General features: G+C 44.8%; 4 protein-coding genes and 4 pseudogenes across 8 annotated transcripts; 7 read left to right on the plus strand and 1 right to left on the minus strand.

Annotated features, from left to right (window-relative positions):
* The first annotated feature begins 5,016 nt into the window (after window positions 1–5,016).
* LOC125535603 (putative 12-oxophytodienoate reductase 5) lies at window positions 5,017–6,724 on the plus strand. Its single transcript, XM_048698688.2, has 3 exons — window positions 5,017–5,173; window positions 5,274–5,719; window positions 6,022–6,724. Exons 1-3 carry the CDS (start codon window positions 5,115–5,117, stop codon window positions 6,603–6,605), a joined length of 1,089 nt encoding a protein of 362 aa, XP_048554645.2. The 5' UTR covers window positions 5,017–5,114; the 3' UTR covers window positions 6,606–6,724.
* Window positions 6,725–14,453: 7,729 nt separating this feature from the next.
* Window positions 14,454–16,454, plus strand: LOC125535689 (putative 12-oxophytodienoate reductase 5). Its single transcript, XM_048698783.2, has 3 exons — window positions 14,454–14,623; window positions 14,749–15,194; window positions 15,610–16,454. The coding sequence occupies exons 1-3, from the start codon at window positions 14,469–14,471 to the stop codon at window positions 16,191–16,193; spliced, it is 1,185 nt and encodes a 394-aa protein (XP_048554740.2). The 5' UTR covers window positions 14,454–14,468; the 3' UTR covers window positions 16,194–16,454.
* Window positions 16,455–24,359: 7,905 nt separating this feature from the next.
* LOC125542559 (G-type lectin S-receptor-like serine/threonine-protein kinase At2g19130 pseudogene) lies at window positions 24,360–28,487 on the plus strand (annotated as a pseudogene). The gene is made up of 2 exons (XR_015616695.1): window positions 24,360–24,540; window positions 24,616–28,487. The product of XR_015616695.1 is annotated as a G-type lectin S-receptor-like serine/threonine-protein kinase At2g19130 pseudogene (transcript).
* A 116-nt stretch (window positions 28,488–28,603) lies between these two features.
* Window positions 28,604–36,292, plus strand: LOC125542534 (G-type lectin S-receptor-like serine/threonine-protein kinase At2g19130 pseudogene; annotated as a pseudogene). Of its 2 annotated transcripts, none has more exons than XR_015616686.1 (3): window positions 28,604–28,741; window positions 28,991–34,173; window positions 34,765–36,292. The product of XR_015616686.1 is annotated as a G-type lectin S-receptor-like serine/threonine-protein kinase At2g19130 pseudogene, transcript variant X2 (transcript). The 2 variants fall into 2 exon arrangements; XR_015616685.1 differs by having other exon boundaries at window positions 28,611–28,741; window positions 28,982–34,173.
* Window positions 36,293–40,500: 4,208 nt separating this feature from the next.
* LOC125542918 (G-type lectin S-receptor-like serine/threonine-protein kinase At2g19130 pseudogene) lies at window positions 40,501–43,186 on the plus strand (annotated as a pseudogene).
* Window positions 43,187–43,328: 142 nt separating this feature from the next.
* Window positions 43,329–47,184, plus strand: LOC147988378 (uncharacterized; annotated as a pseudogene). The gene is made up of 2 exons (XR_015616701.1): window positions 43,329–45,140; window positions 46,911–47,184. The product of XR_015616701.1 is annotated as an uncharacterized LOC147988378 (transcript).
* A 6,359-nt stretch (window positions 47,185–53,543) lies between these two features.
* LOC125532524 (uncharacterized) lies at window positions 53,544–55,972 on the minus strand. Its single transcript, XM_048696564.2, has 4 exons — window positions 55,729–55,972; window positions 55,114–55,646; window positions 54,947–55,032; window positions 53,544–53,844 (listed from the first exon to the last, which is right to left on the minus strand). Exons 1-4 carry the CDS (start codon window positions 55,955–55,957, stop codon window positions 53,544–53,546), a joined length of 1,149 nt encoding a protein of 382 aa, XP_048552521.2. The 5' UTR covers window positions 55,958–55,972.
* Window positions 55,973–59,345: 3,373 nt separating this feature from the next.
* On the plus strand, window positions 59,346–61,157 carry LOC125532559 (G-type lectin S-receptor-like serine/threonine-protein kinase At2g19130). The gene has a single exon (XM_087534697.1). It carries the CDS (start codon window positions 59,346–59,348, stop codon window positions 61,155–61,157), a length of 1,812 nt encoding a protein of 603 aa, XP_087390823.1.
* Window positions 61,158–71,071: the final 9,914 nt, after the last annotated feature.

Here is a 71,071-nt window from a genome sequence, read left to right on the forward strand (position 1 = left end):
CGTACCGTAATGCATGATCCCGTGACCAGACACTTGGTCACTTTGAGCTCATTATGATGATGCATTACCGAGTGGGCCCAGTGATACCTCTCCGTCATACGGAGTGACAAATTCCAGTCTCGAACCGTGTCAACCCAACAGACACTTTCGGAGATACCTGTAGTGCACCTTTATAGTCACCCAGTTACGTTGTGACGTTTGGTACACCCAAAGCACTCCTACGGTATCCGAGAGTTACACGATCTCATGGTCAAAGGAAAAGATACTTGACATTGGAAAAGCTCTAGCAAACGAACTACACGATCTTGCGCTATGCTTAGGATTGGGTCTTGTCCATCACATCATTCTCCTAATGATGTGATCCCGTTATCAATTACATCCAATGTCCATAACCAGGAAACCATGACTATCTGTTGATCAACGAGCTAGTCAACTAGAGGCTTACTAGGGACATATTATGGTCTATGTATTCACACGTGTATTGCGATTTCCGGATAATACAGTTATAGCATAAATAAAGACAATTATCATGAACAAGGAAATATAATAACAATGCTTTTATTATTGCCTCTAGGGCATATTTCCAACACTCGCAACTAACTCATTAGTTGCAATGCTTGCAAGGCTTATGTTATGTGCATTACCGAGAGGGCCCAGAGATACCTCTCCGACAATCGGAGTGACAAATCCTAATCTCGAAATACGCCAACCCAACATTTACCTTTGGAGACACCTGTAGAGCTCCTTTATAATCACCCAGTTACGTTGTGACGTTTGGTAGCACACAAAGTGTTCCTCCGGCAAACGGGAGTTGCATAATCTCATAGTCATAGGAACATGTATAAGTCATGAAGAAAGCAATAGCAACATACTAAACGATCGGGTGCTAAGCTAATGGAATGGGTCATGTCAATCAGATCATTCACCTAATGATGTGATCCCGTTAATCAAATAACAACTCTTTGTCCATGGTTAGGAAACATAACCATCTTTGATTAACGAGCTAGTCAAGTAGAGGCATACTAGTGACACTCTGTTTGTCTATGTATTCACACATGTATTATGTTTCCGGTTAATACAATTCTAGCATGAATAATAAACATTTATCATGATATAAGGAAATAAATAATAACTTTATTATTCCCTCTAGGGCATATTTCCTTCAATCCTTTGGTGTTTCAACAAATCTTAATCGTCCTTTTTCAATGGCCGATTTAACTATTTGACGAAACATGTGGCAGTCCTCAAAATTATAATTGGACGAATCATGCAACTTACAATACATTCGTCCTTGGATAGATGGCTTGACATTGTCATCAAGAATTCTAATGTAATTATTTTTCAACAACAATGCAAAGATTTGATCACACATGTTTGAATTGAAGGTATACCTTTTGTTTTCTAGCCGATCTTGTTGTGAGAACGGCTTTAGGATTAAGCAAACGAATGGTTCAAATTTGGCATCTTCCCATTCGGCTATGAATTCTCTTTCGCATACTTTTTCCGATGTCCTTAAATAAGAAACTATACTAGCATCGGTTTTCCCAAAAGATTTTAACCTTGGCTTTAAATTTCTGAAATCAAAGTAGTTAGAACATACATGTCTCAATTGAAACCATGCGTAAGCCAAGTATGAAGCAAGCAAAGCTACCCAATTATATATGAACTTTAAATAAAGTAATGGGAAAAGGTTTGACTGCAGTAATAAGTCACTATCGGTCTCTTTGAATAGTACAATATATTGACCGATATGCTTAGTAACAATTTTATTGCTAACAAGTAAATTGCCCTTCTTCATTGGTTTTTTGAAAATTACTTATGAGAATATTTCTTATAGATGCATCAACAATAAAGTTGTGACCAAATCTGAAAGTAGGTAAATTACTTGCTAGACATACCTCTTCAAATATGTTGGAAGAGCATGATGATTGCATGTCATGAATAATATCGTGCTTTGCTTTTGGATGGCTTCCCAACAACTATTTTCATAAGTAAAGAGACTTGCCGGTAACGAGATTGAACTAGGTATTGGATACCGACGATCGAATCTCGGGCAAGTAACATACCGATGACAAAGGGAACAACGTATGTTGTTATGCGGTCTAACCGATAAAGATCTTCGTAGAATATGTAGGAGCCAATATGGGCATCCAGGTCCCGCTATTGGTTATTGACTGGAGACGTGTCTCGGTCATGTCTACATTGTTCTCGAACCCGTAGGGTCCGCACGCTTAAGGTTTCGATGACAGTTATATTATGAGTTTATGAGTTTTGATGTACCGAAGGTTGTTCGGAGTCCCGGATGAGATCGGGTACATGACGAGAAGTCTCGAAATGGTCGAGACGTAAAGATCGATATATTGTACGACTATATTCGGACATCGGAAAGGTTCCGAGTGATTCGGGTATTTTCGGGAGTACCGAGGAGTTACGGGAATTCGTATTGGGCCTTAATGGGCCATACGGGAAAGGAGAGAAAGGCCTCAAAGGGTGGCCGCACCCCTCCCCATGGGCTGGTCCGAATTGGACTAGGGAGAGGGGGCGCCCCCTTCCTTCCTTCTCCTTTTCCCTTCCCTTTCCTTCCCTCCTACTCCTACTACTTGGAAGGGCTCCTAGTTCTACTAGGAAAGGGGGAATCCTACTCCCGGTGGGAGTAGGACTCCCCTAGGGCGCGCCATAGAGAGGGCCGGCCCTCCCCCTCCTCGACTCCTTTATATACGGGAGTAGGTGGCACCCCAAAGACACAAGTTGATCAGTTGATCTCTCCCAGCCGTGTGCGGTGCCCCATCCACCATATTCCACCTCGGTCATATCGTAGCGGTGCTTAGGCGAAGCCCTGCATCGGTAGCAACATCATCACCGTCACCAGGCCGTCGTGCTGACGGAACTCTCCCGTGAAGCTATGCTGGATCGGAGTTCACGGGACGTCATCGAGTTGAACGTGTGCTGAACTCGGAGGTGCCGTGCATTCGGTACTTGGATCGGTCGGATCGTGAAGACATACGACTACATCAACCGCGTTGTGCTAACGCTTCCGCTTTCGGTCTACGGGGGTACATGGACAACACTCTCTCCTCTCGTTGCTATGTATCACCATGATTTCGCGTGTGCGTAGGAATTTTTTTGAAATTACTACGTTCCCCAACAGGCGGCAGGGCCCATCTGGTGTGTCGCAGCACACTCGCAGCAGTAGCTGCCGCCTGCGCTCGTGGCGGCAGGGGCTGCCGCCGGCGGCTGTGGCGGCAGGTGCCACGTGTCGCCTGCTGCGCCTGCCGCCACGGTGCAACTGGTCCTTTTTGTCAATTCATTTTGGAGGTGGTCTTTTCTAGCAATTTGACTCGGCAGATGATCTTTTTAGACAAAAAATCGTGGACTGGGAGCCTTTAGGGGCCAAGGTGTCTAAACGAGTCGACACGTGGGAAGGGAAAACCAATAATGCCTTCTGGGTGCTAGACTAATTATGATTAATGGGTGCCTCTGAGGGATTCCTTTGTACACGATGGGTTTATTCCTCTTAGAGGACATGATCAATCAACAATTCAACAAAGTGAGGTCCCGCTTCTGTTGGGAAGGAGAAGACCTTAAATGTAGTACCATATGGTTCATTGCGCAGACATTTGCTTACTGAAATCTAGAGCAGGGTTGGGGATCATTAAATCTAAAAACATGAACATAGTTCTTCTTACTAAATGGATTTGGAAACTTTCCTAGAACCCTTCGGTCTTGTGGGTTCACATTAACAAAGCCAAATATTTTTCCTTATTCTTCCTTCTTTCACGCGATCAATAGGGGCTCCCAATTCTGGAACGGGATACCGAAATTTAAGTTGGTTTTACCTTGGATCTAGGTTAGAAATGGGGAATGATGGAAAGATGAAATACTGGCTATAAAAATGGATCATTCATGAACCCTTTCTATGCAAAATTCCCACATCTTTTCACCCTCGCAACGGACCCTGATTTTTCGTCGGTTCGGTGCTTGGTGGGAGCCAAGTTCAAATCATTTTCAAACATAATCTCAATGGTCGCTAGAATACCTCTTGGAACAGGTAGTAAGGAAGATATGCGCCCAATATCCCTCACCGACAATGCTGACACTAGCTCTTGGGATCTTGAAACGCCGAGTTGTTTCATGATCAAATCATTGTACCAAAGTTACTAGAGGCCCCTCGGTTCATTTGGCTAAGTTCTTTTGATGCATCACAATACCTCTTAAGGTTAAAACCTTCTTGTGGAAAAGGACTAGGGACCGTTTATTCTCCACGTTAAATCTTCAAAATCATCATGGACCAGATGATGAAAGTCGTTCCCTTCGTGGGGATCCGGAGGATGCCATCCACATCTTCTTTAACTTCCGTCTGGCTAGGTTCTTGTCGAGCTACGGAAAGGTTTTCAACATACGCTTCCATTCTTCTCTCGTCGTAGTTTTCACCACCAACTCCTAAATAAAGGACTTCCAATACAATGGTGAGCACCATTGACGGGGACTACGAGAGACTTATTCCTTTGACATGCCATCTACAATGCAAAAAGGAAATCTAAAATCTTGCAAAAAACCAAGGAGGTGCGGTCCAACGCACCGTCTGACTGACGCTGGGAAAGTAGATAGTGAGGAGAGCGAGAGGGCGAGGATATATTCTTGTGGACGGTTCCTTCCATTTTCCTTTCTCGCCTACACGAAAATGAGCCGGGGATTTTCCTTGTTAGGAATATAGTGATCATACAAGGTTAAGCTTGATTTAATTGTAACAATGGAAAAGATGGGGAGTGATGATGGCCATGGAGGAAGCACATATAATTGGTCGCTGTCTCAACCCTCTCCGGCAGAGCCAAAAGACACAGAACTGGATGCGTGCTTGTGAGCTGTGATAGCACGACTAAAACTAAAATAAGATGCCTTTTTTCTTCCATGCTTAGCTCACCCATGATGTTTGTGGACGATCGGGTCGGCTCAATTAGCAGCCGGGAGCACCTTAGTTTAATACGTATGTGATTGCACATCAATCATGTATAAATGTATGTCCTGTTAACTCACCAGTCACTACCCCACACCACTCATCAGTCTTCTTCTTCCTTCCGCCATTAATTGACCAAGAAAAGCTTCAGCTATCAGCAATGGAGCCCATCCCTCTTCTGACGCCGTACAAGATGGGCCAGTTCGACCTCGCCCACAGGTACGTACCATCAATGAAACCCCCAGCTGCCTGTGTACGACTACTCTTGCATGCATCATGCTGACACGACGGCCGGCCGGCGACCATGCTGATCCTGCAGGGTGGTGTTGGCGCCGTTGACGAGGCAGCGCTCCTATGGCAACGTGCCGCAGCCGCATGCAGCTGTGTACTACTCCCAGCGCGCCACCGCTGGCGGCCTGCTCATCGCCGAGGCGACAGGGGTCTCCGACACGGCGCAGGGCTACAACGACACGCCAGGGATCTGGACGGCGGAGCACGTCGAGGCGTGGAAGCCCATCGTCGCCGCCGTCCACCAGAAAGGTGCGCTGTTCTTCTGCCAGATCTGGCACTGCGGCCGCGTGTCCACGTTCGAGCTGCAGCCCGGCGGCACCGCACCACTGTCGAGCACTGAGAAGGGGGTCGGCCCGCAGATGAGCTTCGACGGCCGGCTAGAGGAGTTCGCGCCTCCGAGGAGGCTGACGGTGGAGGAGATACCTGCCATCCTCGACGACTTCAGGAAGGCCGCCAGGAACGCCATCGACGCCGGTACGTACCTACAGTTGGACGTTGACACGCCAGCCTTCTGTTCAGAAATGCTCGGTCAAACATTGCTTCCCTGGACAGCCAAAAAACATAAATTTACCTTTTTAGCAGAAAATTATAGTGTTAGTTATCCAATGAAAATAGTTTCACAGCGAATAATCCTTTACAAATCATCCCTTAACATGTAAAAATATAGAGTAGAGTGTCCAAAGTTTGTATCTTGGATACTGCGTCCATGTCTAAAATGGTCGTATATCTTGGAATGGTGCTCTCATCTCTCGTACATGGATGGTTTGGCCTGGCAGGTTTCGACGGCGTGGAGATCCATGGCGCAAACGGGTACATCATCGAGCAGTTCCTCAAAGATAGTGCCAACGACCGCATAGACAAGTATGGCGGTAGCCTAGAAAACCGGTGTCGTTTCGCTCTCGAGGTGGTTGATGCTGTCGTCAAGGAGGTCGGCGGCCACCGTGTGGGCATCCGCCTCTCCCCATTCACCGACTATATGGAGTGCCATGACTCTGATCCCCACTCCCTTGCACTTTACATGTCCACCAAACTCAACGATCACGGCATCCTGTACATCCACATGATCGAGCCGAGGATGGCCATTGTGGACGGGCGAAGAGTGGTGCCGAAGCGGCTGCTGCCATACAGAGAGGCGTTCAAAGGGACCTTCATCGCCAATGGTGGATACGACCGTGAAGAAGGGGGCAAGGTGGTCACCGAGGGGTACACTGACTTGGTGGCCTTCGGGCGGCTATTCCTGGCGAATCCCGACCTGCCAAAGCGGTTCGAGGTCGGCGCGGAGCTGAACAAGTATGACAGGATGACCTTCTACACGTCCGACCCCGTCGTTGGCTACACCGACTACCCATTCCTCGAGTAATCATCGGTGGAGCTTCTTTCTTGGATGATGCAATTAATTGTACCACAGGGTCTGTAATTAAATGTATGTGTGAATGATGTGCTTCATCCAGCAATAAACTTTTTATGATGATTGCTGCAGCTGCTCAACTCTTTGTAGAAACATTGCTTTCTCTATCCCAAAGTATAAAACACAATTTTTACAGTCTCCCTACACTATTTCAGCTATTATTTCCATTTATAAAAACAGTAAAAGGGCATATGACATAAGGTTCTTTTGCAAGGCAATCATTTCTCAAAAGTCAGAGGGAGATCCTAAGTTATACGAGCTCATATCAAACCTGACATGGAACTGTATCGTGGTTGCTTAACAGAATGTTAGTTTTATCATTGGGATATCTTATGCTCCTTTCATTTTCAAATAGGTGACTTTTAGTCTCTTCATTTCTGAAAAAGTGTCATTGTATTTTCAATGCAATTTTTAGTCACATATGTTTGTATTTTAATAGCCCAAGAAAAAAGTAGAGTCCTCGCCCTTCTCGCAAAAGGACGTGGCAAGAAAATGGTAAGCATTAGTGAAGTTATGCAAGTCCTTCCCTTTTGCTTGGAGGAGCTCACCGTAATCGGTTCTAATGAATAGTGGCTTTTCAATGCCATGCCCATACCTGCATCAGAACCAAACGCCCCATAGAAAGGTTGAGAGGAAAAATCGGCCATAAGTACAAATACTATGTGTAATTCGTTGTTCTAAAAAAAATGTGTAATTCGTTAGTCTGGTCCGCCCAAGCTTTTTCTTTAGCTTGGCCTCTGATAGGCTAGGAAAACAACGAGAAAAAACCCACCACGAGAGATGGGGTAAAAAACTCGTTGATTGTGTATGTGTCGTGTGTATGATTCTTGTTGCTTGCTTCACATAAATTAGTGCAATTATGGTGAGGAGTGGCTCAAATAATTCGATCACTAAATTACTATGTGGGAATGCATGTTCATTGTACGAAAAATAGTTATTAATTTTGGATACACTCGGCTAAACTAATTCGGTCAGTGGTTAGCGTGGGATGCAGACTAATTAGTTTATTCATCACAACCACATGGCCATCAGTCGCACCTCTGCTCTCCTTCCTACCTCCCCGACTCATCTTCGACTACTCTACAAGCCGCACGCGTCCTCCCCATGGAGCCCCATGACCTAAAACCCTTTCCCGCCAGTCATGGCTCCGGTAGCCGCTGTCGTCCCTCCACGGGAACTCGTCCCCGTCGTCAAGGTCCAACAAAGGGTAGCAACAAGTGTAGGGCGAAGATCCTGGCCTTCTAGTGCCCCACTGCCCTCTGCTTGGTGGTCGCCATAGACGCCGGGCCTCCGTTCTCCTGGGGCTGCCCGTGGTGGTCCTCCAGCAGAGCTCGATCGACACCGAGCAGGGGGGGCGGTCAGCTACATGAGAGAGACTAGGGATTTGAGAAAAATAAAGGGCTCGGTTGCTTTTTGTAAAAAGTGAGAGAGGGATTCGATAATTGACTTCTAAGCCCAGGCTTAGCTGCACCCACGCCGACGAAAAAAATAAAAAATAAAATACTAGAAAAATTCCAAAAACAATTTGTGCCGTAGATAATTTTATGCGTGAGGTCCACTTCAATTTTCAAATCATTTGGACACCGGAGCTGCGCTCGGCAAAAAAGACAAATTCGGGATCTGTAAAAAAAGTTATTGTTCATGCACTATTCTGGCCCGATTTGTTTTTCTTTTTTGCTAAGAGCTGCTCAGATGTCCAAACGATCTGAAAATTGGACCGGACCTCACCCAATAAATTTTCTACAATGCAATTTTCTTGAATTTTTTTGTATTTTTTTTCTGACCGGATGCAGATGAGCCTGGGCTTCTATAAAAAGACAGGGACTAGAATGATAGCCCAAAAACATGACAAAAGCAAAAAAAAAACATCTACATCGCATGTCTACTTACTACAAAATACCCGTAAAATCCAATTTGATGAACTTGGGAGTCAAAATGTGGAAATAATCTTTAATTTTGGTATTAAAATGTGACTGGATCTCGATTTGAGGTCAATTTCTGTCACTAGCGTTAATTTTGGGGGTAAAAAATGAAATTAACTCTTAAACCAAAGGATCTCTAGCTTAATTTTTTTCTAAGATAAAGTTGAAGGAGCAGTTGCTAGGTGTGCATAATCTATTTTTTCCCTCCAAATACGACTCTAACATGCATCAACTTAGTTTCTTTCCAATAAAATAATTCTATTAGCACTAAGAACTAGACACAGTACCACTTGTATGGTGCCTTTTCTTCTGTTTGCGTATGCGTGTGGAGTCACGTCGTAAGTAGTAGATCATGGATTTCAGGGAAACAAAGCTTTTATTCGTCTTTGTTGGTAGCTCTAGTGTTGCTCCTTGCGCAAATATGAAAAGATAAGAGATGCTCTGGTGCAGCAAAATTTCTGGTCTACCTAATCAGGGCCGGCCCTGGGTAGGGGCAAGAAGTGCGATGCCCTAGGGCCCAATGGGGGGCCCGACCCTGTGCACAATCCGTAGCCCAACAACTAGCTTACTATTATTACTAGGTTACTTGTTTCTGAAAAAAAAACTATTAGGTTACTTCATTGTGAAGGGCACTAATCCAGTTTCAAATCGATGGATCCATCTCGTAACACTAGCCGCCGTCGTTTCTTCTTCCTCTGCCTAGCAAATTAATGGCTATTGCCGTTGTAGATGATTTTATTTTGAACCACTTTCAGTTTCTCCATCTCACCCCCTTATGGATTAGCCTATAAGTTTTCCAATCCAACAGACGGCAGCACGCAGAGGCAACACTTCACCAGCTGAGTTCCTTTGCAAGTTGAAACATGACTGTTTCTTGTGTCAAAGGCTTACAAAGTTCTTGTAATTTATGAGTCTTTTTTCGCTTGATCTTTGTACTGATTGTTTTGGTTTCCTAGTGATTCCTTAACCGGTCTTCTATTTTCTGTAGAGGTTTATAACAAGGGGCCTCAAATTTTACTTTCGCCCCAGGCCTCCGAAATCTCAGGACCGGCCCTGTATCTAATCAGTCCATCTGTACATGCGTTGTACGTATGTCCAAGCATGACGTAGCTAGGCGAGAAGGTGGAGGTCCAGTTTCTGACCGGGCTGAGGTACCTGGCCTTCATGGCCGATCTTGACCATGCTGTTGGCCGGACCGCTAGCGGCATAATCAACGACCACCCGTTTCTTCGCGCTCATAGCAGCTCAGCCTGCCGTGTGCAAACTTTGCAATGATAATTTCTACCTCTCCGCCTTCAAGAACATGCGCCACGATTGGTTCTCTTTCCAGGGCTAATAATCCAACCTACTGGACCTCAGGGGCTATTGTTCACGGGCAACTATGTAGATATTTTCAGACTGAAGGGCCACCCAGGTTTGGACCATGTTGGCGTCAATATAATTCAGTCCCTAGCCCGACACTGTGTGCATCCGAGAAGCCCAGTTCAACACAAGGGGTAGGGGACTAGGGGGGCGGTGCCCCCCTCCCCTATTATGACGAGTAAGTATTGCATTGACCAAACCAATTAAAAATGGATTGATATATTCTGTTGGTACTTCTGTATTGTGAAATATATACAACGAGCGCTACACTTAGACTAATAAATATATAACGAGCTCGACACGGGCGCTACACTTAGATACAAATTGTCGGTTCTGTAGTAGAGCTTCACCATGCGCTGGCCCGTCTGGCTGAGGTCGACATAGTCACGTGGGTCCAGATCGCCGGCGGCCGCGTCAGGTCTTGCCTAGGAGGAGCAACTTTGTACGTGAGTTGAGATTGGAAGGTTTTGTTGATCGCTCGATTTTAAAGGGAGTGAGACCGGAAGTGCTTAGGGCATCTCCAGCCGCGCCTCCAGGAAGGCCTCCTAGACGATTTTTTCATACCGGCGCCGAAAAAATGGCCCAGTCGCGCCCTCAGGAGCCCGTTTTTTGCCGGCTTGGGCCGAAAACAGCGCCGGCGGACCCAGGCCGAACCCGGCGCGCTGGGAGCGCCCGGGGGCGCCGGGGCGAACTGTTTTGACGCGAAAAAGATGCGGGCCAGCCGCGTCAGCGACTCGGCGCCTCGTCTTCCCCCAACGGTCTCGGTTCCCGCGGAGAATCAAGGGAGTGAGACCGGAAGTGCTTAAATAGGCAGGAAATGTTAATATACGTACACACGTCCATGCATGCCTATCGATTGACAGTTTTGATGTACTAGCCAAACTGTGTCATAGACATGCATGTGAGTAGGAGGGCCTGACTCGCATCTTCCTTCACAACCCCACTGTCCGCAACTTCCCCACTGTTCAAGTCTCCTATCGAATTCCACGCCGCCACCCACCCCATCTCTGGCCGCCGGAGCCCATCCCATCCCCGGCCGGTGGAACGAACCCACCCACCCACCCCCCTGCCAAGGAACACAGACACAAACTCGGCCGATCGAGCCCATCCCTGATGCCATGGCCGCTTGCCCGCTGCCCCGAGCTGCACATGACGGCACTGCGATTATATATGGGTGATTTTCATCCTAAATTTATATGGATTATCTCGATGGATAATAATGTAAGAAAAGCTGTAGTTTTTTTTAGAGAAAAACCTGCAGTTAAGTTTACCTCAAGCATGTCGTTCTACTAGAGAATTTAAGCATGATTATTGTTTGTTAACTTTAATATGATTGATGTGATTACTTTGTTAGTATACCGTGATACCATGTCGTGCGCACATGAATGTTTAAAGATTACACACACACACCTAAGATGATCATGTAATACCTATGTGCATTGGATTGCGGCAAGCTGCTAAATATTGTCTGTTACACTTACTCTTTAGAAAGGAAAGGGTTAGCTTAATCTACTGGCAGTGATCGAGCCAACCTGTTGATAGAGCCGGGCCAAACTTTATCAAATATTGAGAGGTTGACGAGTTGACGCAAGGGTTCATTTTTACTGTACATTGTAGTGGAAATGCTTCTTTAGTTTGTACTCTTTTTTCCCCCTTAAATTACATATCAAGTCATCCACATAACTGAGCTGTTGAGAAAAGTTCCGAGTTTAATGCTTTTTCTTTATTAATTATTTTCATGATCAAATGTTTTACATATCACGTAATCAATATATAACTGAGCTAGGGAGAAAGGCGGAGAGGTACGAGGGGGCCATCAGGCCATGGCGGAGAAGCATGGATGGCAACTGCCAGCACACACATTCCAGGTGAAAATTCCATCGCTTGTCGATTCTTTCTTGCTCTGCTTGAAGATGCGGCGTCAACAGTAGAATTTATTGGGCCAGTTAAACCCCTTGCAGAGTCCCTTCACTTGCAGTGTTGTATCTTGAGTGCCTTGGATTCAGATCAGTTGGGATAGTTTGTCTTCTCCCCCGGTTCTTTTGTGTGCCTAGTGTTTTGATGGAGTTCAATCTCTAGGACGCGATGCTCGCGGGAATTATTCTTGCTCCTAGTCATTAGCAAAAAGGGATTATGTGAACTGTTTCAGAATTGGGCGAATTTTGTGTTATTGAAAAAAAGGCAAGATTTGGGTGAGGTATCTAGGGCAGGCTGGTTTAGTCCTTGATTCCTCCATCGTCGGCAACCATACTGATGCTGCGCTGGCAGGGTCTCCGGCGGTAAGGTAAAACATCCTACAGCCAGGGGGTCCTCGGCGGTAGGATCGACGGCAGGGACCAACGGACGTTTACTAGCGCTGATGTGAATGAGTGGCCTACCGCCAGGAGCCTCGGCGGTAGGGACCCCGGCGGTAGGAAAAGGGGTCAGATTCCGATTTTTTTTTGAAACAAGCATCAGATCCGGCTAAACTCCGGGCAAAGGATTAAAACATCAAATGTGGCCTCCGCTGGTACTTCCGTATTGCGAAACTTATGACTAAAAGTAGCTAGCTTGCTTGCGGCATGCATGCATGGATCAATCATGAGCGCAACTCCTCCTCGTCTTGATCTTGCCAACTCCAACAAGCCAACGGCCACAGGAACAGGGCTCCAGGTTTCTAGAACAGCACAACACGTGTTAATCTCTACAAACCCTAAAAAAATTCTGTTATTTTTTGTTAATGTTCACAACACATGTGTCTATAATCCTTAAAAATTACAAATCCAGACTCAAAATACACAAGGAGATTTGGGATTATAGATACATGCTTGTTAGCATTTAAAAGAATCAAATATTGTTGAAACGTTTAAATTTGTGTATTTAAATATGAGAGCATGTTTTTTTAGAGAAAAACATGTTTGTTTTAGGATAATAGAATCCGCTAAGCTTTATCCTGTGCGGTGGGCCGGTGACCTTCATAGCCTGAGGCGGGCCCAAAGAATTCCCAGCACAGCATGCCCTGTCGTTCGTTGAAGGCCCGTTCGTGTCTCTCTTCTCCCATTCTTCTCCTCTCCAAAATTAAGGTGCTGAGACTTCAGTTGAGGCTTGTATTTGCTGGTCAAATTTCGTCTCGTCACACTTGGACTACATCACTATACTTTGCCATGTTCTACACCAGACTGTTGATTTTTCTTCTCTGTGTTTCTTACTTGCTTGTTTATGTGCTGCCATCCATGCAGCCAATATATTGAAGAGGAGGCAGCCTATTATTTTAGATATGATATTGATGCATGATTTGTTTCATTAGTCCTCAACTTGGAAATGCTACAGAGGAAAAGCTTCCCAGCTGAACTTTCAGTTGCTTGCTTTCTGATCTTGTGCAGGTTAATTTGAGCCCAAATACATGCATGCCTGCTTGCCGGCTCAAACAATGATCCTAGCTAATTTTCTAGAGAAATAGAAAGCTTTACATGTACACATGGGTCTAGAGTGTACTAGCATTATTCAAGCATGAGGAAGAAGTGGCGAATAATAGTTTCGCCTGAATAGTATTTTCTTGACATAGGTAACACACAATTTGCAAAATTTCGTCAAACAGTATTCCTGTCTGTGGTCACACTTCGGTAGGCAGCTTTTCTTGATCTTTTGTGTTGCTATCAGTTGAATTTTTACTTGTGTTATTCAATGAACCAAATATTTTTTGCGCGTTTTGTATGGTATCACAAATGCCAGGTGTCACTAAAATAAGGAAATATCCGTCCTTTTTTTTGACAGGGTTGGAAGATCTGCCCGGCAAGCTTGGTGGAAGCCTCGTGGTTCACTTGACCATAGTTGCAGATGGATGATTCCATCGAGCCACCTGATGGAAGCTTTATTGAAGGCTCTCCTTGTAGATAAGCTAACCCAGCACATACTCCCTCCGTAAAGATATATAAGAGCGTTTATATCACTAAAGTAGTGATCTAAACGATCTTATATTCTTTACCTCCAGCACCAGCACCCTCGTCATGTCGAGTGGCAGGACGACCCTGTGCATCATTCTAGTACCATTGGTAAACAGTGTGACTTGCCCCTTGGCAATCCTTGTCATCACGCCGTCCATGAGGGCATCAGCCCGCACGAAGTAAAATTGTGATGATCGTGGCTGCTGGCTGCAACCAGACATATGTTTCCGGGGAGGACTCGGCGTGACGTGCGAAAACAGTTTTGTGTTTGGGTCCTTGGCACCTATGAAACAAATGGCAATCTTTTTGGCCTAAACTGAGCAGTATTTCTAGAATGTGTTGCTAATTTTCACTGTTTAGGCTGCTACCTGCAGGAATTGAGAAGACCGCCGCTTGAAAAGAAAGAAAATGATGGAGAAAAGTCGGGCGCTTAAAATTCAAAAAAAAAGTCGGGCGCTTTTGTTGGTATGTGCCTTGCCTTTGCCAAGAGGAAATGAAAAGAGAAAAAAGAGAGATTAGATGCGGGAGAGACGTCGAAGCAGGACGATCGGGACGGCTCAATTAGCAGCCGGGAGAATATTATGTGACTGCACATCAATCATCTATAAATGGATGTCCTGTCAACTCACCACTCACTACCCCACACCACTCATGAGTCTTCTTCCTCCTCCGCCATTGATCAAGAAAAGCTTCAGCTATCAGCAATGGAGCCCATCCCTCTCCTCACGCCGTACAAGATGGGCCAGTTCGACCTCGCCCACAGGTACCTAAACCATCCGCTGAAAACGTCAGCCACATGTTGTACATGTTCGATCACTCATGGTCATGGATCATGCATGGCTGAAACGACGGCCGGCCGGCTACCATACTGATGCAACGATGCTGCAGGGTGGTTCTGGCGCCGCTGACGAGGCAGCGCTCCTATACGAACATGCCGCAGCCGCATGCCGCCGTGTACTACTCCCAGCGCGCCACCGCCGGCGGCCTGCTCATCGCCGAGGCCACAGTGGTCTCCGACACGGGGCGGGGCTACACCCACACCCCAGGGATCTGGACCGCGGAGCATGTCGAGGCGTGGAAGCCCATTGTCACCGCCGTGCATGCCAAGGGCGCGCTCTTCTTCTGCCAGATCTGGCACGTCGGCCGTGTGTCCACCTTCGAGCTGAAGCCCGGCGGGGCCGCGCCGCTGTCGAGCACGGAGAAGGGGGTCGGCCCGCAGATGACCTTCGACGGCCGGCTAGAGGAGTTCTCGCCGCCGAGGAGGCTGACGGTGGAAGAGATACCTGCCATCGTCGACGACTTCAGGAAGGCCGCCAGGAACGCCATCGACGCCGGTACGTACCACGTATATATGCTGTTGATATCGCCAACACGACAAGCATGTATGTTTTAGAAAAAAAAAAGTTTAAGTTCAGCTAAATTTTTCCTTTCTTTGGAAACTACTTCCCTGCATAAAAAGAATGATCTAAATGCTCTTGTATTTCTTTACAGATGGAGTAACTAACAAATTATTTAGTGAAGTAGAAATTGTATCATTAGATATTTTTCATAATCTATTTTGAAGATCTCAATTTGTACATTTATTTACTTTTGTTAGGTACAAATTACACATTTATATTTTTTAGAAAGTAGCCTTAGTATTTGCTAACATGTCTATATAAAATACTGCGGTGAAAGTTGGGTGCCGAAGATATCTAAAATGGCATGTATTCTAGATTGATAAAGCAATTCACTTCTTGGTTGTCGCAGGTTTTGACAGCGTGGAGATCCACGGTGCAAACGGGTACATCATTGAGCAGTTTCTGAAGGATAGTGTCAATGACCGCACCGACGAGTATGGTGGTAGTCTTGAGAACCGGTGTCGCTTCGCTCTTGAGGTGGTCGACGCTGTTGTGAAGGAGGTCGGTGGCCACCGTGTGGGAATCCGCCTCTCCCCTTTCGCCGACTACATGGACTGCCACGACTCTGACCCCCACTCTCTTGCGCTCTACATGTCTACAAAGCTCAACGACCACGACATCCTCTACATCCACATGATCGAGCCGAGGATGGCCATCGTGGATGGCCGGCAAGTGGTGCCGAAGCGGTTGCTGCCGTACAGAGAGGCGTTCAAAGGTACCTTCATCGCCAATGGTGGGTACGACCGTGAGGAAGGGGGCAAGGTGGTCGTTGAGGGGTACACTGACCTAGTGGCCTTTGGGAGACTATTCCTAGCGAACCCAGACCTGCCAAAGAGGTTTGAGGTTGGTGCGGATCTGAACAAGTATGATAGGATGACCTTCTACACCCGTGACCCCGTCATTGGCTATACCGACTACCCCTTCCTCGAATGATTTAGATGTAACTTCTCTTTCTTCGACGACGCAATTAATTGTGGTCATAATTAAATTTATGTGTAAGTGTTGTATTTTTTTTTAAGATCTCAGAGCTAGCGAGTAGCAGAATTGAGCAATCCCGGGACGGTGTGGCTGAGCCTGGGGCCAGCGCACGTAGAGGATAAAGATCTCAGAGGTAGTGTAAGTGTTGTATTTCGTCGAGCAATGAACTTTTGTATAGTGTAAGTGTTCAAGTTTTTTTTTATAGAAGCACCACTCTATCCTTCCCAAAATATAAGACTTGTTCAGGTCTGTAATCTTCGATAGTACACTATTTCAACTATGTTTTTCATTTAATAAAAATCAGTAAAAGGACATATTCCAGAAAAAGTCGTTTGCTAGACAATCATTTTTCGTAAGTCAGAGGGGGTCCTAGGTTGCACGAGCTCGAATCAAGCATGCATGCCATTATTAGTCTTTTATTTGAAAAACTAGCCTTATATTTTCAGTGCAAATTTGTAGTTACATGTATTTCCGTTTAAGTAACCAAAGAAAACAGTGTAGACCATACTGTTTATTGGAAAAAGGGTGGCACACTATTAGAAAAAAGCTTTATAGGTTAACTAAAAAAAGTGGCGGGCAGGATGAGGCACCCGCCACTACAAGTTTTTTTAACACAATACAGACGCAAACGCTTATATATACACGGATACACTCACCCCTATAAACACGCACACACACCCTACCCCTATGAGCACCTCCGAAAGACTGAGCCGGCATATCATCTTGAAATTTACAAAGTAATCGTAGGCACCTCTTAGTCGATGAGAACATCTCCTCACACTGAATGCGCATCGCCGAAAATTCTGAAATAAATCCAGAAATAAATGAGAGCACCAGGATTGGAACCCTGATGAGCTAAGGATATCACAGTCCCTCTAATTAACCATCCAACCACAGATTGGTTCGCCGCCACTGCAAGTTAGGAGAAGCAGCAGTGGCGGGTGACACAAACATGACCGCCCGAGCTATCGGTATACCAGCGGCGGGCGAAATACATTACCCCCCACGAAAAAGCACCGTTGAGCTTGGCTACTTTATGAACACTTGCTGTGGCGAGTGACTAGGCGTACCAGCCACTGATGTTATAGGCATCAGTGGCGGGCGGGCCATAGATGAATGTTTGGAACCGATTACTTTTTTATGCTGATATTAGCTATGGCAGGCATCCAATCGTGCCTGCCACACATAGGTTAGCTCTCGATTGTCCAAATTCAACTTGAAGATTGCCGCCCGCCATCCCAAATTAGCGGTGGCAGGTCATCTGGTGCGTCGGTCGCACGTATTGAGCACTATTTGCACGCGCGCGCCCCTCCCCTCCCTACCCCACTCTTACTCTCACTTTCACTCTCTCCCGCATCTCGCCCTCGTCGCGGCCCTCGCCCTCCACCGCGGTGCTGCGCACGAAGTCATCGCCGTCCGCTACCGCCATCGTCCTCGCCGTACTCGTCGCCGCCCTTGCCCTCGATCCGCCGTCCCCGCCGCCCTTGCCTTCGATCCGCCACCCATTCGCCCTCCGCTCCAGCAGGTATTACGTCGCCGTCCCCGCCTCTCTTTCCGGCAATCCTCGTCGCCACTTGCGGCCACGGCCACCACGCACACGGGTAACCATGGCAGCACGCCACGTTCGACTAGGGTTAGGGATATGGGTTTGATAGTTGAAGTTTTAGTTTTAGTTTCTAGCTAGTTTGATAGTTGTAGTTTCTAGTTGTATAGTTTAAGTTGTATAATTTACCATGATCGGTAGGAGTTTTTGGAAGGCGGTCGTTCCCTCCTTCATCTCCATGTTCCTTCTCAGGCTTATCTCCTAGACAGACTTCTTGGAAAGTGCTCCCCTGGATTTTCTCCCATTGCTCGATTATCTCCTCGGATTTGTTTATGAGGTTATGTTCCTACAACATAAAGGCTTGGGAAGCGGCAGTACACTTCTCATAATCTTTAATCAAAGGGGCATTATGGAGGTTGTTAGTAATACACCATTTATAACTACTCTCCATCAACACCATATATTTCAAGACCTCTTTATGTTGTAGAGAGAGCTCCTTCACCCTGTTCATCAGTTCTAATGTTCTGTAATAGAGCATTAGTCCTCAATAGCTGCAACAAGATCAAATATGTAGCATTCATGGTTATATGCAGCTACAACAGGGTTAGGGTGAAGTTTACAGCTAAAGCTCATATGGCAATTAGTCTTACAATGTTCACACGATGATGGATACGAAAATATACATTTAGCGTAATAATCCAATGCCTCCAATGTATCACCCATTTCAATAACTTTAAATGAATATCGTTATTGAGCATATATTGGTCCTCTTTCTTCGTTTTGTTTCCTTGTAGCCTTTCTAATTTCTGCATAAGATATCTCAAAACCAGACATTTTTTGGTTGTTAAATAGCAATGGACATAAATAAACTATATGCGAGCGGGTAGGTAATAACCAAGCGCTATACTCCCCATCAATAGTGCTATAAAATGCTTGATGGCTTGCAAGTGCAAAGGGATGTTGTAGAACTTTCATGATAAGTGAAATGTCGAACCCATAGGGAGCAAATATGAAAGAATTACAAACCCCACAACTATGCTATCACTTATGTTACGTACGCACCCAAACCGTAGTTTGGAAATAGCCTACTTTAGTAAGTTGCTAGGAACACAGATAAAAAGTATAGTGTTTACTAAACTATCAGAAAAAAGACAGAAAATTAAAAGGACTAAACTACGTGAAACGGTGTTTGAGTAGTAAACGTTCTCAAGGGAATTAGAGTCATCACCACAAGTATGATGCTCATAACACATGATAGCCATGGCTCTCTAATTATATCACTAAGCCACTTGTATATGATCTCGCTTGGGCGGAGCCATTAAAGTACGCATCCACACTCGGGTTACCGTGTACACTTGTGCCACCACCGTGCTTCCCCACTCTGGTTATCAGAACGATGATTAAGGGGAGTGAACTCCCCGTGGTCAGGACATTAAGTTCTAGGGTTCTCCAATAATCCCTATTGCAATGATCAGGGACGAAACGAGAATAGGACTGTCGTTACCTACCCTCCACAACTACTACCCTTCTCACCAACATAAATCACCTTAAGTCCATAAGTGGCTAATGTTGTGTGGGCGCCCTTCACAACACCACGAGACAAACAATGCAATACGTATAAAGAGAATATATGATCGCTTATTCAATAAAGTACCAATCATGCAAGGGTTCATCCAATTACTCAAGAACTAACAAAACTACTCAAACATCATAGTGGGAGAGAGCAATTTACAAGCCGACGTGAAGCCGATGGAGGAGGGGGCATGGCGGCACCGGTGTTGATGATGATGGTGTGCCCGCGGTTAAGACCGCTCCGACCCAAAGGTCGGTGCGCATGGTCGAGGCACCCCTTCTTCTTCATCTTCTCTTCTCTATGGAGGTGGTCTTGGAGCAACAATGGAGCGGGATGACGGCTGCGTGGATGAATGAATGTGGAGATAGCGGCGACTAGGGTTGATCGTGCTTATATGAAGGCCTCCCGGTATCTCATCCATTGATGTCGTCATCCAAGGGCTCAAGATGGGACTTATCTTCTCCCAATCCCTTCATTATGAGCCAAGGATCTCATGGGAACAATTCGGGACAAAATTGGCGCAGAACCCTTTCTGGAAGGGCTACTTTCGGAGCTTTGTACACTTCAAATGACTGCCCACTATAATCTCCTCCGGTAAAACGGTCGCCATTTCTTTATACAAACTCAAAATTTGACGTTCTTGGGCTCGTTGGATTCGTATGAACGATGCCAATACATTTCTGGTCTTAGATCTTGATTTAGAGCACTTTCGAAAAATGACTTTTTCTGACCTTCAAAATGGCTAACTCTGACCCTGGTTGACTGCGTATTGAACCCATCCTTGATCCTTTCATCGTGCTTAGTCCTAGGTTACTCCAATACACCTATGGACACAAGAAAAGAAAGGAAACTAATAAAAACATAATATATACACAAATGTGCAATGCTCACAGTGATAAGTGAAAAACGGGTAATCATGCATAATGGACATATATTTGGTTCAACGGGACATGATATATGAAGAGAACATGCAATAAATGAGCTCTTAAAATGCATAAAACATAGAGTCATCACCTTCCACCAAAGGAAATTTGATTCCCCCATAGTTTCCTGTGTGGATTTCATTTGGGTGTTTGGCCACCCTAAACGGAAGAGCTCACCTCGGAGCCAAGTGTTTGGCCACCCTAAATGGAAGAGCTCACCTCAAAGCCACATTACATTGTGGTGAAGTTCTGTGGTGGTGTTGGGAGTCTCCAATTAAGTTGTGGAGAGAGCCCCAACCTTGTTTGTAAAGGTTCGGTTGCCGCCTTCAAGGGCATCACTAGTGGAATCACGACATTTTGCATTGTGCGAGGGCGTGAGGAGAATAAAGTGGCCCTAGTGGCATCTTGGGGAGCATTGTGCCTCCACACCGCTTCAATGGAGATGTACTTTCCCCTAAAGAAAAGGAACTTCGATAACACATCCTCCTCTTCACCGACTCCACTTGTGATTATTTCTTACCTTAATTTGTGCAAGCTATTGTGTTGTATCCTTTGCTTGCTTGTGTTGCGATTGTTTGTTAGCATCATATAGATTCTTCACCTAGTTGCATATCTAGACAACCTATTTGTTGATAAACCTAATTTGCTTAGAAGAGCTAAAAATTGCTAGTTGCCTACCCCCCCCCCCCTCCAATCAACCATATCGATCCTTTAAGAAAGGATTGGTGGTGCCCGTCAAGGAGAGAAGCAGCTCAGGGCTGAGGTGAGCTCAGTTGGATTGATCCAACATATTAACCTAGTCAAATTGATTAGTTTCTATTGCGAACAGGTTACTTGTGTGCGAGGACATGTCAAATGGGTCCCTTGATGGCATCTGTTTAAGAAGAGCAATAATGTTGATGTTGATGTACTAGACTGGAACATAATATATCAGATAACCCCAGGAGTTGCCAGAGGGCTATCCTACTTGCATCAGAGTTGTTGCGAGTGCATCATACACTGCGATATTAAGCCACAGAACATACTTGTCGATGCGTCATTTATTCGTAAAGTTGCCGACTTTGGTCTATACCACGTTTGTGGGGAGGGATTTTAGCCGAATTCGGACTTCATTCATAGGAACTATATGTTATCTTGCCCCAGAGTGGCTTAGCGGAGTGGCGATCACACCGAAAGCCGATGTCTATAGCTCTAGCATGGTCCTGCTGGAAATTATATCATGAAGGAGGAATTCCTCACTTGAAACATCACATAACACTAACGACAACAGCACCGGTTACCAACATGATGAATATTTCCCCGTGCAAGCCATCAACAAGCTTCATGGTGAAGATGTGAAGATTTGGTGGATCCACAATTACACAACGACTTCTTCTTTCTTTTGCAGGAAAATATCCGATCTATTCATTTTCAATCATGGCAGTACAACGAACATCAAAAATAAAATTACCGAAAGGGTTTGCAAAGTTGCATGTTGGTGCATCCAAGATAGTCAATTTGACCACCCAATGATGGGTGAAGTGGTCCGGGTCCTCAAGGGTATACAGGAGATTGATATGCACCACTATGCCAAGACTCCTTGCGGCTCTAACAAAAAAAAAATCTGATGCTGCAACTCCTATGTATACGTAATAATGATTCGTACAGAGTAGTTCGCTTTGTTTCAGCATTTTTTTTAGAAGTTCTATTGTGGAGCAGAATGAATAAAGGAAGGAGGCGTGATTGTCAAATCATCCATTATTTACGTTTTTTAATTGTAAACAAGCATTGTAGCAAACTATGCCCGTGCTAGAAATGCTCTGTTGATGGGATAGTTGATATATGTATACTTGGTGCATTCATGGAGATGTGTCACTTGTAAGCTGCTTATTCATTACCACATCCAGAACTCAGGCAACTGGTAAAGCAAATGCTGCGTTAGGTCCTCAATAACAGAAGCCACTCGCCAATATTACATCAAGTAAATTCCATTTCCCTGGGAACGTATCTGGTGCACTAGGACAATTGGTGCTACCGGTGCACCGGACCCGTGCACACTAAAAAATGTTTGAAAAAAAATCAAAAAAAAAATTAGTGGATTGACACAATATCAATGTATATTGTCACAAAAATTCAAATCAAAATTTGAAACATTGCTCGAGATATAAAAATGAAAATTTTGACACAATATGCTAATGGGCCAAAACTGAAGCCCAACTTGTGTTATGTACTATTCAGTGTCAAATTTATTATTTTTATATCTCGAGCAATGTTTTGAATATTAATTTGAATTTTTGCGACAACATACATTGATGTCTAGTCAGTGCACTGTTTTTTGAAAAATTTCAAACATTTTTTAATATGCAACGGGGACTGGTGCACCGGTAGCACCAATTGTCCCAGTGCACCAGATACACCCCCATTTCCCTTTTTGTATCAATAAGGCAAATAGAAGCTAACAGGCTACTCCCTCCGATCCATATTAATTGTCGGTGATTTTTGTGAACTATTTATAAACCCAAGATATACTGTATTGTCTGAGATGGCCTATTGATAAACCTAGACATGCTTCATCAGAAAGTTTTTTGTGAACTCTATTGTCTATGAAAGAAACATGGTTGAAAGCTCAAAATTAGCAAATGTATACATTGTAGATAACAAAGGCAGATTGCGTACTTCAAGAAGTACTACTCCATACTTTCTAACAAAGACCTTTTTAATTAAATGTCTTTCTTGACATGTTTCATATGAGGGATATGCTAATGAGGCATAGGACAAATAAGATCGACTTAACTTTTATTTTGAAAAACCAGAAATGAAGCAAATGTGAGGGGACGCTGGATGTGAGTATTTCTTACTTTTTACTCCTTTACTAGCTTTCTTTGGTAAGGACTCCTTTGGTTCTATAGGATAGGAATACCATAGGAATAGTGAAGTAATAGAAAATAAGATGACATGTATCTTAATTCGTATAGGAAACGAAAATCTTATCTAACTGACGTTCCCCAGGGAGCAAATCCTGGCGAACACCCCCAAAGCCCTATGTTCTGAATCTAAGGGTGAAAGTTTTCTTTGAAAAATACACTAAAAAGAACAAAAAAAGAAACTGCGACGGCAGTTTTCAAAACTGCCACCCGAATACACATAAAATGCCTCCCTAGCCGGCGACCGTTTGCTAGCTAGCGGGGTCCATAGAAAAGGAGATAACAATTTTTTCTAGGATATAAATTTTTCCGTAGAACCCAGTTAAAAAAATTTCCATTGAAATGTGAAGGATATGAATCAAACCTACACGGGAATAGGAATCCATTCCTATTCAAATCAAAGGGCACAGAAGAAAATTTTCTTATAGGAATCTTATCCAACAGAATTCCTACAAAATTCCAGTAAACCAACAGAGGCTTAATTCTTGAGAAATTACTTTACACTAAAAAATCACATGTTTTTAAAACCTTTAAATTTAAATTTGTTTTTTGAAAGGTGGGAGCATAGGAAACAAAAATCTTATCTAGCCGACGTTCCCCATGGAGCAATTCCTGGCGAACACCCCCAGAGCCGTACGATCTGAATCTAATCCAAGGCTGGCAGTTTTCTATGAAAAACACTAAAAAGAACAAAAAAAAGGAACTGCCATGACAGTTTTCAAAACTGCCACCCCAATACACATAAAATGCCACCCTAGCGGGCGACCGTTCTCCAGCAAGCAGGGTCCATAGAAAAAGAGATAACAATTTGTTCATAGGATAGAATTTTTTCATAGATCCATTGAAATGTGAAGGATATGAATCAAACCTACATAGGAATAAGAATCCATTTCTATACAAATCAGAAAGCATAGAAGAAAATTTTCTTATAGGAACCTTATCCTACAGAATTCATACAAAATCCTGGTAAACCAACGGATGCTTATAATTATTTAGGGAGTTACTTCACAATTAAAAATCAAATGTTTTTAAAACATCTAAAATTGTTTTTTGAAAGGTGGGAGCATAGGATTTGTGGTCATGAGCGGTGGGCCGGTGTCCACATGCAGTCGCTGAGGTGGTGGGCCCACGGCAGGCCCGGCCCAGCAGGCGACGCCCCGTTCCCCTCTCTCTCGTCTTCTCCCACCCCTCCGCCGTCGGTCGCTCGCCTCCCAGCCTCGCCGCGGCGGCCGGAGAGAGCGCACCAGCGACCGATGTTGGATATGCAGGCGGGCGTCGTGCACCTCACCTCACCTCACCTCTACGACGACCCCGACCGGCCGCCTCCGCCCGACCCTCCTCGACCCCCACTTGGACGCCGGTAAAAGCTCGAGCGCCTCGTCGACCACTTTCTCCCTCGCAGCTTCGCCGACTCATCTGTGTGCGTGAGGTGCAGGCAGGAAGCGGCGCAGTCGCCGGAGGTGAAGAAGCTCGTCCACCTCTAGCTCCTCCACTACGCCGACAAGTGAAGTAAGCCGCCTCATCTTGAATCTTGGTCAACTAGTTTTCTTTCTTTCTCTAGTTGACATGTGCTACAACAAGGATGCAATTTCTTCTGTAAGTAACAGTAGTAATTAGTTGGTCATGCTGTAGAAATTTCCTCGCTATTGCAGCGGTCACTGCCTAATCTGCTGCTTCAGGCTCGATCCGTACGGTCATGCTACTGCATAACTCTGAATCTTGGTCAACTAGTTGGATTTCGAATAGCATAATTACTTTCTGCAGTTGACATATAGAAATTTGGTCGCTACTGCCACGGGCGATGAAATGATCCCCTTAACATCTTTAGTTGCGTTCCTAGACCATTGAAGCAAATATTGTGGGCTGGTTAGTAAAATGATTTTTAAAAGTTGTATCTGAAGACAACCCTTGAATATGTCAATACCATGATCATTCAGGCTATTGCCTTGCTGGTTGACCTTTTTTACAGTTAGTATTGCTTGTACTCTGTTTCTTCATATCAATGAAAGATAGACAAAACTTTTTCGTATTCGCGAAATAAAAAGAGCTCACTGTCATAGTGAAAGATACCTAAAATGTCATTTTCCTGTTAAGCTTGGTGGAAAACTCATGATTGACTTGAGCATGGCCCACAGCAGCCTTTGTGGAAGCCTCATGGTTGACCTGACCAAATTCCATGGCCACGTAGTGGAAGCCTCAGGACTGACTTGGACGCTTGGTGGAAAGCATCACTCAAAGTCCTCCTTGGTGTGCGCTGCCGACTAGCACGCAGTTTTCATGGTATACTGCCTGCCTTGTATTATGCAGAGAGGTAGTGGCCCCAATCTGAATTGGGCCACTGCTGTCCTAGTCTAAATTTGGTTGCTCCCAAATGGATCGTAGTGACATTCCGCATATTCCAAATTTGGTTGGTCCCAGTCTACATATACATCCTCTTCTTCCTTTGAATAGCAGAGCAGAGCAGAGCACATTCACATTCACACTCTTCGAATTGGGCCACTGCTGTCCTAATCTGAATTTGGTTGGTCCCAAATGGATCGTTGTGACATTACGCGTGAGACACTCAGTTGCTCCCTGTTCCAGTCTATATATACATTCTTTTCTTCCTTCTTCGAATAGCGGAGCAGAGCAGAGCAGAGCACGTTCACACTCTTACCCATGCCTCTCCTCTACATATTAGCTCTTGGGCTTCTCCTCTTACACACCCCTTGCTGCTCCTTGTCTGCACCTGCTGGTGATACCCTCACTGAAGGCCAAGTGCTTGCCGTCGGCGACAAGCTCGTCTCAACGAACGGCAAGTTCGCGCTCGGCTTCTTCCAGCCTGCAACGACCACCATCAGTAAGTCTCAGAATGCCACCAGCTCCAGCTCCAGCTGGTACCTTGGCATATGGTTCAATAAGATCCCGGTTTTTACTGTTGTGTGGGTTGCTAATCGGGAGGAGCCCATCGCCCATTCCAACATCAACTCAACAAAGCTCAAGTTCTCAAGTGATGGCAATCTGGTCATTGTCACAAACCGTGCTGATGCCATCACTGAATCCCTTGTTTGGTCCACTCATATTGTCAATAGGACACAAGCCAGTAGCATAAACACCACCACCTCCAATGCCGTTGTTCTCTTGAACAGTGGAAACCTTGCCCTACTCACAAATAGCAAAGTGATGTTGTGGCAGAGCTTCGACTACCCAACAGATATCGCACTTGCTGGCGCCAAGCTTGGCTGGAACAAGGTCACTGGTTTCAGTCGCAAGTTCATATCAAAGAAGAGCCTCATTGATATGGGTCTCGGCTCATACAGCCTAGAACTAGACACCAGCGGCGTCGCCGTCCTCAAGCGCCGCAACAATCCCTCTGTAGTCTATTGGCATTGGGCATCCTCCAAAACATCATCACTGAGTGTTTTACCAACACTAAAGACAATTATAGATTTGGATCCACGCACCAAAGGCTTGATGAACCCAATATATGTCGACAACGAGCAAGAGGAGTACTACATGTACACATCACCGGAGGAATCATCGTCTTCCCTGTTTGTCTCACTAGACATCTCTGGTCAGGTCAAGCTGAATGTTTGGTCGCAAGCCGACCAGTCTTGGCAAACCATATGTGCTGAGCCTGCCGATGCCTGCACTCCAGCTGCTACCTGCGGACCTTTCACAGTCTGCAATGGCAATGCACAGCCATCCTGTGACTGTATGGAGAGCTTCTCTCAGAAGTTACCACAGGATTGGGAGTTTGAGGATCGAACAGGAGGCTGCATCAGAAACACACCTTTGCATTGCAGCACTAGTGGTAACAACAAAAACATGACAAGTTCAACAGACATATTCCACCCCATTTCTCAAGTTGTGTTACCCTACAACCCACAAAGCATAGATGTTGCTACCACTCAGAGCAAATGCGAAGAAGCTTGTCTCAGTTCCTGCTCCTGCACTGCTTATTCCTATAACAATAGCAGATGCTCTGTCTGGCATGGTGAATTGCTCAGTGTAAATCTGAATGATGGCATTGACAATAATTCTAAAGATGCCCTTTACCTCCGTCTTGCCGCGGCTGCAAAGTTTGAAAAGAAGAAGAATCAAACAAACATAAGAGTTGTAACTGCTGCAAGCATTATTGGTTTTGGATTATTGTTAATGCTCGTGCTGCTGTTACTGATTTGGAAGAACAAATTCAAACCATTATACAACAATCAAGGTACTGGTGGTGGGATAATAGCCTTTAGATACACTGATTTAGTTCGTGCTACTAAAAACTTCTCAGAGAAACTGGGAGGAGGTGGTTTTGGTTCTGTATACAAAGGAGTCTTAAGCGACTCGACTAGTATAGCAGTGAAAAGGCTTGATGGTGCCCGTCAAGGAGAGAAGCAATTCAGGGCTGAGGTGAGCTCAATTGGACTGATCCAGCATATTAACATAGTAAAATTGATCGGTTTCTGCTGCGAAGGTGATCACAGGTTACTTGTGTATGAACACATGTTAAATGGTTCTCTTGATGGTCATCTATTTGGGAAGAGCAACGCTGCTGTTGCTGTCCTAAATTGGAACACCAGATATCAAATAACCCTAGGAGTTGCCAAAGGATTGTCCTACTTGCATCAGGGTTGTCACAAATGCATCATACATTGCGACATTAAGCCAGGAAACATACTTGTGGATCCATCTTTTGTTCCTAAAATTGCAGACTTTGGGTTGGCAGCGTTTGTGGGAAGGGATTTTAGCCGAGTTCTGACTACGTTCAGAGGAACTGCTGGTTATCTTGCCCCAGAGTGGCTTAGCGGAGTTGCAATCACACCGAAAATTGACGTTTACGGCTTTGGCATGGTACTTCTGGAAATCATTTCAGGAAGGAGGAATTCCTCACTTGAAACATCATACAACACTAGTGGCAGTAGTAGTTACCAGAATGTTGAATATTTCCCTGTGCAAGCCATCAGCAAGCTTCACAGCGGAGATGTGAAGAGGTTGGTGGATCCACAATTGCATGGGGATTTCAATTTGGAAGAGGCTGAAAGAGTTTGCAAAGTTGCATGCTGGTGCATCCAAGATAATGAGTTTGATCGGCCGCCTATGGTTGAAGTGGTCCGGGTTCTTGAGGGTCTGCAAAAGATTGATATGCCCCCGATGCCAAGACTACTTGCAGCTCTAATGGTCTAACGGAACTGTCTGAATCTGCAACTTCAATGTAATATAATAATTCATAAAGTGTTTCGCATGCAATCAATGTTATTCATCTTTGTTTCAGCACATTCTTGGAAACTGTAATGTTGAGTGGAAGGAATAAAGCAAGCTTGCAGTTGCTAAATCTTCTATTATTTGCGTTTTTGTGATAAGCAAGCATTGCAGCAAAATATGGCAGAACTAGAAATATGCATATGTTTTGTTGTTGGGATAGTTCGATAGCCTGGTCATGCCTCATGCTCCCTCGATGGCGGGGCCTCTTCATGCACGACGTCAGCAGCCTGGACCCACAGTACCGGTGTGGCTGTCTGGCAAGGAAACATGCTCAGACGAATGATAAAATGAATCCAGCCTTGAAGATGGCCAAAGATGACATGAAGGTATGTAATGTGTTGACTATTACTACATATAAATGCACTTGTTCTGTGTTGATTTTTCTCCTATCACCATCTTCTCTTGAGGATATTATTGCCTTTCTTGGAGATTATAATGATGATAGAATTCTTATTTCATAATATTCACCATATTATATAGTAATGCAATGCATTCTTTCTTTCCTTGAATTATTTTTCTCAGAAGTAACTTGGCTAACAATGTCATTTTTATATGCTGCAACCTAGAAGAAACAGCCACCAGTGGACGGGAATTCGTCACATAAAGTGCTCTGTCTCCTTGAGTCCATGCTGACAAAGCAATGCAGAAGCATCCCTCCTACTGTAATAACTACATCTGGGCTTTTAAACATCCTAAATTTTACAAATTTGGTAAAGGATTCTCTACCAGCAGCAAAGAACTGTTTCTCTTTCGATTGCCCCTTTTTTTTTTCTGCCTTTCTACTGTTTGCAAATGTCCTGATGTATTTATGTGCTGTGTTTTGGCATCTGGAACGAAGCATGAAGCATAAGCTTCTCAAGGTACTGCATTGCACTGTGCTTACACACTCATACTAAATTGCTGAGAAAAAGCTGCAGAAATTCATCCTCAATAAAAACCTTTACGTGATAATTCAGGTGTTCTTTTTAGACCTGGGATTGGAACTTCGAAACTTCTGTTTACAGTGCAGGTCAAACTGTATCTAATCAGGAAAATGCATAAGCTGTATAATCACCTGGTATTTTCAAATGTCTGTCTGATTCCTATATAGTCCTGGATAAGCCAATTCATACTGTAAAGATGGTCGAATCTCGGGCTCTCCGTCTAACGAGTTGCTTCTGGCACTGAGTGTTCATGCCAGACATGCCAGCGGCTGTACGACGGCCTCCCTGCCTCTGGTTTCTGGTTCTACAAGTTGAGCAATGGCTGGTGGTGGTGGTGAGCTCTCTCTTCCCCTGCCCCCACCCCGCTCTTCCGAAATTGCATTTTCCACCATTGCAGGTCCAACTTGCGTAGACTTGTTATGAGCACTATAGCTTAAAGTAAAAGCTTCCACAAGGCTTGCGGGTCAGAATTAATCTCTTCTTCACTCACACTTGGGGACATTACATTGCATTTTGCCATGCTTCCATATTTCCTGTTCTGACAGTAGAGGTGGCAGCCTGTTCTATGGGTGCTCTGCTTTCAGATATATTGATATATTGATGTTGCGGATTTTGCCGAGTGAGGAGTTGAGTTTATCCAAGTAATCCTTGATCGATGGCTCTCGGGTAGCGGCTTGTAAATTGCGAGTCTTCGTGACGCAGGCTCCGTTCTCTTCCCCTCTGCAGGTTAACTTGAGCCCAAATACATGCATGCGTGCTTGCCGACTCACACCATGATCCTAGCTAATTTTCTAGAGAAATAGAAAGCTTTACATGTACACATGGGTGTAGAGTGTACTAGTATTATTCAAGCATGAGGAAGAAGTGGCGAATAGTAGTTTCGCATGAATTGTATTTTCTTGACATAGGTTACACGTTTACAAAATTTCGTCAAACAATATTCCTGTCTTTCTGTGGTCACACTTCTGTACGCAACTTTTCTTGGTATTTTGTGTTGCTATCAGTTGAATTTTCACCTGTGGTTCCATCCAGCCACTTGATGGAAGCTTCATTGAAGGTTCTCCTTGTAGACAAGCTAACCCAGTACATACTTTTTATCGTAATACTTCCTTGTATTATGTACATATAGAGATAGCACTAAGTGGGTGTACATCAACCTAGTTCAAGTTGCAGCCAAAGTCTGAATTGAATGGGTCCAAAATGGACTGTGGTGACTTTTCTGGACAGTCAGCAGAACATACTTGTTCAGCTCAACCTCTTCCATTCTATCTTATATATACAGCATCTTCTTCCTTCTCCAAATATCATAGCAGAGCAGCAATGTTCTCCATGCCTCCGCTCTACATATTATCACTCGGGCTTCTCCTCTTCCACACTACTCCTTGGTGTTCCTCCTTTGCAGCCGCATACAATGATACTCTCATGGAAGGCCAAGTGCTCGCTGTCGGGGGCAAGCTCTTCTCGAGAAACAGCAAGTTCGCGCTCGGCTTCTTCCAGTTCCAGCCAGCAAGCACCATCAGTAAGTCGTCTCAGAACACCGCATCTCCCAGCCCTAGCTTGTGGTACCTTGGCATATGGTTCAATAAGATCCCAGTTTGCACTTCTGTATGGGTTGCTAATAGGGATCAGCCCATCACTGACCCCATCATCAACCAAACACGGTTCAAGATATCAAGTGATGGCAATCTTGTCATTGTAAACCATGCCGCCAACAATGAATCCATTGTTTGGTCAACCCGCGTTGTAAATAATAGGACACACCTCAGCAGAAACTACACTAGTACTGCCGTTCTCTTGAACAGTGGAAACCTTGCCCTCAAAGAGAGCCCATCATCCGGCCTACCGGTGTGGCAGAGCTTCGACTACCCAACAGATGTTATACTTCCTGGTGCAAAGTTTGGCCGGAACAAGGTCACTGGTTTCAGTCACCAGGCCATCTCAAAGAAGAGCCTCATTGATCCGGGTCCTGGCTCATACAGCTATGAACTAGAACAGACCAAGGGGCTCGTCCTCAAGCGTCTCAATCCCTTGGTAGAATATTGGCTTTATGCATCCTCCACAAAATCATCGTTCAATCTTGTACCAATGCTCAAGGCAGTGCTAGATATGGATCCACGCACCAAAGGTTTGATGAACCCAACATATGTTAATAACGACCAAGAGGAGTACTACATGTACACTTCACTTGATGAGTCGTCTTCCTTTTTTATCTCACTAGACATCTCTGGTCAGGAAAAGCTGAATCTTTGGTCGCAAGCTAATCAATCTTGGCAAACCATATATGCCTCACCTAACAATCCCTGCATTCCTCCCGCTACTTGTGGACCTTACACGGTCTGCAATGGCAATGCACAGCTATCCTGTGACTGTATGAAGAGCTTCTCTCAGCAATCACCGCAAGATTGGGAGTTTGAGGACCGAACAGGAGGATGCATCAGAGATACACCATTACATTGCACTAGTGACAGAAACATCACAAGTTCAACAGACATGTTCCACCCAATTGCTCAAGTTACATTGCCCTACAACCCGCAGAGCATAGTCGTTGCTTCTACTCAGATCAAATGTGAAGAAGCTTGTCTCAGTTCCTGCTCCTGCACTGCTTACTCCTATAAGAATAACAGATGCTATGTCTGGAATGGGGAATTGCTTAGCGTAAATCTGAACAACGGCATTGATATCACTTCTGAAGATGTTCTTTACCTCCGTCTTTCTGCCAAAGATTTCTTGCCAAGTTTGAGAAAAAACAAAATAAAACCAAATGTTGGAGTTGTTACTGTCACAAGCATTGTTGGGTTTGGGCTACTCATGCTCCTGTTGTTGCTGTTACTGGATTGGAGGAACAAATTCATGTGGTGTGGTTTGCTGCCATTATACTATGACACTCAAGGTAGTGCTGGCGGGATTATAGCCTTCAAATATACTGATTTAGTTAGTGCTACTAAAAACTTCTCTGAAAAGATAGGTGTCGGAAGTTTTGGTTCAGTATACAAGGGGGTGTTAAGTGACTCGAAGACTATTGTAGCAGTGAAAAGGCTTGATGGGGCCCGTCAAGGAGAGAAGCAATTCAGGGCAGAGGTGAGCTCAGTTGGACTTATCCAACACATAAACCTAGTCAAATTGATTGGTTTCTGCTGTGAAGGTGATCACAGATTACTTGTGTATGAACACATGTTAAATGGGTCTCTTGATGGTCATCTATTTAAGAAGAGCAATGCAAATGCTGTCGTCCTGAATTGGAACATCAGATATCAGATATCCCTAGGAGTTGCTAGAGGACTGTCCTACTTGCATCATCGTTGTCATGAGAGCATCATACACTGCGATATTAAGCCAGAGAACATACTTGTGGATGCATCATTTATTCCTAAAGTTGCAGACTTTGGGCTGGCAGCATTTGTGGGAAGGGATTTTAGCCGAATTCTGACTTCATTCAGAGGAACTGCAGGTTATCTTGCCCCAGAGTGGCTTAGCGGAGTGGCAATCACACCGAAAGTCGACGTCTACGGCTTCGGCATGGTACTGCTGGAAATAATATCAGGAAGGAGGAATTCCTCACCTCAAACATCACACAATACTAGGAGTAGCAGCAGTTACCAACATGATGAATATTTCCCTGTGCAAGCCATCAGCAAGCTTCATGGTGGAGATGTGAAGAGTATAGTGGATCCACGTTTACATGGTGGCTTCAATTTGGAAGAGGCTGAAAGGGTTTGCAAAGTTGCATGTTGGTGCATCCAAGATAATGAGGTTGATCGGCCAACGATGGGTGAAGTGGTCCGGGTCCTCGAGGGTCTACAGGAGATCGATATGCCCCCTATGCCAAGACTCCTTGCAGCTCTAACAGAACAATCCGATGCTGCAACTTCAGTGTACTCCCTCTGATCCAATTTGGTTGTCGTTCAAACGGATGTATATAGCACTGAAATACGTCGAGATACATCTGTTTCAGCAACAACTAATATTTATCAGAGGGAGTAATAAACTTAATTCATAGAGAGTAGGCCGCTTTGTCTCAGCAAAAAAAATAAAAATTGAGGTTCTATTGTTGAGGAGAAGGAATAAAGGAAGCAAGCACTGAGCAAAATATGGCCATACTATAGTTGTGTCACTTGTAAGCTGGGATAGTTGATATATGTATTTATACTTGCGGCATTCATAGAGATGTGTCACTTGTAAGCTGCTTCTTCATTACTTTGATGGTAAACTTGGACAACAAGGAGTTAACACAACCAACAGGAACAAAGAGATGCATGTTCTCAGACAACTTGTAAAGGAAATACTGCACTATGTTCTCAAGAGCAGAAGCCACTCGCCAATATTACATCAGGTAAATTCTATTTCCTTTTTATATCAACAAGGCCGACAATGACAAAAAGCTACTCCCTCATCCAAAAAAAGTGTCGTGGATTTAGTTTAGCTTTAGTTCAAATTTGAACTAAAGTCATGAAGCTTTTTTTGGATAAGAGTGAGTATTACATTTCTTTAGGCCTTTCTCTACATGGCGAGTACTCAATTAACCATAGTTACTAGTACCAGTCATCTGAGCATTGCCTGCCTTAACCAAGCCCCTGAGACGAGCAGTGAGATACCATCATGACAGCCGGCCACAGCTCTAGTGTGTGTTCGTTGCAGGAAAAGAAATAAAAATGGAGCGACGCGCACCACACCTCACATCTACGACGACCCCGACCCTCCTCGACCCCCGCTTCAACGCCCGGCAAGCTCGAGCGCCTCATCAATCACTTCCTCCCCCGCAGGCGCAGGTGGGCAGCAGTGCAGTCGCCGGAGATGTAGAAGCCCGTCCACCTCTAGCTCCCCCACTACGCCGACAAGTGAGCCGCCTCGTCTGCATTTCTTCCTACTGCACTTGATTAGTCGAACCACATCAGACTAGTTACTGCTGCTTCAGGCTTGATTCATACTGTCATGCTACTGCACAACCCTGAATCTGGGTCAACTAGTTTTATTTTGAGGAATGCTATATTTTTCTGTAGTTGACATGTGCTACAAGGATGCAATTTCTGCAAGTAACAGCAAGGGCTCTTTTGATTCAAAGGATTTTCATAGAAATTTTTAAGGATTAGAAATTTCCTCGCTGTTGGAAGTGATAGTAGAAATTTCCTCGCTATTGCAGCGGTCGCCAAAACGAAGCTCTCTTTTCCGCTAACATTTTCCACAAGGATCATATCAGACGTAATCCCGTTAGTGACGGCTTGGGCCTTATGCGCAATGGTCGGTATCGGATTGCGCATTGTCGCCCCACTTGTATTAGTGGCTGTAAAGGAATGTGACAGGGAGGGATCCATCAGCCACAATGTGGTCATATGCTCTGCTACTTGCTTCCAGAAGAAAACACAGCGCTTCTTATTTTGCAGTTATCATTAACACCATATGCATCTGAAGCCTTCTAAATGTTATTGCAGATGTGGACTGACCCCCTCCAGAGTAATGGGAGCTGCCGCTGTTGCATTTTAGTCAATTTGTACCTCGTGATGGGGTGCCGGCTTCATGCGCCGGAGTTCCAACCGATGCTGTCACGGCTCTGCCTCCAGATCAGCTCGGCAATAAAACCAGGCACCATTGTCCCCGTTCATTTCAGTTGCCACTGTCCTCAACCAGTACACCTCCTGCACCAGCCGTAGGTAAAACAGTTCTGTTCTTTTATGTTGTTGCTCTAAGTCTCTAACAACGTGCAGGCTGTGCTGGTATGAAGACCGATGGTAGGTTAAGGACAGCCTTGTGTGCTGCCATTTGCACTATTCTGCCAGCCTGCGACGGCCCCAAAGCTTGTCTAGGTATAAGTTGAATTTCAGTACTGAAGATGTGCGTCTGATATTGGCACTAGGACCACTCCCTTTTTGTTAATTTGTCTCTTCTTTTCAAGTTTGCCTACTTTAGCTTACGACATCTCTCGTATTTCTGTCTCTGTTGCACCTTTTCAGTGTTGGTCTTTTGTATTTATATGCCTTGAATTTGCATTTGTAGTACTCGATCATCAAAGCAAACATTTCTGGGTTGGAACTAAAATGAGTTTTTTTTAATTGTATTCGAAGAAAACCCTTGAATATGTTAGGTGTATATATTTTAGTTTATGTCAATAGCATGATCATTCAGTCCATTTGCTTGTTGTCTGACCTTTTGACAATAGTATGCCATGAGGGGTATGGTTAGCACTTCCCAGGGCTCGCTAACATATTGGAAGACTCCAAAAAATACAGCTTTCCAGGAAAGCTTGGTGGAAGCCCCATGGTCGACTTAAGATGACCCACAACAGCTTTTGTGGAAGCCTCATGGTTGACTTGAAAATACTCCATGGCCGCTTAGTGCATGCATTATTTACTGACTTGACCTAGGTCCATGGTCACTTAGTGGAAGCATCATGACTGACTTAACCTAGGTAACACTTCAGCTTACAACATTTGTCGTATTCCTGTCTGCGGTAACACTTTTTAAGTGTTGGTCTTTTGTATGGATATCCCCTGATTTGCATTTGTAGTATTTGACCATCAAAGCAAATATTTCTGGGTTGGTCAGTAAAATGATTTAAAAAATATATATTAGAAGATAACCCTTGAATATGTGAGATGCGTTTTCTGGTTTAGGTCAATGGCATGATCATTCAGGCCATTGCCTTGTTGGCTGGCCTTTTGACAATTAGCATGCTGTGAGGGGTATGGTTAGCACTTCCGAGAGCTCACTAACATAGTGGAGGATTACAAGAATACAGCTTTCCTGGTGGAAGCCCCATGATTGACTTGACGATAGCCCACGGCAGCTTTTGTGGGACCGTCATGCTTGACTTGAACAGAGTCCATAGTAGCATCATGACTGAGTTGACCTAGGTGCATGGCCACTCGGTGGAAAGCATCATTCAAAGTCCTCCTTGGTGTGCTAGGGAGCTCGTAAATCCTGCCGATTAGCAAGTACTCCCTCTATAAACTAATATAAGAGCGTTTAGATCACTATTTTAGTATTCTAAACGCTCTTATATTAGTTTACGGAGGGAGTAGTTTTCATGATAACAGTGCCTGCCTTGTATTGTATAGAGAGGTAGTGGTCGCTACTGCTGTCCTAATCTGAATTTTCTTAGTCCCAAATGGATCACAGTGACATTCCGCGTGAGACACTCAGCTGAATAGCAGAGAAGAGCAGAGCACATTCCAGTCCATATATACATCATTTTCTTCCTTGTTTGAAAACATTGACGATCTTCTCCATGCCTCCCCTCTACATATTATTACTTGGGCTTCTCCTCTTGCCCACTCCTTGCTGCTCCTCATCTGCACCTACAAATGATAATCTCATGGTGGGGCGAGCACTCACTGTCCTGTCAGAGATAAACTTGTCTAAAGAAATGGCAAGTTCACGCTCGGTTTCTTCGAGCCAACAGTAAGCACCATCAGTAAGTCGTCCCAGAACAGCTGGTACCTTGGCATATGATTCAATAGGATCCCAGTTTTCACTACTGTGTGGGTTGCTAATAGGGAGAAGCCCATTGCCCACCCTAACATCAACTCAACACAGCTCAAGATCTCATGTGACGGCAATCTTGTAATTGTCGTAAACCATGCTGATGCTGGCTCTGAATCCCTTGTTTGGTCCACTCACATCGCCAATAGGGCACAAACCAGCAGCACAAACACCACCACTAGTGCTGCTGTTCTCTTGAACAGTGGAAACCTTGGCCTCAAAGTCATAGATAGCCCATCATCTGACCTACTGTTGTGGCAGAGCTTCGACTACCCAGCAGATGTTGTGCTTCCTAGCGCCAAGCTTGGCTGGAACAAGGTTACCAATTTAATCACCATGCCATCTCAAAGAAGAGCCACATCGATCTGGGTCTCGGCTCATACAGCCTTGTGTTGAAATATATTGCCCACCTCCCTCCATCAGTTCGGACTTTTGGATGAGTTGATTGGAGCATGAATTCAATATGGTATATCCGAGCCAAGAGGTCTTGAGTGAATGTTTGGTCACAAGACGACCAGTCTTGGCAAACCATATATGCTGAGCCTTCCGATCCCTGCACTCCGGCTGCTACCTGTGGACCTTGCATGGTCTGTGACGACTGACGGCAATAAGCAGCCATCCTGTGACTTTATGGAGAGCTTCTCTCAGAAGTCACCGCAGGATTGGGAAATTAATGTTCGAACAGGAGGATGCATCAGAAATACACCTTTATATTGCAGCACTAGTGGTAGCAACACAAACATGACAAGTTCAACAGATATGTTCTACCCCATTGCTCAAGTTACATTGCCATACAACCCGCAAAGCTTAGATAAAATATAAAAGAGGTGTACATGATTTACATGTCCTTAGGAAAAAGATAAAATATATAAAAAAGAAGGTTTAAACAAGGGACTCAAACAAAAAGATGAAGCAACCAGAGAAGGCAACTTAAAATCGATGAAACTGTAGATCACTCTGAAACTTCTGTAGCTCATATGTGTTTTAAGTTTGCCAACTGCAGCTTACATCATTTCTTGTATTTCTTCTTTTGTTTGTTTTTCTAGGGAGCTTCTGTATACACGTGGAATTTGTATTTGTAGAATATAATCCTCATACAAGTGAGGTGTTTTTTCTTTCTGGTTTAGGCTAATAACATGGTTATTCAGGCCATTGCGTTGTTGTCTGACCACTGACTGACAAGCAACATATATACTTCCAGTTGTAGCAACGGACTGGAGGAGATTCAGAAGGTAGCTCCCTCGCTGTAACTTATCTAGGATTTGCTGACATTCCCAAATTACATCTAGCATTATATTGATGATTTTTCTCCCTCAAAAACAGAGCGCTACTGTTCTGTGTGTTGCCATTTCCCCTATTCTGCCAGCCCGCCATGCTCATTGAAGCCATTGCCATGAGGGCGAACATTATCGTATTTCTGTGGTAGTGCTTTTCTGGGGAGGGAGCCATTGCCATGAGGGTTGATCTTCTGTGTTGATATGCCTTGAATTTGCATTTGTAGTGTTCGACTATGCATTGAAGAAAATATTTTGTTGGTTAGTTAGTAAAAAGTGTTCCGAAAATATGTGAGGTACCTTTTCTGGTTTAGGTTAATATTAATATGAAGGTTGGTGAATAGTAAGCTTGGTAAACGCCTCGTGATTGACCTGACCATGGCCCGTTGAAAGTCCTGCCTTGCAATTAGGTTAGTACAGCCTTGTATTTCTGGTACCACTGTTGTTTGTTTATGCTAATTCTGTCCCAATACTGGCGCAATGTGAACTTAATTGACTTCCCCGTCAGCTTCAGTCGGCTGAACACTTGGCCTTCCATTCTATATATACATCCTCTCTTCTTCTCCAAATCAGTCCTTTCCACCATGTCTCCCTTCTACATACTACTCGGGCTTTTCCTCTTGCACACACTGCTTCTTGGTGCGCCTCTGCAGCTGCAAATAAAGACATTCTCGCGGCAGGCTAAGCACTCGCCGTCGGTGAGAAGCTCGTCTTAAGAAACGCGAAGTTCGCCCTCGGCTTCTTCCAGCCAGCAGCAAGCAGCATCAGTAAGTCGCCCCGCAATGCCACCTCCCCCAGCTCCAGCTGGTACCTTGGCATATGGTTCAGTAATCATGAGGTTATTACATCCGGATCCCTCGAAGAAAACAGCCATCAGTGGACGATAAGTGCTTGGACTTCTTCAGTCCATGCTGACAAATTAAAGCAACGAAGAGGCATTCTCCTACTGTACAAGACAACACCTGGGGTTTTAAGTATCCTAAATTTTGCAAATTCGGTAAAGATTCCACACCAGCAACGGAGAACTGTTTCTCTTCTGATTTTTCGTTTTGTACTGTTTGCAAATGATTTGACGAATTTATGTGCTGCGTTTAGGTATTTGCCTGTGGGTGGATAAGCATCTGGAAGGGAGCATCGAGCACATGCTTTTCAGGGTACTGCACTGCAGTGTATTTGCGCACTCATACTAAATCGACGAGCTAGAAAACCTGCAGCCAATCATCCTCAATAAAAAAAAACATCAAGGTGATAGTTCAGGTGTTCTTTTCAGAGCTAGGATGGTAATAGCATGCTTGGACAAAGTGTCAGCTAAGAATAAATAATTGATTTTTAAAAACTGTACCTCATCAAGTGACTGCATAAGCTGTATAATCGCTTGGCATATCCAAATTTCTGTTTGATGCCATTTTGTCTTATTCTGCCAATGTGTAAGAGGCAGCCTATTCCACTCTATGGGTGCTATGCATTATTTTATTTATCCTGAACTTGGAAATGCTATGAGGGAGAACAGCCTGCCAGTTAGGTTCCTGACTAGGTTGCTTTCCTTTTTCTGTTTTTTGAAAAAAGGTTGCTTTCTTTCTGACATTTTGTAGAATTAGCCACCACTGCCACTTGCCAGAGTGATGCAGAGAGAGTTGACTGACTTCACAAAAGTCGTTTGATCGACCGGATGAGAGTGACTGGGGAAATAGTCAGCTGAACTCATAGCGAATGAGACATGCTGGTCCAATGAACCTGGGACTTTGACTGGCTTCACAAAAGTCGTGTGATCGGCCAAATGAGTTTGACTGGGGAAGAGACATTTTAGTAAAATGAGCCTGGGACTTTGACTGGCTTCACAAAAGGCATGTGATTGGCAATATGAGAGCGACCAGGGAAATAATCCGCCGAACTCATTGCAAAAGAGATTTTGGTTCAATGAGCCTGAGCCTGTGCAAGTAATTTCATTCCTGAAGAGGTGAGTCTGATACCGGCACTACTACCACCACCCCTTTTGGTTAATTTGTGTTCCTTTTCTAGCTCTCTCTTATGTGTTAAACTTTGCCAACTTTAACTTCAACATTTGTTGTATTCCTGTCTGGTCACACTTTCATAGGGAGCTTTCCTTGGTCTTTTGTGTTGCTATCGGTTGAATTTGCATTTGTGATATTCAGTGAGCAAATATTTGCGAGTTGGATTTAAAAGAATTATATGGTATGGCACTCGCCAGATATTAGTAATCCATGGGTGGCTGCATCTAGCCGCCTGGTGGAAGCTTCGAAGGTCCACATCCCAGTTTGAATTGAATGAGTCCAAAATGGATTGTAGCGACTCGTCTGGTCAGTCAGCTGAACATACTTGTTCAGCTCAACCTCTTACATTCTATCTATATATACAACACCTTCTTCCTTCTCCAAATATCAGAGCAGAGCAGCAATGCTCTCCATGCCTCCGCTCTACATATTATCACTCGGGCTTCTCCTCTTCCACACCACTCCTTGGTCATCCTCCTTTGTAGCTGCAAACAATGATACTCTCATGGCAGGCCAAGTTCTCGCCGTCGGGGGCAGGATCGTCTCAAGAAATGGCAAGTTCGCGCTTGGCTTCTTTCAGTTCCAGCCAGCAAGCACCATCAGTAAGTCGTCCTACAACACCACATCTCCAATCCCCAGCTTGTGGTACCTTGGCATATGGTTCAATAAGATCCCAGTTTTCACAACAGTATGGGTTGCTAATAGGGATCAGCCCATCACCAACCCCAGCATCAACCAAACACGGTTCAAGATATCAAGTGATGGCAATCTTGTCATCGTAAACCATGCCGCCAACAATGAATCCATTGTTTGGTCCTCTCACATTGTAAATAATAGGACACACATCAACACAAACAACACTAGTGTCGCTGTTCTCTTGAACAGTGGAAACCTTGCCTTCAAAGAGAGCCCGTCATCTGACCTACCGGTCTGGCAGAGCTTCGACTACCCAACAGATGTTATACTTCCTGGTGCAAAGTTTGGTCGGGACAAGGTCACTGGTTTCAGTCACCAGGCCATCTCAAAGAAGAGCCTGATTGACCCGGGTCTTGGCTCATACTATTATGAACTAGAACAAACCAAGGGGCTCGTCCTCAAGCGCCACAACCCCTCGGTAGAATATTGGCTTTATGCATCCTCCACAAAATCATCGTTGAATCTTGTACCAATGCTCAAGGCAGTGCTAGATATGGATCCTCGCACCAAAGGTTTGATAAATGCAACATATGTTGATAACAACCAAGAGGAGTACTACATGTACATATCGCTTGATGAGTCGTCTTCCTTTTTTATCTTACTGGATATCTCTGGTCAGATAAAGCTTAATCTTTGGTCACAAGCTAAACAATCTTGGCAAACCATATATGCCATACCCGATGATCCCTGCATTCCTCCTGCTACTTGTGGACCTTACACGGTCTGCAATGGCAATGCACATCCATCATGTGACTGTATGAAGAGCTTCTCTCAGAAGTCACCGCAGGATTGGGAATTTGAGGACAGAACAGAAGGATGCATCAGAAATAGACCATTGCATTGCACTAGTGACAGAAACATCACAAGTTCAACGGACATGTTCCATCCCATTTCTCAAGTTACATTGCCCTACAACCCGCAGAGCATAGTCGTTGCTTCTACTCAGAGCAAATGTGAAGAAGCTTGTCTCAGTTCCTGCTCCTGCACTGCTTATTCCTATAACAATAGCAGATGCTATGTCTGGAATGGGGAATTGCTTAGTGTAAATCTTAACAACGGCATTACTATCACTTCTAAAGATGTTCTTTATCTCCGTCTTTCTGCCAAAGATTTCTTGCCAAGTTTGAGAAAAAACAAAAGAAAACCAAACGTTGGAGTTGTTATTGCCACAAGCATTACTGGGTTTGGGTTACTCATTCTCCTGTTCTTGTTACTGAATTGGAGGAACAAATTCATGTGGTGTGGTTTGCTGCCATTATACTATGACAATCAAGGTAGTGTTGGCGGGATTATAGCCTTCAAATATACTGATTTAGTTCGTGCTACTAAAAACTTCTATGAAAAGTTAGGTGTTGGAAGTTTTGGTTCTGTATACAAGGGAGTGTTAAGTGACTCGAAGACTATTGTAGCAGTGAAAAGGCTTGATGGTGCCCGTCAAGGAGAGAAGCAATTCAGGGCTGAGGTGAGCTCAGTTGGACTTATCCAACACATAAACCTAGTCAAATTGATAGGTTTTTGCTGCGAAGGTGATCACAGATTACTTGTGTATGAGCACATGTTAAATGGGTCTCTTGATGGTCATCTATTTAAGAAGAGCAATGCAAATGTTGTGGTCCTGAATTGGAACATCAGATGTCAGATAGCCCTAGGAGTTGCTAGAGGATTGTGCTACCTGCATCAGGGTTGTCGTGAGTGCATCATACACTGCGATATTAAGCCAGAGAACATACTTCTGGATGAATCATTTGTTCCTAAAATCGCAGACTTTGGGTTGGCTGCGTTTATGGGAAGGGATTTTAGCCGAGTTATGACTACATTCAGAGGGACTGCTGGTTATCTTGCCCCAGAGTGGCTTGCCGGAGTTGCAATCACACCAAAAATTGATGTTTATGGCTTTGGCATGGTACTTCTGGAAATCATATCAGGAAGGAGGAATTCCCCAATAGAAATACCATACAACACTAGAAGCAGCAGCACCAGGTACCAGAATGTTGAGGAGTATTTCCCTGTGCAAGCCATCAGCAAGCTTCATGGTGGAGATGTCAAGAGTTTGGTGGATCCACAGTTGGATGGTGACTTCAATTTGGAAGAGGCTGAGAGGGTTTGCAAAGTTGCATGCTGGTGCATCCAAGATAATGAGTTTGATCGGCCGACTATGGGTGAAGTGGTCCGGATTCTCGAGGGTCTACAGGAGATTAATATGCCCCCAATGCTGAGACTACTTGCAGCTCTAACAGAACAGTTTGGTGCTGTAACTTCAGTGTAATATTAATAATTCATAGGGTGCTTCACATACGATCGATGTTATTCATCTTTGTTTCAGCAACTTCTCTTTAAAATTGTAATCTGGAGTGGAAGGAATAAAGGAAGAAGGCAAGCTTTCAGTTGCTAAACCATCTGTTATTTAGGTTTTTGTGTTCTGAGTGCGTGCTACTAACAACTTCTCAGAAAAGCGTCGCTGAGTGATGTGTTGAGCATTATGAAGTTGTTGATTTTCTTTCTTCTCCCACAAAAAGGTTTGTTTTTTTACTTGCTGCTCTCGGTTTTTTTTCATATTTCCTGTTCTGACAATAGTGGCAGCCTGTTCTATGGGTGCTCTGCTTTTGTTGGTGTATAGATAATGTAATTAGAGGAATCTTTAGGGTCTAAAATGTAAATTGTACAAACAAATATAAATCAGAATACAGAGAAGGGATCGGGGAGGAACGATCCAGAATTTCTCCAAATGCTCTTCACGCTCCCTCCAATCCCTAGCTCAAATCCCTCGAATCTCAGACGATTTTTAACATGGCGTCGGAGCAGGTTAATCCTGTGTGATTTCGACCTTGGTGACGGCTAATTGCGGTGCTGTGTCGCCGTGATTTACTGCCGTGTGCACTCGAGCTGTCGCCGAGACCTGCGACATCATCTGCAAGGTACGGCATGGAGTGCTGCGACCAACCTAAGGTAGCCTGTTGAACTGCCTCCTGGTGAATCTGTGCTCTCGCGGAAAAATTGCTGGCTGCCGTTGTGCCGTCCATGTCCAAGCAGTAAGCTGGTTTCTGTAGTTAATTGATAGTGGTACTAATACTTGTGGCTGCCGTTGAAGAACCGTGATTAGTGCAGCCGGATAGCTCATCTTTGCCTAGTCGCCGGATTAAAATACTTGTGCAGTCTGTGTGCATTTGAGAGCAACCGGCACAGTTATATCTACTTGGCTAGTACTGTCTGTGTGTTGTTGTTAGTGGAGATCTACAAAAACCAAGTCTTGTCTGTCTGGTTTTTTCTTTGTGTGTGGTGGTAAATCATGGCAGATCCAACAAAGGGGAAATTAGGGGATACTAGTGTGGATAAGTTGTATGAAACTTTAAGCAAAGTATTTGAGCAGCAACAACAACTCAAAGTGGTTCCTGGAGCTGTCAAGTTTGCACTTGAGCCTAATCTAGTGAAGTTGGTTGGACCAGGCAATTACATCAAGTGGGCACGGCATGCCCAGTTAATTCTGAGTTCTCATGGCTATCAAGAATTGCTTAGCGCCGATGAAGAGAAACTGAAAAGTGGTACTATTACCAAACAGATCAATGATAGAGTTTTGGTGTGGTTATTAGGAAGTATGGAACCACCGATACGAGAACAAGTTGAGACTATAACCACTGTATTTGAAGTGTGGAAAGCTTTGGAGAAGCAAGTTTCATGAAAATCAAATAAGATGCATGCTACTCGCATCATGCAAGCATGAAATCAGCGACTAAGTATGCAGGTGAGATGGAGAGATTGTACATGGAGTTGCATTATTACCATCCTTTTCAACCCGTTGACAAGAATGATGTGGCTGTTCACCATACCTGGTTTGAACCATTTGTGGGTAAGCTCTTCCTTGATGGCCTAAATCAGGAGTTTGATCTCCGCCGCCAGCTAATATTCTTCAAAACTGAATTGCTAAGCCTTGATGATATCGTGTGATTGAGGAGGAGACTCATCTTGCTCAACCCAATGAGCATGTTCAAGAAAAATCAGATGCACGTGCAGCCCTATCCATACAAGCTCGTCGTGCTCCTAAGACCTTTGCTAAAACAGATAAAAGCAAACTTTTTTGCAACCACTGCAAAAGGCCTGGACACACAAAGGATTCATGCTTAGAGCTGCAGGGTTATCCAACTTGATGGGAAAAAGGAAAGTCTCAGCCAGGGGAAGGTCAGGGAGCTCATAAAAGATAGGTGAACCTCACTACATCCAAGAGGGAGCTACCGGTAGTAGATGTGCGAGCTCTTGAGGATTTCACCTCCAAGATCAGACTCTCAGAAGACTTGCCTTCCTTCCAGGATTCCTCTAAAGCTGAAACTAGTTTGCATGCCACTTCACACCAAGGTATGACACCTCACCAGACCCACAATTCTACAACGCATTCAAAATCTTAGATTATTGATACAGGAGCTACCAATCACATGACAGGAGCTTCAAATATATTCACTTCCTATACACACTATTAGGGAAAAGTTTATACACAGAGGCTAATCAGTAGCGCTTGTTAAAACAAAACACCACTGCTATCTAGCAGTAGCGCGGCATGAAAAAGCACACTACTACTACATAAATAGCAGTAGCGTGTCCGTCATAAAAAGCGCTACTACTATAACTATTACACCGTTGCCGCCAGGCTTGGTATAGTAGTAGCGCCCTTCTAAGGACAGCGCTACTGCTACCAAAATAAAAGCAGCGCGTTTTAAGGCAACAGTGCTGCAACTAAGAAAAGGAAAAGGAAAGAAAAAAGAAAAAGAAAATTAAAGAAAAAGAAAAAATGTAAGCAATAGTAGCAGCACGTTTTCACGGAAGCGCTATAGCTACTTTAGCTATAGCGCGTTTTCATGAACAAGCGATATAGCTAACTTATCCATAGCAGTAGCGTGTTCCGTCAAAAAGCACTATAGCTAAGTAGCTATAGCGCTTGTCGGGAAACAATGCTACTACTAAGTTTGACTTGCCCCTGTGCGGGCGTTCCTCCTTCCCCCAATTCCCCATTTTTCTCGCATCTCCCCTACCTCTCCCTCGCCGTCCCTGCCTCCGTCGTCGTCACCGGAGCCGCCACCGAAGCCGCGCGCCATCCCCGCCAACGGAGCTGCATGCCCTCGACGCCCCCGGAGCCACCCTCGTCCGGTCCTCGCCGCCCCTGCCTCCCTCGCCATCACCGGAGATGCCGTAGACGCCACCGGAGCCACCCTCGACGCCCTCCACGCCACCGTCTCCCCCAAGCACCTCCCCGCAACCGTTCCCCCGAGCACCCTCTCTATAAGCCCCCACCCCTCCTCTCTAGGTTAATTTACTTAGGTGAATTTAGTTATGAACCCTAGGAATTAGCTAGGTTAAGTAGGTTAACTAGGTAGGTTAAGTAACAAAGTGAACTAGCTAGGTTAATTTGGTTCATTAGGTTAACTAGTTTGGTAAACTAGGTTGTCTAGGTTAGAGCAAAAATTTAGTTAGGGCAGTAGGGTTTAGAGTAAAAATTTAGTCAGGGCAGTAGGGTTTAATTATGGTTTTTGTTTTCATAAATGTTCTTTTAATTTAAAAGAACAAAATGAAGAAAATGTTACAGCTGTTCTGCTAGTAGTATATATAGTGGTACTAGTAGATGTTAATTAGGTTAGGGCATTAGTGGTACTAGTAGATGTTAATTAGCCGTTTTTTAGTTAGGGCAATAGGGTTTTACTAGGTTAATTAGGTTAGTAGTGCTGCTAGTAGTAGTGGTACAGTAGGTTAATTAGGTGAAGTTAAATGAATGACCTAAATGAATGAAATTAGTAGTTAACTGGATTTTTTTTCATTTCATCATTATAGAGCACTAAAGTTAACTGAATTTTGTTCTATTAGTAGTTAACTGAATTTTCTTCTAACTTAGTTTTTGAATTAGATGTTAATTAGGGCAGTAGTCTTTAGTTTAGAGAAAATAATTCGATATAAAAATATAAATTTCTATTAAACCGTCCTCCTCAACTAGCGAAGATCACTCTAGTTAGGTCATTTTGGGTACGATGAACTTTGTTATTTATGCTTATGATATGTTGCTTCTATTTTTGCCAAGTCTGTCTCTTTCTGTTGCTCAACTATATATGTTGCATATCATCGACTCATGTGATGATGCAGGTACATAGATCATCAATGACGAAGAAGTGCTACGCCAAGAGTATACGATGAGTGGCCGGAGTGTCAGGCTCAGGTGTACCGGTTTCCGAGCGACAGCCAGAAAGGGTTCGATAGCAGAGCCGAAGCGAATTGTAGTCAGGTTAGGTTCATGCTAGTGCGAGGGATACGAACCGATGCCCCAAGAAGTACTACATTATGTATGATGAGACATGTCATGTAACTTGTATAGCTATATCGTGATTATGATGTGACGGCATGATTTGTGTTGGATGATATGATGAGACTATTATGTGTATGATATGATGAGCATATTGCATGTTTAAGATATGATTAGAATACTGTATAAAATATGTACAAAAACATCGCAAATACGTAGGAAAAAAGATATGATAAAATATAGTAGTACCACTCTTTAGCGCTGGACAAGAAAATGCTACCGCTAAAGAACTTAGCAGTAGCGCTTGTATGGAAAGCGTGTTTTGATCTTTAGCGTTGGCCAAGAAAACGCTACCGCTAAAGAACGTTAGTCGTAGCGCCGCCCCGCGCTACTGATAGCCCTTAGACCCGCGCTACTGCTAGGATTTTTCCTAGTAGTGACACTTTGTTCAGGTAAGGACAAACTACGTGTAGCTGATGGATCCATAGCACCTATCACAGGACGTGGATCCGGTTCGCCGCTGTGCTTCTCCGTCCAGCACCGGCGCCGCCGCCCAGCACGAGAAAGAGAATGCGGAGAGGTGGATAAACTGAGATGCTTTTTGTTCGGGAGAGCCAACTCGAAAGAAACGATTCGGTTGCGACGCGAGCGTGGCTGGCTGTCTGCCCTCATCCACCATATTTTGCCGGCTCTTGTCGACCAGTTTTTTGAGGAATATTCTCAGCATCTTGGCTATCCCTATCCTATAATCCCTCTAAACCAAACAGGTGGCATCCCTTAGAAAATTGGCTATCCATGTCCAACCGAGGGATAGCCGATGAACCAAACGCCACCTAAGACATTGTCCTTTATCTCATGTTTTGCATGTTCCTAAATTTCCAATCAATCTCTTGTCAGTTAGCTCTATTACCGAATCTCTCAATTGTAGAGGTTTGTTTTATCCTACTTGTTGAGCTTTTCAGGAGCTAGAGACAGGCAGACTAATGGGGTCTGGGACCGTGCATGATGGACTCTACTATCTTGATGAATGGAGTGATGAAGTTGCTTCCTGGTCAAGAGCTACTACTACACCATCGCAAGCTTGGGCATGTCTCTTTTGCTGCATTGTTTTGTATATACCCCTCTCTTTTCAAGTTGTGTCCTAGGGAGCTACTTGTATGTGATGCTTGTGAATTGGCTAAACATACAAGAGGTTCATATCCTAGTATAGGATTAAGAAGTGCCAAACCATTTGAAATGATTCACTCGGATGTTAGGGGACCCTGTGAGGTTCGTTCGATTTCAGGGCATCGATGGTTTGTAACTTTTATCGATTGCTTTAGTCATTACACCTGGCTCTACTCTTGAAGCATAAGAGTGATGTGTGCTCAGTTTTTAAAGATCTATGTGCTCTCATTAAAAATCAACATGAGGCAACTATTAAAACCTTACGTTCAGACAATGGTATAGAATGCATGCACTAGGAGTTTGGACAGTTCCTTCTCTCAAACGGCATTGAACATCAAACTACCCGTGTTAACACTCCAGAACAAAATGGCGTTGCAGAGCATAAAAATAGACATTTTCTTGAGGTTGCACGCTCACTTATGTTTACAATGAACGTGCCTAAATTTCTTTGGGGGGAAGCAATAAAAACTGCAACATATTTGATAAACCGTATGCCTCTTCGGGTTCTTGGCCATAAGACTCCTGTTGAGTGTCTCTTGAAATCTAATGATTTTGTAGTTCCTCCAAAGGTCTTTGGGTGTGTTTGCTTTGTGTATGATTATAGAACTCTGTTGGAAAATTAGACCCCCATGCTCTCAAATGTGTTTTCACGGGTTATTCTCCCTCTCAAAAGGGTTATAGGTGTTGGTGCCTTTCGAAGCACCGTTTTTTTGTGAGCATGGAGGTGACATTCCGTGAACATGAATCATATTATGGCTCAACCAGTGACACTGGCATTGCCCTATCCCCACCTGAAGTGCAACAAGAAGGGGAGAGGGGTAATGAAGGCTCTCCATTAAGTCGTAATCTTGTTTCAACTTCGGATGGTTTACCCACTCTAGATAATGTTCAAAATCAGGGGGAGGACCCACATAGTGATGGGTGTAATCATGGTTCTGGTCATGGAGACATACAAGATGCAACAGGAAACTCTTCACTTCCTTCATAAGATGGTGAGCTTCACAGGCATGAGGACCCAGGTACTAACAATATAATAACCCCTCTAGTCCTGTCGCTCCTATTAGCACCACAAGATAGGGTGATAACCAATTATCTATTCTTGCTCCTGAAAATGATCTACCTATTGCTGTGAGGAAATCTACTAGAAATCTAAAAATTTCAGGACACCTCAAAGATTTTAAACATGATATAGCCAATTTCATTTCCTATGAATATTTTACTCCACCCTTCAAAAGCTTTATTGCATCTTTAGATTCTATCTCCATACCATCAAACTGGAAAATAGCTATAGAGGACCCAAATTGGAAGGAAGCAATGCTTGATGAGATGAAAGCCTTGGAGAAGAATGGGACTAGGGAGCTTGTGGATCTACCACCAAGTAAGCAGCCTGTAGGTTGTAAGTTGGTCTTCACTATTAAACACACCCTGAGGGCAAGGTGGAGAGGTACAAAGCCTGCCTTGTAACAAAAGGCTACACACAAACATATGGAATCGATTATGAAGAGACCACCTTTTCACCGGTGGCAAAGATGAATTCAGTAACGACACTTATATCATGTGTTGTAAACCTTGATTGGGATATTTACCAGATGGATGTGAAGAATGCTTTCCTTCATGGTGATCTCCAAGAAGAAGTATACATGCATATACCGCCTAGATTTGAGTCAAGTCAAACTGTTGGAAAGGTATTGCGCCTACATCGTTCTTTATATGGCTTAAAGCAATCCCCACGAGTTTGGTTTGATCGGTTTAGACATGATATGCTAAAGAGGGGTTATCTTCAAAGTAATGCTGACCATACGCTATTTTACAAGCATATTAATGGCCAGGTTGCAATCTTGATAGTGTATGTCGATGACATTGTGATTACTGGAGATGATTCCAAGGAAGTTGCAGATCTGAAGTGTCATCTTGCACATGAGTTTGAAGTGAAGGACTTGGGTCAAAGGTATTTTTCTCTCATAGCGAAAATATATCTGGGATCTGCTCAAGGAAACATGTATGCTTGGTAGTCAACCTGCTGCTACACCGATTGAGCAAAATCACCGGTTATGTAGTGATGCTGGGACACCAGTGGATCGAGAGCGCTACCAGAGACTAGTTGGAAGATTAATATATTTATCTCATTCCCGTCCAGATATTGCCTTTGCTGTGAGTGTAGTTAGCCAATACATGCATGACCCAAAACAAGTTCATATGGAAGCTGTAAATAGGATCCTACAGTATCTTAAAGGGTGCCCAGGAAAAGGCCTCTTATATACCAGACAAGGGGACTTGCAAGTTGAGTGCTATACTGATGCTGATTGGGCTGGTTCCCTAGATGACATGCGCTCAACATCTGGTTACTGTGCATTTATTTGAGGAAACCTAGTTTCATGGTGAAGTAAGAAACAAAATGTGGTGGCTCGGTCTACTGCGGAGGCCAAGTTTAGGTCTATGGCTCACGACATATGTGAGTTATTATGGTTGCAGATTCTCCTAGCAGAGCTGCGGTTGTACAAGCACAAACCTCTGATGTTGTACTGTGACAACACAGCTGCCATTGATATTGCAAATAACCCTGTTCAGCATGATGAAACCAAGCACATAGAAATTGATCGTCATTTCATCGAGGAGAAGCTTGATAGAGGATAATTTGCCTACCATATGTAACTTCAGCCAGTCAAGTAGCAGATGTACTTACACAAGGACTCCCTGAAAAAAACTTTTTCCATGTTTTGTAACAAGATGGGTCTGTACAACATCTTTGCCCCATCTTGACTTGGCAATGCTATAAAAGAAAAGCTGCACATAAGTTGCTTTCTTTCTGACCTTCTGTAGATTAACCATTCACACTTACAAGTTCATTGAGAGGAAGAATCGACTGCCTTCACAGTAGGCATGTGATCGACCTAATGAGAGGGATTGATGAATCTTATGTCTGGGTTGGACCATGGTCCAATGAGCCTAGGATGGTTACATAACAGTCCTGAAGAGGTGGCCTGGCACTCTAATATTGCCACTGCTTCCACTGTTCCTTTTTTTTGGGACTGAAATACTACTGGGGAAGCACCTGCAGTGTGATTTTCTATAGATAAAAAAAGGTGCCCTGCAATGGACTGGAGGAGATATAGAAGGAAGCTCCCTCGCTGTCACTTATTTAGGATTTATCGAAATTGCCAAATTACTTTGCTGTTCTCTGTGTTGCCATTTCCCTATTCTGCCAGCTGTCATGCTCATTGAAGCCATTGCCATGAGGGTTGGTGAATTTAAGCTTAGGTTAATACCATGATCGAGATATGTGTATGTTTGGTTCTTGTCCGACCTGGGATGGGAACTTGAGAATTTCTAGTGAAATAATTGTTTTAAAAGTGTGCACAATCAAACTGCAACTGTTGTTGAAGTTGGGTGAGGAGGAAGATGTCAGATCTGAAAGTTGTCGGTGGATATGACCAAGAGACAACATAAGCTGTATAATTTTCAGGTATTTTCAAATTTCCGTGTGATTTGTATAATCCTGGATAAGCCAATCATGGCATCTATGATTCTAATGTTGTTCTGAAATGACACCAGTAGGATATGCAGGTGTTAGTCCGAAGTGCATTCTAGGCTTTGATAAGGTGAATATGAACTGTTTTTCTTTTCCACAGCCCGCATACAAATATTTTCTCATAAGGTAAATCTCCTTTCTTTGGTGAAGTTGGGAGGTTATTTGTTAATCTCATTAGGTAGAAATTGTTTATGCAGATCATCTTTTTCACTATAATTACAGGCTAGCATTTTTAATCCGTATCATTATTTATTTATTTCAGGCACATATGGTGCACTCTGGTCATGATGCCAACGTTTTTGGCTCTTAATAAAGAGGTTTTTTAGGCACTTCTGATTTTCTGTTTGGTTCTTATCTCTTCAGTTTAAATTTTCTGCGATTCTAAAGATACATTTATTATCTATTCAGTTGAATGAGGAAGCTGCTTCCTTGGACTGGACCAAGTCAAGAGGTCATGTGCTGAGGGGCCGAAGAATCTTTTTTCCGGGAGCCAGACGAGCGCTGATGTTGCCGGTCACCTGCAACTTGGCTAGCAATTGTCCTTGTTTGTTGTTAGAGCAACTCCAATGAGGCGACCCATTTCGTCCGCCCGCGTCCGTTTGGGTCGGCGCGGACAAAAGTGGCGGCCCAACGCACCGACCCAAACTCAAATCGTGTCAGTCTGGCGTCCGTGCCAACCCATTTCCGTCCCAAAATTGCGCCTGGAATATGTCGGCGCGAACGCGAAGCGGACGCGCCGCGTGTCTCCTCGTCGTCCGCCACGTCCCCACATGGCGGCCACCCAACCGCCACCGGTCGTCTTATTTATGATGACCACCGACAGCGGGCCCACACGTTAGCCAGTGGAAGTGTTCTTTTTTTAACCACGCGTGCGGCGGGGTCGGCCTCATCCACTTCTCCAGTCCACATCTGGCCCCCACCACTCCCTTTGCTTCCTCACCGGCGACCGCAAACCCTAGCGCGTCCATGGGCCTCTTCGGCAGCAGCAATGACAAGGGCAAGGGCAAGGGCACCCCCGGCGCCTCGTCCTCCAGTGCTTCCCTTCCCCCTCCTCCGCCGGCGGCGACGTGTTCCCGCCCTGGTCGTCGGCACCTGCACATCCCGGTGCACCAAGCGCGGTGGCACTAGGAGTACAGGCAGCCACTGTCGTACCCCGATGTCACGCTGTCGCACAGTTGGCATCTGGATCCGCAGCGGATCCCGGTGCCGGCTGTTCCACGTACCAAGCGGGCGCACGACGACGAGGTGCGCAGGCGCCACGTGCAGCTCACGTCGGAGCAGCGTCGGTTGCCAGAGTACGCCACCGACTCCCCTAACTGAGAGGCGTGGTTCGCCCGCGAACACGAGGAGCAACAGCGCTCAGGTGTCGACGCCGTCCCTCGCCGTTCCCATCGCCGCCACCGCAGGTAGAGCCGGAGGACATGGAGGCGGAGGCGGAGTATCAAGCCGTCCTCGAGGAGGCCCTACAGCACGCGCTGGAGGCTAGCCTCCTCGAGGAGGACGCGCACTGGGATGGGCTAGAGCAAGCCCTTGCCTTGTCGGCGGCAGGGGACTCCGTCCACATCCCGCTCTTCATGCCGCCACCGCCACTGTCGCCGCCCATCCAGCCAAGCCGGAGCCGGAGCCGACGCGTAAGCGCTCCCCGCCTCCACCCACTTGGCCGGAGGAGGCCTACTCATGGACGGGCCAGTACCGCGAGTGGATGAGCGTGCCTTTCGTCCACTTCGCCGCGACGCCGCAGGAGGAGGTGGCCCACCTCGAGCAATGGAAGGAGCACTGGCTACGCTAGAAGCAGGCCGACGGCGAGGAGCAGATGCGCTACGAGGCCATGCTCCAACGCGATGCGGAGGCGCTCCGGCTCGAGGAGGAGGAGGAGGAGCGTGCACGGCTGGCCGCAATGCCGCTGCCCCAGTAGACGCCGGAGGAGGCTGCCCTGGCAGCATACCAGGCGTCGTTCAGGTGAGCTGGCCCTGTTCCGGTCTTCATCGACCTCACCGACGACGGTGGCATCGATGGAAAGGGCAAGAGCACGGCCGATGACATCTAGGGTAGTGTGCGGGATGGCAGCAGGCGGGCGCAGACTTTTATTTAATGTTCTATTTAATGTTTATTAGATTTAGGTGGGCTTTGGCCGGCGTTTGATCAGCCACTTTTATGTTTAATTACGCTTATTATGTTTACTTGTAAACATGCCGATTTTTTATAACTAATAATTAGTAATGACGTAATTACGATAGTGGGAAAGGGTTAGCCAAAATCTGAAAAATAGAAAGGACGCGAGGGAAAACAGCGTCCACAGCTGGACGCTATTGTGCAGAACGTCCGGTTTGGACGCCAATACAAACAACGTCCAACAAATGGTTTGGTCTGCACCCTAAATAGATTAAACCGAGTCGTTTTCCTCTAATAGACGGATGTTATGTCTCCAGTAAACCCTAGTACGCATGGATTCGTCGCTCCTCAACGTCGCCATGTGCCAACCAGCCTCCAACACTCACATCTCTAATCATCACGGCATCTCTATCTCTCTTGTTCCCCGCTCACGGTTAAGATCCTCCAATCTATCTCGTGGTTGGCGCATATGATTTGGGGTAAGGTCGTTTTGCATTCCGTTGGTTTCAGTCTTTGTTTAATTGACGCATGTGATTTGTTGAAATTTGGACACAAAACCATATGATGACTAGTATTCTGGGAAAATTCCATTGAGCTTAGCGCCAAGGAGGAGTGACATAGCTTGAAAGGATTACAACCCATGTCTGGCATGTTACAAAGCAGAACCATGAACTGTTTTTGTTGAGCAAAAAGAAAGAAACATCTAGTCAGTTACACTTCTAGGTCGGTGCAGATGTTCATAGCATATCAGCATATGATCCATTCTAATTTACTACTTGTGAAGAACTCCTTGACCGAAAACTGGGAGCTTGACTTGCATCTTGTGTTGTCCGTCCTCCATCTCCTATGGCTTCTTCAACCTTGAGATATGTTGTAAAACCTCTCCCAGAGTAATTCCACTCATTAAATACATCGGAGTTGCTTTCCTTTGGGGGACTCGGTGGGTGAGCAATATCTGACACCTCATCATCAGATGGGATATCTTCGATATTCAGCGGCAATCTAGCCTCAGCGAGCATGCTTCATAGCCTAGGCTCCATGTTCAGATCCATCAGGTTTCCTACACAAGACCTCAATATAGATCTTCCTATCTCCTTGCATCCAGTAGTAGTAGCACATTTGATCCCCCATGCAGCATTCTTTATCTCACGTAGGCTCTACAAGAGACAATACAAATTTCAAATCATGTGATTGTTAATGTGTTGCAAAGAAATAATTAAAATCTTGCACACACTTACAATGTGAGCCAATGGCGGGCCGCTAGGCATGTAGCCGGTCCATTCGATGCTATCTCGAGGATATGTGATAGGTTCATTTAGGCCTCCTAAGCATTGAGAGTCAAATAATATTGTGTACATACCATTTTGCTGGAACCAATGTCTATACTCAGGTAAACTAGCTACATCAAAGTGAATGTCCTCTGGCCACACTCTTGCTTCAACACGATTGTATTCTTGAACATAATTCGCATGGACTAACTCCCAATCATTCGATTTTCCTGCAGAATGCTTAAGTTTTCGAAGTCTCCGAACCTCTGCCTCGCCACGTGGAAGAGAAGGTGGAATGGGTTGTCTTAATCCAAATTGCCGCATCACCTTATGTGGATAGTGGAACTCCACAATCCAAAAATGCATGAGCGGTACTCTAGCAAACCACCAATCAGAATCTTGATGAACTTCGAAAGGCATCTGCTCTAGAAGATCATCATATGGTTGCCAACCAACTACACATTCTCGAATCAAATCAATTTGATTTCGATAATATTCAGTACCTATATATTTGATTGCAAGTTACTAAAATTGTTTGTCATACCACAAATGATGTGTAACAAATTTGGTGAGAAGAATACAAACCAGCATTGTGAGGGACATCAAACGCATGTGCAGCACACCACTTTGCTCCAAAAACAGGGTTATAATCCAAGTGTACTTTGTGTTCATCTTCTTCTTCATTAGGTTCATCTCCTTCTTTGGGCTTCTCAAAAATAACTTTAGGGCGACCAAGTGGCAAACGGGACCAAGACCATAACTGTAGCGGCAATAAAGGCCCTGAAATTTCTAGTCTCCCCTTCTTAGCACCCATGCTCAATTGTCTATACAGCACAGCAAGGGCAGCTGCTCTCCAATTATACTCTGTTTGTTGTCCTAAATCCTGCATAAATTGGAGATACATGGTTGGCACTCCATCTCCAGATGTATCAGTAAAGACTATGGAGCCAAGGATATCTAGAACAAGTGCTCGAGCATGCCAATGAATCTCCCTATCCATTCGATTATCCGGCAACACATGGAAGCGTTCCCGCAGTTTACCCAAATTTAGAGAGTATTGTGAATTCCTAACAACAATATTATCATCGCCTTTTCGCCTTTTTTTGTTTCATGTGTTGTTCATCCACAGGAATCCCAAACAACCTCTCAACTAATTCTGACCATTGTGCATCAGCTTTGCCAACAAGTGGTTTACCCTGGATAGGCAACCCCCACCAACAACTGACATCTTGCAACGTAATAGTCATTTCTCCTACAGGTAGGTGAAAACTATTTGTCTCGGGCCGCCAACGCTCCACCAATGCCGATATCAAGTATTTGCTGACATTGATTTTCCTCATCTTAGCAATCTGATAAAAACCAAGGTTCTCTAAAGCTAATGTACATAGAGGATCAAATGGGATGCCAACACGGTGACACCGTACATTCAAGCAAATGTTAGGCTGCATCAATACACACAAAAATTAGTCTTTATTTAACCACTAAGTCTAACAAATGACATGCGAAATCACTCACATTTTCCCAAGTTTTGGATATTTTGTGCTGGCTGTGAGGCACCCATAGCAAATCAATGAAACATCCATTTCTATCCATTTCAAAACCCTGTTACAACATAAAAGGAGCGAGTAAATGTTGAGGTAAAATATCAAAGCAATCATTTGAATTTATTCTTCACAATCTACACTGATAAATAAAGGTCAAACAATCTAATGTTTTCAGCTATGCCTAGGCAGTAAGTGAAATTAGTAAAGCTACAACAAGATGCAATCAATGGTTTGGGCGATGTACAGAGAAGCAGTGGAGAGAAGAGAGAGGGACGACCACCTTCGACCGACTTGCTGATGTAGCCGCGGCGGCGCCCTCAACCCACCACTTTGGCCGTGAGGAGGTTGGGGGTAGACGTGAGGGTGTGGTCATCGGGGATGAGCCGGAGGTTGGGGCGGTCGTGAGGATGTCGGCAGCGACGCCGAGGCTGAGGCGGTCCGTGGGAAGGTGGGCGGCGGGGATCAGTCGGAGGCCAGGGCCGGCCGTGCTAGGCAGGGAGATGGAGGTGGGAGATGGGGACGAGATGGGTGTGGTGGCCAGGGCCGGCCATGGCAGGCAGGTAGATGGATGTGGGAGATGGAGACCAGATGGGTGCGGCGGCCGCCAGTCAAACCAGATAATGGATGCTAGCAAAAACAGCGACCACACTAGGACGTTGTTAGCATCTGCGTCCAGGTCGGGACGCTCTTGTCCATAGCGTCCTTACTATTTTTAAAATTTGCATATATCCTTTATTACTTTCGTAATTATGGAAATATTAATTACTATTTATAAAACAATCGGGTAAACATGCCCGTGCGTTGCAACGGCATAACAAAAAGCACCCGATCCCAACACACATGTCCACGCTCTTTATTTCAATGTGTCACCCCATCTATGTCACCGCTTATCCTCCCCCGGTCGAGATCTCCTCTGTGTTCTTAAGTGTGATCATTCAATACGACATGGAAATACCCCTTTAGCAAAGAAAAATAGACAGGATGTCGCTTTATTTTATCGCATTGAAAAAGACTATCCGTATCCTATGTACCTAACATTTCTAGGGGATTCTGTGTGAGAAAGCATGGATATTTATTTCATTCCATATCAGTATATTAGTAAATTTGTCACATATACACTGTTTGTCGAACCAATTCCAATAATATCTATAGACATGCATATCTCTGGAAAGAAAAGGAACACACACACATACAATGGAAGTGTCTCAAGGGCCAAACTGTTCTGGAAACTATCATAGCAGAAATCATATTTTTCTAAATCTGGACTAAAAGGGGATGCGCGCACACTTATCTTGGCTTGATCAGCTGAACAATCAGATCTTACTACTCGACATTGGTATTGTTTGATGCTTCCCATCGAATATCAGGCAATTTGTGATTCACCTTGCCCTAGGGACTCGACATCCCAGCTATCTTGCTCTGGCAGCTTACTGGTAGTAGACGAAAATACTTGGATGCCTGATCTGGAAGTTGTTCCAAATTTGTACAGCTCCCTAGGTGGACTCATAGAAGGTTGAACAATGTTTTATTTATCAGTTATAGCATCCATAAACTTCAAAGAAAATGCATAAACAAAATCTACCTCATTAGGTGCATCCTTTTATGATTCGTGGCAGTTAGGTGAACACAGACACTAGTAGAAAACGGAGTTTTAGCGCCGGTTCGTAAGGGCCTTTAGTGTCGGTTCCATAACCGGCACTAAAGGGTGGTCACTAAAGCCCCCCCCCCCCCTTTAGTACCGGTTCGGCACGAACCGGCGCTAAAGTGCCACCACGTGGCGTGAGCTCGCGCCCTGGTATGGGGGACCTTTAGTACCGGTTGGTGTTACCAACCGGTACTAAAGGTTTTTTGTTTTTGAATTTTTTTTGAAAATTTTGGAAAAAAGTTTTTGATTTTTTTTTCGATTTTTAATTTTTCTGAATTATTTGATGATTTAGTCTCTAATCACCTCTCATAACTGCTCAAGTGTGGATCACTCATTCCAAATCGCCTGACTTCCCGTCCGGTCACCCATCCTCTCACTCCCCCAGCCTGAGCACGCTTAACTTCGAAGTTCTATTCCCCCTACATTCCAAGTCTGCACTTGTTGTTTTCCTGACAAATGTAAGCTGTCAATCCTATTAACCCTCAGTAGTTTAGCTTGAGCATGAAGTCACACGTTTCACCGTTTGAGTTTGAAACTATTATTCTAAAAAACAGTAATTATGTATTAACACTAATATTTCTTGAATAAGTAGTTTGACCATAGTTTGACCACAGTTTGACCAGATTTGGCCAAAATTCAAAAAAACTGAGATACTTATTTAGTAACACTAATAGTATTGCGTAATTATTTAGTAACACTATATTTCTTGAATCAGTTGTTTGACCGGTTTGACAAGATTTAACCAAAATTCAAAAAAACATAAATTAGAGCATATCTTTTTTTCCTTTTACAATTTTTTCATTTCAAAAATTGTCCTAAACCCTAAACCCGGGACTTAAAATGTCGGAAACTCTATGCTAAACAGTAAAAACTAAGGGTTTAAACCATAAAACCTAACCCTAAACTCTGAAATCTAAACCCTAGTACTAAACGCTAAAAACGTCTAAAACGCCCAAAAACTCTATTTTCCCTTTGGAATTTTATGATTTTAAAAAATTGTCGAAACGGAAAACATGGTTCAAGAAACAGTATGGGTTGCTAATAGGGATCAGCCCATCACCAACCCCAGCATCAACCAAACACGGTTCAAGATATCAAGTGATGGCAATCTTGTCATCGTAAACCTTGCCGCCAACAATGAATCCATTGTTTGGTCCTCTCACATTGTAAATAATAGGACACACATCAACACAAACAACACTAGTGTCGCTGTTCTCTTGAACAGTGGAAACCTTGCCTTCAAAGAGAGCCCGTCATCTGACCTACCGGTCTGGCAGAGCTTCGACTACCCAACAGATGTTATACTTCCTGGTGCAAAGTTTGGTCGGGACAAGGTCACTGGTTTCAGTCACCAGGCCATCTCAAAGAAGAGCCTGATTGATCCGGGTCTTGGCTCATACTATTATGAACTAGAACAAACCAAGGGGCTCGTCCTCAAGCGCCACAACCCCTCGGTAGAATATTGGCTTTATGCATCCTCCACAAAATCATCGTTGAATCTTGTACCAATGCTCAAGGCAGTGTTAGATATGGATCCTCGCACCAAAGGTTTGATAAATGCAACATATGTTGATAACAACCAAGAGGAGTACTACATGTACATATCGCTTGATGAGTCGTCTTCCTTTTTTATCTTACTGGATATCTCTGGTCAGATAAAGCTTAATCTTTGGTCACAAGCTAAACAATCTTGGCAAACCATATATGCCATACCCGATGATCCCTGCATTCCTCCTGCTACTTGTGGACCTTACACGGTCTGCAATGGCAATGCACATCCATCATGTGACTGTATGAAGAGCTTCTCTCAGAAGTCACCGCAGGATTGGGAATTTGAGGACAGAACAGAAGGATGCATCAGAAATAGACCATTGCATTGCACTAGTGACAGAAACATCACAAGTTCAACGGACATGTTCCATCCCATTTCTCAAGTTACATTGCCCTACAACCCGCAGAGCATAGTCGTTGCTTCTACTCAGAGCAAATGTGAAGAAGCTTGTCTCAGTTCCTGCTCCTGCACTGCTTATTCCTATAACAATAGCAGATGCTATGTCTGGAATGGGGAATTGCTTAGTGTAAATCTTAACAACGGCATTACTATCACTTCTAAAGATGTTTTTTATCTCTGTCTTTCTGCCAAAGATTTCTTGCCAAGTTTGAGAAAAAACAAAAGAAAACCAAACGTTGGAGTTGTTATTGCCACAAGCATTACTGGGTTTGGGTTACTCATTCTCCTGTTCTTGTTACTGAATTGGAGGAACAAATTCATGTGGTGTGGTTTGCTGCCATTATACTATGTCAATCAAGGTAGTGTTGGCGGGATTATAGCCTTCAAATATACTGATTTAGTTCGTGCTACTAAAAACTTCTATGAAAAGTTAGGTGTTGGAAGTTTTGGTTCTGTATACAAGGGAGTGTTAAGTGACTCGAAGACTATTCTAGCAGTGAAAAGGCTTGATGGTGCCCATCAAGGAGAGAAGCAATTCAGGGCTGAGGTGAGCTCAGTTGGACTTATCCAACACATAAACCTAGTCAAATTGATAGGTTTTTGCTCCAAAGGTGATCACAGATTACTTGTGTATGAGCACATGTTAAATGGGTCTCTTGATGGTCATCTATTTAAGAAGAGCAATGCAAATGTTGTGGTCCTGAATTGGAACATCAGATGTCAGATAGCCCTAGGAGTTGCTAGAGGATTGTGCTACCTGCATCAGGGTTGTCGTGAGTGCATCATACACTGCGATATTAAGCCAGAGAACATACTTCTGGATGAATCATTTTGTCAAGATCCCGATTCCAAGTCACATCGATCTAGCCGGTAACACCTCATATCACTTTGCGGCCTCACGCACGGTATCCCACGGGTGTCGCCTTACCATGGCCCGGGACCGTTTCCGCCTTTTGGCTCACGTATATGATAGTGTCGCTAGCATCCATATGACAGAGAACCCGGGCCGACATGGCTAGTCGTGAACCCAAAGCGGCGCTAACCTATGGGGACAAGCATACATGATTCACATCGAGCGTGTCGGTCAACAGCGTGTGAATCCGGGATGTAGCACTGGGCTAGCAGGACTCCGGGAACCCGAGCTGTAGCAGGCTAGGCAGGACTCCGGATGTCACCGCGTGACATTTCCCCGAAGGGACAGACACATGAACGAAGTGAAACACATGCCGGCCAGTCAAGTGTCCTGAGCAGTAGTGTTGGGCTAACAGGACTCCGGTGAACCGGGCTGTAGCGGACTACTATGGCTCATGGAAGCACTAGACTACATTTCCCCATAAGATAGGCTGCCAAGGATAAACAACTAGATTGTCGGATCCCACATATACCAAGCATTTCAATCATACACACAATATGCTCGATATGTGTAAATACAACATGGCATCACAACATAACTCTACGACTCAAGTATTTATTCACTAGGCTCCGAGGAGCGTGATATTACAAACATGGGTCTCATGACCCAACAATCACAGCATACAAGTCAAAACACAAGCGGAAGCTTAACATGTCTGGGTACAGACATCTACAAATGAAAAAGGCTAAGAAGCCTGACTATCTACCAGATCCTGCCGAGGGCACAAGATCGTAGCTGAGGTATCAAGCTAAACGTCGAAGTCCACGCGGATCTACTAGCGAGACTGAAATATCTCTACAAAACATAAATTAAGCAAACGTGAGTACAAAGGTACTCAGCAAGACTTACATCAGAACTAAACTACATATGCATCGGTATCAACAAGGGGGGGGGGTGGTGGAGTTTAACTGTAGCAAGCCAGCTTTGACTCAGTGGCTAACCTGAACTACGATTGCAAGCAACTCTTTTGAGGTGGCGCACACGAGTCCACATATTCACCATTCAATACACCACTATGGATCCACTCCCGTCCCCCTACGAGAAGGCCATCCATAGCACTCACACTTATCTTGCGAGTTTTAGAGTATCCACTTTCACTTGTCTATGAACTGTTATAGGCAACCCAAAAGTCCATTACCGCGGACACGGCTATTTGAATAGATGATGTTAACCCTGCAGGGGTGTACTTCTTCACACACGCTCTCACCACTTACCGCCGTTTACACGACATGTACTCGGCAACCTTCAAGCGGAAGCCCAACGAGGGTGTCGGCCACGGCCTACCTAAACACTCAAGTCTCTAGTCCAGGTTTATCGCCTATCCAGTTTCCATCCGCAGGGAGTCCGGCCGAGGTTTCCACATACGGCCCCGAACGATGTGAACAGGGTTCCCGAGACACCAAACGGGCGCCCGGTACACCGTGCCACGGTGTATCTACCGCATCATAGCCCACCCCTAGGGTCAGCGCTACGCACGGCCCCAACACATATCCTATAAACACCAGAAACTAGTTGCAACTCCTGGACAGAGGACAAGGGTGATCAAGAAGCCGAGAGGGTCCATTGGTTTCGGGCCCAATGCGTGGTAGTAACTGTTTCATGGATCATAAACACAGAACTCAGTTCCTAAGGACGGCTTTAATGAGACAACCCACCATGTACTCCTACATGTCCTCTCACCGCTACCTTTACCAAATCGTGTTCACACACTTAGCTCACACACAGTAGGACATGTTCACACATCTCCGATTCATCCCCGATGAATCAGAACTGACTCAACTCTAAGCAGTAGCAGGCATGACAAACAAGCATGAATGAGTAGGCACATCAGGGCTCAAACAACTCCTACTCATGCTAGTGGGTTTCATCTATTTACTGTGGCAATGACAGGTCATGCAGAGGATAAGGGGTTCAACTACCGCAACAAGTAACAGATGATCATTGTTGTCCTAATGCAGTAAAAGAGAGAAGGAGCGAGAGAGTGGGCTTGTATCAGAATGAACAAGGGGGTTGTGCTTGCCTGGCACTTCTGAAGATAGTATAGTTCTTCATCGGTGTCATCGATCTCATCGTTGAAACCACGTCTATCGAGAGGGGACAAATACCGGCAGCAGAGAAAGAATCACAATCAATGCAATGCACAATATGATGCATGATCATGTCATGGCAATATGCTGTTGTTTGAGCTAATGCAACTAGCGACCATATTAAATGAAGTTGGTTTGAACCCTAGGTTCAAATTCAAATTCAAACTATGAATTCAAATAGTGCATTATCATGTTTTGGACTAAACAGTGAGGTTAAGTTGTTCAAACATGCATGAAAATGCCATAAACAGATTCCTTGAATTTTTCTGATAATTTTTCATATATAATTTATTTCATTTAGAGTTACGGTTGATTTTCTATGATTTTTAGAAGTTTTGGGCATTTTATGGAATTTTTTGAATTATTTAGAATTAACTAATTCCAGAAAATGAATTATTGCGTCAGCATTACGTCACCGTGACATCAGCAGGTCAAAGGCGTCAGCCCAGGTCAAACCTGACGGCTGGGACCCACACGTCAGTGTCTCAGGCTGGTTTGGGTGGATGACAAGTGGGACCGGCCAACGTTGACTTGACCAAAGTCAAAGCTGACACATGCGGTCCATAGGGTTAGCACTAATCTAAATAGGAAACTAAACCCGGGGTTAATTAGGTGTGGGGTCCATTCGTCAGTGAGCTAGGGGTTAGTTTAGTGGCGTCATTAGCCACTAATGACGGTGCCACGTCGGCACGGCCGGAGTTAAGTCACCAGCGACCAAAACCATGGCGGTAACTCGCTGGAGTTGCTCGGGTTTCGTGTACAGGCCGCGGCTTGAGCCGCGGTTGGGCTCTACGGGTAGCTGGCGTTGCAGCGCGTTGCCTGGTGGCAGTAGCCGGGCCTGGGGTGGCCGGAGTCGACGGCCACGAGCTCAAAGGCGGTGGCCGGAGTTCGGGGTTGGTGCGGGCTCAGTGTTAGGGTGCTCGGGAGGAGGAGCTGGTGGGAGCTGCGTGCTCCTGGGAAGGCACCGAACGCATTGACGCGATCAGGCACGAGCTATGGTGGCTAAAACAACGTCGGCACCATGGACGGCGGCGATGAGCTCTCGGCTCCGGCGGAATCGAGCCAGCGGAGAGAAACGGAGAGGGGGCGAGCATAGGGAAGGTGCAGGAGCTCACAAGGGGTCGGGAGAGAAACTCAGCGGGCTCGGGGAAGCTTCTGCGACGGCGAATTGACGGCGGCGATCTCGGTTGGCCGTGGTTGGAGATGACGTTGAGGGCGTCGCTTCTGGGCTCTCCTGGTGGCGTGAGTCGGTGAGGAGGTTGGCGACGAGGTGCAGGAGCTCGGGAACAGCTCGGGGCATCACCGGGACGGCGGCGATCGCGGCAAATTGCGTCGGCGACGACGAGCTCCGCTCGGGTGTGCTCGGGAGAGGGAGCAGAGAGCGAGGGAGAGAGTGAGAGCGTCAAGGGGGGTCCAGGGGGGTAGCGTGGCGTCGCAGAGGGAGTCCAGGGCGATGAGGGGCAGCCAGGCAGGTAGCTTCCGGCGTGGCACGCCGCGGCGCCGTGGCTGTCTTCTCCTCTGCCTTCTGGCAGGAGGAAGAAGACGCCCCTGCCCTCGGTGGGCTGGCCAGCTGGCTGGGCCGCCAGCTGGGCCGACTAGGTGGGCTGCACAGTGAGGCCAGGTGAGGTTCTCTCTCTCCATTTCTATTTTATTTCTCTTTTCTATTTTGTTATTTTGTTCTGGGCTTTATTAAAAATATTTAGGCACACTCAAAAATCTCCAAACTGCTCATGGCCACTGTTTGGAATATATCCAACATGGAACATTTTAGTTTAGGATTATTTGAACATTTTAATTATTTTATAGTATTTAAATGCCCAAATTCAAATACTATATGATTTAGTTCAAAAATCCAGAATGGCCTAGGAATATGTGCATGGCTTTTGGCAGAGGTTTTCACCTTTAACAAAAATCATGAACTTTTCTAAAGGGCAATTGGGATAATTGAAAATATTTTTTTATTGAACCTAGTTGAATTCATTTGGTGCTAGGGTTTAGGCAATCGCCATTTCAGGTTTAACTGAAATTTAAACATGATGCAACACCAGATGCTAGCACTAGGCATTAATAGAACTAGGGATGTGACAACTCACCCCCACTTGACAAGAATCTCGGCCCGAGATTCAAGACGTGAGGTAAGAAGGAAGGGGGGGTCACAAAACTATCGCAGTCTTCTCCATCCAACTGCCCTTCCCGAGGATGTTGATTCATTTCGTCATCTTGATCTTGACGTCTTTGCTTTCGGGATCTTCATCCAGCATGATGACGGCAGAAAGAAATTCTACAGAAATCGATCTCCTCGGAGATCGAGCACTCAAGATCAACTCATGGAGTGAGATATAAAACATCTCTTGAGCTGAGACACGAAAAACACATCAGGGGTGATGGAAAGAAGCGGATGATAAGGTTCAAATTTGGTAGGCAACAATTCCACGCTTAAGTAGGATGATGCATGGTTTCAAAGTAGCAAGGAGATAATTGCCATGATACCATAACGAAACATCTTAAGGAAAGTGACTCGCAGAAATATTCCCTTAAGGGGCAAAAAGAATTACTTTTGATTCAGAGATCATTGAAACTCTTCATACCAGCTTAAGGCAATTTACAATTGATCGTTTGAGGTAGCTTGAAGAGATGGCATACTTGGACTAGTATGGATGATGTGGACTACCTTGTTGAAGACAACGCAATGGATGATTTTTGCTTATCATCGGAGATGGATGGAACTCGTGGTATGTCCACTTTGAAGATGATCCTGAACAACAACTACTGAGGTGCAAGCTGGGAACAAAATGCAAATGTTGGGAATGATTCTGGTAACTGGGGAGAAGGTTCACCGGCAAAGGTGATTCCACCAATTGGATGGCTATCGTACAACTGAGAGAACGGAGGCACATTCCAGTTAACGACAACATCAGAACCTAGTGCCTGAGCGTGCTCTCAAGAACTTGAGCATTTCCATACTCATAAGGGTCTTACCAACATCCGTGCCGAGGATCCTGGGAAGACATCTTACTACCATGATGAATGGTGATGGATAATGCAGATGCAAAGGAAGATAACACTTTCTCAGATTTCACCTTAGCGAGGCCAAGGAAACAAAATCTGGATGATCGACCGACAGACATATAGCACTCCGCTTCTAATGTTCTCCTTGATGTGCTAGTGTATCCCAATCATAGATATGTTTTGATATATAGAACATCAAGTAAAAGATCGGACTTCGGAAGCACAAGAATCCGTAAAATTTAACTACGGAGGTAAATCCTACGAAATCCTCACGCGAAGGTGGCCAACTTTCTTCAACCGAGATACTTCAATAATAGGTCTTCCGGCTGGGTGTGTTGGCCACGACATCCACTTTACCAATTATCGAGAGACCAATATTATAGTTCTTGGAAAATGCTCCAACCATAATATCTGCCTGAGATTCAGATCTGGTTGGTGTCAGGATATTCCAGACTCATCGAGTCTAGAAAGGAAAATGAAGGTTTGCAACACAATTTGACGAGATGACGCTGCGAGATTCTCGGGGAATGAACTACGATAGCAAGCTCCAAAACCTGAGCTGGCTATGCTACACACATGTGAACATGCGGTCCTAGACAAGCATGACCACCTAGTAGTCTTATAATAAACACTACCGAGTTCAGGTTGGGAACCATCATTCAGGATAATGATGTCCTAACATAAGTCATGACTAGTTGTTATGAAGGAACTCCTTCTCCTTGAACAAATCAATCAGTGGCTTGGTGTGCTAGGAACACATATGGAGTGGAGGTAATTAATCTACCAAACCATAGAATACTTCGCACATATGCATGACTGATTTGGGATGATTCCAAGGAAAACAAAACAAACCTTTCTCAAATTCATGGCGGCAACTTACATCGAGTGCACATGAATTAGAGGAAGTCACTTCTTTCATCCAAACATATGCCTCATGAACGGGGCATGAAGAAAATGCTCACACAGGTTCCCAGCACTAGCTCAATGTTCAACATGAATCATGGAGGAGACAAGATGCTGTTGATGGGCTCAACAACAACTCATTGGAATTTCCATATCACTGGACTTCCACCATCATGTGAACACGAGGATAGTATTGGTCAGACCAAAAGAGGTAATGGTGTATGCTCGAGGGATCAACCACGGGTAAGACAACATTACGAACATCGTTGGTTCTGATTTGACTTGACGATAGCCCATACTCAAGTCAAAGTTTTGACAAGGCGATAGATCCAACAACTGATCACGAGGACCAATTGATGGAGATATCATCTTTCTTCAACACACACACACACACACAGAAGATATCCCTTAACATGAACTAAGTCAGACAAGCTTTTATCTTCCAATTCTCCAAGTTGTTGTCTAGCTCAACCATCTAGCTCAGGGATATCCAACACAGATTCTTGGAGAAGGGGTGGTGTATAAGAAACCAACTTGATCACGAACTCAACATAGCGGTTAGGTGACAGCCAAGTAATACTTCCGAGAAGATCTTCAGAAAATCACGAACCACCGATATGTTACTAAGCTCGAGAACAATCTTGCTTTTCAGGGCAAGATGGTATGATCAAAAGAGTGAGGAATTGAATAATCCTAACTCATTGATCGAAGAGTGCACCGGAAATAAGGACTTGGTAGCACAATCTATCTTAGAATGATGAGTCAAAACCCAACACGGTAAGAATGAGAATATTGTCCATTTACTACCAAGTAATGGGGTTGCTAGCAGTATTGATTTCACACATCACGATTCACTTGTCAGCATTCCGATTACAATAACACGGGAACCGAGGAAGTAACAATGATGGCAAGAAGTATTACTGCGTCAAGAATTCATAAGAGGTGGTGCAATTCTCATGACACTCTTGACATAAAGATGGCAACACTCCAAGGTAGAGCAGAGCAGAAGCTGGATTGGCATTTTGATCTGCGGAATACAATTGCTTTGACCCAATCCTAGATATGGATGAGGTACTGGAGTTTGTTTCTCCTAGTCATTCTAAAATAGAACGGATCGACGGACCACAAGAATAATAGGCACCGATGAACGAATGCTCACATACTCTTGTCTATCAGTTGATAGATGAGGGTCGGAATATAATGGAAGGGGGACAACTCAAAGGAACATATAACTTTCTGAGTTGTGGATGCATGGATTAGTATGTCGAACGAGTTCAACATATTTCTTCCGGATAACCCATGCAGAAAGGTAGGGTTGGCAGAGTCACAACATAGAATGGAGAACTCATCAGGAGCACTCTGTCGTGACCTTTTGGTTAAAAAAAAACTCCTGCCAAGAATGGTTCATGATAATTGGAAGAAGGATGTACCACGAACCTCGAGGACTATCGCAAAGGTTACTAATATCCTAAAGGAACTAGCAACACTATCAACAAGAGGTAAAGTAGAGTGAATCTCGGGTTCAAGAACCCATGAGTAGAATACCTACTACTAAATGGCATCACGGGATGCTTTCGAGAATAATGGCCAGAATCACACACTGGGGATAAAAACATGGCTAGATCACTAGGTGACTCTCTAAGACACCTAGGGTCATAATAATAGCTCCAACATATATGTTGGGGTAATAGAGTACCTCAACTCACCGATTAGTGTGATTAATCTAGCCCAATTGGACATCACGAACAGGAGGAAGGGGTTTGCAAATGCATCAGACTACTTGGAAACCTGGGATGGCTCGGACAGCATAACGGCTGTAAATGCTCAAAAAGATTTGAGACATCCTGCAAAATGGTGGCATAACCACTCAACATCATAACATTAAGGTTCCGAGACCAATTATGAACACACGGAAGTACTGGAAACAGAACTGCGGCGTGAATCCATCAATCCTGTAAGTCAACGGGTTAGCAACACGTCATCCTGATAGATAGAGGAGAAAGCCTAGTTTCTTAACCCTGAAGAAAAGAAGAGGGTGACTCAGATCAGAGGGCATGAGATATAAGGAGTAAAAAGAGCCTTACGTTCCCTTCCACAATCAATCCCCTTACATAACTAAAGCATTTCTAGACTCGACTTCGACCAGTTTGGCTTGGTAATCCTACAGGCAGTCAGGCTCTGATACCAACGCTGTCAGGACCCCGATTCCAAGTCACATCGATCTAGCCGGTAACACCTCATATCACTTTGTGGCCTCACGCACGGTATCCCACGGGTGTCGCCTTACCATGGCCCGGGACCGTTTGCGCCTTTTGGCTCACGTATATGATAGTGTCGCTAGCATCCATATGACAGAGAACCCGGGCCGACATGGCTAGTCGTGAACCCAAAGCGGCGCTAACCTATGGGGACAGGCATACATGATTCACATTGAGCGTGTCGGTCAGCAGCGTGTGAATCCGGGCTGTAGCACTGGGCTAGCAAGACTCCGGGAACCCGGGCTGTAGCAGGCTAGGCAGGACTCCGGATGTCACCACGTGACATTTCCCCGAAGGGACAGACACATGAACGAAGTGAAACACATGCCGGCCAGTCAAGTGTCCTGAGCAGTAGTGCTGGGCTAACAGGACTCCGGTGAACCGGGCTGTAGCGGACTACTATGGCTCATGGAAGCACTAGATTACATTTCCCCATAAGAGAGGCTGACAAGGATAAACAACTAGATTGTCGGATCCCACACATACCAAGCATTTCAATCATACACACAATATGCTCGATATGTGTAAATACAACATGGCATCACAACATAACTCTACGACTCAAGTATTTATTCACTAGGCTCCGAGGAGCATGATATTACAAACATGGGTCTCATGACCCAACAATCACAGCATACTAGTCAAAACACAAGCGGAAGCTTAACATGTCTGGGTACAGACATCTACAAATGAAAAAGGCTAAGAAGCCTGACTATCTACCAGATCCCGCCGAGGGCACAAGATCGTAGCTGAGGTATCAAGCTAAATGTCAAAGTCCACGCGGATATACTAGCGAGACTGAAATTTCTCTGCAAAACATAAATTAAGCAAACGTGAGTACAAAGGTACTCAGCAAGACTTACATCAGAACTAAACTACATATGCATCGGTATCAACAAGGGGGGGGGGGTGGTGGAGTTTAACTGCAGCAAGCCAGCTTTGACTCAGTGGCTAACCTGAACTACGATTGCAATCAACTCTTTTGAGGTGGCGCACACGAGTCCACATATTCACCATTCAATACACCACTATGGATCCGCTCCCGCCCCCCTACGAGAAGGCCATCCATAGCACTCACACTTATCTTGCGAGTTTTAGAGTATCCACTTTCACTTTTCTATGAACTGTTATAGGCAACCCAGAAGTCCATTACCGCGGACACGGCTATTCGAATAGATGATGTTAACCCTGCAGGGGTGTACTTCTTCACACATGCTCTCACCACTTACCGCCGTTTACACGACATGTACTCGGCAACCTTCAAGCGGAAGCCCAACGAGGGTGTCGGCCATGGCCTACCTAAACACTCAAGTCTGTAGTCCAGGTTTATCGCCTATCCAGGTTCCATCCGCAGGGAGTCCGGCCGAGGTTTCCACATACAGCCCTGAACGATGTGAACAGGGTTCCCGAGACACCAAAGGGCGCCTGGTACACCGTGCCACGGTGTATCTACCGCATCATAGCCCACCCCTAGGGTCAGCGCTACGCACGGCCGCCAACACATATCCTATAAACACCAGAAACTAGTTGCAACTCCTGGACAGAGGACAAGGGTGATCAAGAAGCCGAGAGGGTCCATTGGTTTCGGGCCCAATGCGTGGTAGTAACTGTTTCATGG

This window comes from Triticum urartu, chromosome 1A (genome assembly GCF_056163025.1).
Source record: "Triticum urartu cultivar PI428250 chromosome 1A, HENAU_Tu73, whole genome shotgun sequence".
NCBI lineage: Eukaryota > Viridiplantae > Streptophyta > Magnoliopsida > Poales > Poaceae > Triticum > Triticum urartu.

Excerpts from the sequence above, each read along its gene's own strand:
- LOC125535603 (XM_048698688.2), top strand. The coding sequence starts at position 5,115 with ATGGAGCCCATCCCTCTTCTGACGCCGTACAAGATGGGCCAGTTCGAC. Across the intron at positions 5,174-5,273 it reads CAGTTCGACCTCGCCCACAG|GGTGGTGTTGGCGCCGTTGA; the intron begins GTACGTACCATC and ends CTGATCCTGCAG. Across the intron at positions 5,720-6,021 it reads CAGGAACGCCATCGACGCCG|GTTTCGACGGCGTGGAGATC; the intron begins GTACGTACCTAC and ends TTGGCCTGGCAG.
- LOC125535689 (XM_048698783.2), top strand. The coding sequence starts at position 14,469 with ATGGATGTCCTGTCAACTCACCACTCACTACCCCACACCACTCATGAG. Across the intron at positions 14,624-14,748 it reads CAGTTCGACCTCGCCCACAG|GGTGGTTCTGGCGCCGCTGA; the intron begins GTACCTAAACCA and ends ACGATGCTGCAG. Across the intron at positions 15,195-15,609 it reads CAGGAACGCCATCGACGCCG|GTTTTGACAGCGTGGAGATC; the intron begins GTACGTACCACG and ends TGGTTGTCGCAG.
- LOC125532524 (XM_048696564.2), bottom strand. The coding sequence starts at position 55,957 with ATGGGTGCTAAGAAGGGGAGACTAGAAATTTCAGGGCCTTTATTGCCG. Across the intron at positions 55,647-55,728 it reads TGATGTCCCTCACAATGCTG|GTACTGAATATTATCGAAAT; the intron begins GTTTGTATTCTT and ends TCAAATATATAG. Across the intron at positions 53,845-54,946 it reads ATAGGAAGATCTATATTGAG|TCTGCGCCCGCCTGCTGCCA; the intron begins GTCTTGTGTAGG and ends ATTAAATAAAAG.
- LOC125532559 (XM_087534697.1), top strand. The coding sequence starts at position 59,346 with ATGGTTCAAGAAACAGTATGGGTTGCTAATAGGGATCAGCCCATCACC.